This window comes from Grus americana, chromosome 21, assembly GCF_028858705.1.
Source record: "Grus americana isolate bGruAme1 chromosome 21, bGruAme1.mat, whole genome shotgun sequence".
NCBI classification, from domain to species: domain Eukaryota; kingdom Metazoa; phylum Chordata; class Aves; order Gruiformes; family Gruidae; genus Grus; species Grus americana.
Window position 1 is genome coordinate 710457 of NC_072872.1, and position 70810 is coordinate 781266.

The 70810-nt window shown below is 53.2% G+C and overlaps 1 protein-coding gene across 1 annotated transcript; it reads left to right on the forward strand.

Moving 5' to 3' along the window:
• Positions 1-38520: 38520 nt before the first annotated feature.
• Positions 38521-55029, forward strand: WNT4 (Wnt family member 4). The gene is made up of 5 exons (XM_054849926.1): positions 38521-38756; positions 50002-50237; positions 52428-52559; positions 53454-53596; positions 53809-55029. Exons 1-5 carry the CDS (start codon positions 38680-38682, stop codon positions 54274-54276), a joined length of 1056 nt encoding a protein of 351 aa, XP_054705901.1. The 5' UTR covers positions 38521-38679; the 3' UTR covers positions 54277-55029.
• The last annotated feature ends 15781 nt before the right edge of the window (positions 55030-70810 follow it).

The following is a 70810-nucleotide window of genomic DNA, read 5'->3' on the forward strand; positions in this document are numbered from 1 at the left end:
AGCTTGCCAGGAGCTTTTGGAAAACCAAAAAGACTTTTTCAAGAGACTCTCCCTGATTTACACACACGTTTCTTCCTTCAGCTAGCTGCACTGGAGGGGCACCACTTTCTGCAGCAAGTCATCTTAACATTCTTACAGGCTAGCATGCACATGTGTATTCATTTGGTCTTTTATTATAATATTGATAATTTGCTCAGTGCAGAAGTCAGATTCACTGACCTTTCATTTCCCAGGTCATTCTTTCAAAGATCAGTATCATATTTACCAGTTTCCAGTCCTCTGGGACAGAAATTTAGACAGCAGGACCCACAAAACATCTGACTTGGCTCCAACCCTGGTGAGTGCGGTATGCCCAGGTGACTGTTTCTGTCCAGTTTATCAGTTCATTTTCCAGTTTTCCAGCTTGACTCCTCAGCACCAGGCAACTTCTCAATTATTTTTCCTGGGAAGCCATGCTGCAGACTCCAGAGCCAGGCAGGGATTTCCCACACAGCTGTGCTCAGCTCTTCCAGTGATGGGCATAGGGCATCTCCCTGCCCAGCCTGCAGGAATTGTGCATCACTTCTGGGATGCCTAATACCCACTTCCTTGGGGAGGGAGCCCCAGCTCCTCCTTGGATCTGCTCTGGGACCAGGCGCCATCCCCCAAATCCCTGCCTAGACTCAGGAAGCAGAATAAACCCCAGCAGAGAAAAAGGGTATTTACCAGGTGCAGATTTCAGCATTTCCCCTGCTAGTGGCCGCAGAGGCAGTGTGTGCTTTGTATTCAAACGCCCTGCTTACCCCATCTCACCATGCAACCCTCTGCTTTACACATCTCTGCCGGCAGTGATATTTTGGGGTGGTAAGGCAAGAGCGCATCCGTGCACGACACAAGTCTGGGTGTGCAAGGTGTATATGTGACCCATTATATATAGATTTCATATCTAGGCAGGGAGTTATCCAGGTAAAGCCCCTGCTCATGCTTCTCCATGGCTATTACCAGAGCAGAAGCAAGTTTCTGCCATGCCAGGACCAGCATTAGCCTGCTGAAAGCCCTTCCTCTCCTTCCCCACCGGCAGGGGTTTAGCACAGGCCCACCAGCTCTCTGGGAGTAGGGCAGGTGAAGCCAAATACTTTTGCTAATCCCAGCTCCGAAGAGCTGCTCTCAGGTTACAGACGATGTGAATAGGATCTATGTTCCAGGGTGATCAGACTTCCTGGAATTTCTGCAGGACCAGTTATCTGTTCCTGTAACCATCTGCAGCTGAATGTGCTGGTATGGCCCAAGTCCAAAATGCCCCCATCTCTTCAGAGCCTGATCTAATGTCTTTGGGTGAAGCACGGCTGGCAGCAGGAAAACTACCCTGCAGCTTCACACATGGGTCACCCTTATTGAATGGCCCAGAGCACCTCGGAAACCTGATCTCCGCAGCCTTCAACGGCCCAGACGAGAAGAGACAAAGAGCCCCTTGGCCACTGGACGTGCAGAATGTGACTCCCTAACTTAGATCCAACCACAACCTGACACTGCCCTTGCAGATTCATTTAGGGTTGACTCGGCTCCCCAGCATCACCGAGAGCTTGCAGCACTCCTGAAATGTCCCCGTGCCGTCCCTGTCCCTGGAGGAGTGTCTCAGATGAGGAGGAATCCTCACGTTGCAGCCTACTCCTCTCTTAGTAGGTCTGATGCCTCTATTTAGATGCCATGAGGTCCCCAGGGCTGGGCCGATGGTGGGATATTGTTCCTTGCTCAGGGCAGAGTGAACTGCAGTGAGCAAAGCACTCAGGTCATGTGAATCCAGCCAGTGAATTTCTCTCCACGCACCTTGCAGCCTGACATTGCAGTGCAGACCACAGCATTTTCTTCCCCATCACTACCCATGTTGGCTTTCTGGAAAGAGAATGTGCCCCCCACATCACTGCAGGACTCAGGGACCACGCAGGCTGGCACATGTACCCTGTCCACCAGCTCTTCTGCTGCTGATCAGGCAACTTTCAAGCCTCTGAGGACCTCTCTGCCCCATGGCCATCCAGGTCATGGCAGCAGAGCTGAGCAGTGGTGTGGTCTGTCACCCAGCTGTGCTTTTGGAGATGATGAGCAGATGCAGTTGAACTGCACTGTGGCACCCACATGAAACACACCTCACGCAGCACATGTGTCCAAAGTTGGGCCTGACCAGAACAGCACCCGAAGGGCAGGAAGATGGAGCTGAGCAGCCATTGTTCATGGGATGGCCTCATCCCTGCTCCCCACTGCAGTTGCTAACAGTGGTACAGCGGGTAGCACAGCACTGCTGATCCTGATCTGGGAAGGTGCTGTGTGTCCTTTCTGCCACCAGTCACTTCCATGAGGACCCCAGTGCTGTTTCATTTGTGGGTCCCTTTATTTCATTCCCTGCCCAGCTCATAGCTGGCCCTTCATAGTCTTGTAGAGCTCTCTGCTTGCCCATGAATTCTGTCTGCAGTCAGAAAGTGCTGCCAGGGAACCACGGAGCAAAAGTCCTCTTTAGCCCATTTCCCACCATCCTGCAGCCCTGATGCTGCGCTTCTCCAGCCTTTGCAGCCATCATGGTGACACGCATCCCTAGGGACACCTCTGGGTATCCACGGATATGTGCCTGGCAGCACATCACCCTACCCAGCTTATCCTCTCATTGCAAATGCTGCCCAGGGCTTCGCACATTAATTGACAGCAATTAACCAGGTGAAAAATAACAGAAAAGTCCATGGAGAAAGCATTGCTTTGATCTGTGCTTTCCTGCTCCTCAGCAAAGCACGTTCCTTGCCAGGCTTTGCAGAGGAGAAAGCACTTCTGTGTGGGAGAAGCTGTGTCTGGCAATAGCAGCCTCAGCAGCATGAGCCTTATAAATCTGATGGCAGAGCATCCTTAGCCAGATCACACCATCCTGTGAGGGCTCTGTCTGCTGCTCCTGGGACAAACACCCACGGAAGGAGCTGGAAACAGAAGAAAAGGGGGGATCCAGCTCCACTACCAGCTAGCCAAAATCCTGGCGCTGCTCTAGGACCCTCGGTCGGGCAAGGCTGGGGGAAGACGAGCAGAGCCGCAGCATCCGAGTGGGGTTTCTAGGAGAGCTCCATCCTCGCCGCTGCAATCCGGCTCCCGGGGAGCGAGCTGTGTCCTGAGGAATGTGGCTCTTGAACTGAACTCCAAAGGCTTTTGCAAGCCTTTCAATCCCAAACACAGAGGCTGAAAAGGGCCGAGTGCCCCCGTGGAGGGGAGAGCGGTGGGGTGGGATTAGAGCCGGCACTATCGCCCTGCTCTCAGCAGCGGCGTCTGAGCAGTGCCGGGAGAGGTCAGGATTAGGGGAAATCCTTTCAGACCAAAGGGGAGTTAAGCAGCTCTCTCCTTGCACTCACAGAGGGGGCACCCCCGAATATCTCCCCTGAAAAAGGCCGTCCTGGGGGCAGGAGGCAAGGGGCAGCCTTTGTCCCTTTGATTCAAAGCAGAGGGCAATTAGGTGATGGACTTAGAGCCCAGGGAGCACCGCTCCCCGCCTCCGCAGGGATCTCTCCCTCTTTCTCCGCTTTCTTTCATCCTCCACCCCAGCTCCTAAATCCATCTGCGCTAGGCCTTTAATTGAATTAGCCCAGCACCTTTCACTGGGAACAAGTTAAGACGATTTCAATACAGTGTGATTGCTTTTTACAGCCCCGGACGGGTTTGACAGCGACCACAGGGCTGAGTTTAACGTAGGGTGATTTATCCTGGGTGCCTCTTACACCTGAAGTACTGTAGGTACTCTTAAAAACCCAGCCTCTGGAGCCCTGCGACAGCGTGGAATCACAGTTTTCATGAAAAGAAAAAACATATTTCTGGATTTTGTGAGAAGACAGTGTTTGAAAATAGGAATCCCAAAGGGATAACCCAGAGGGTCTGGTCTCTGCAACTCTGAGAACCTGATGGCTGGTGTTTGCAATACTGAACATCACTACAGGTTACTTGGACACAACTTTGCACCCCCTTGAGCTCCAGAGGCATGGCTCAGCTGGGCCAGCACAGCGGCTAAGGCAGCCCCTTTGGGGGGGGGTGGGAAGGTGCTGCTGCCATCCCCATAATCTCCTCCATCCTTTTCCACTCCTGTGGTGGTTCCCCCACCCCTGTAGAGATGCACCAACCACTGCCAGGTCTTTCCTGCTCAGCCAGCTCCTCTTCCTCCCACTTTAATACATTCACATAAGATACTCTGGAAGTGACTCTGTTAAGACACCATATTTCTAAGTGAAATCAGTTTCTAGCAGGGTAAATCTCTCTGGATAGGTCCTTCCAGTCCCCAGGCACTTTGAGGAGGAATTTCTCTTGCATATATGTGCACAGCATGAGGGAGGGAGGGAGGGAGGAAGGCCAAGGGCATATCAGTATGTGCTACATCTCCATGCATATGTCGGCATGCTGCCTGCCATGTGGGATGGCTAAACACCCATCTCCTGCTGCCCTGGGAGCAAATAAAGATGAATTTCAAACCAGCCAGACCCACACACTGCAACAACATGCAAGACTTCTGTCTTTCTACTGGCTTGTGATTTCAGGGTATGTTACAGAGGCGTTGAGAGAGGTGTCTTAGCAATCCCTACAGAGACAGCTGGTGAGTAGGTGGGTTGTGAACGAGGCTGTCTGGATGGGTTTGTATGCAGATCTGGGCTGCTCCAGGCCCATCCACTCAAAGACAAGCCTGAAGAAACACGCTCTAAATCACAAACACCCCTACCCAGACCGACGTGCTGCCCACAGGGGATTTATGCTTTACCAAAGAGAAGATGGTATCAAGCCAGCCTTACGCTGCCTCCTCCTCCTCTTGTTTCCCATGTTCCTTGTCTGGCAGCATTTAATAATGAATGCACCACAACCTGAGATGGATACGGGATGCTCAGCCCATGCAAGTGAGGAGCCTTGCTCTGCTCAGGTCCCGATCTCTGCTCTAGAGCAGAGATCTCTGCTCTCCCGTCAAGGACGGGAGACATCCCACTGTCTGGGAATGGCCACAGACCCACTCTGTGTCCATCTCCATTCCCAGATCAGAGGCCAGGAGCTCAGCAGGGGCAGGGGAAGCCTCTGCAAATGGCTCAGGAGAAGCAGTCTGGTCTTTGCCTAGAGAATTCACCAGCAGTGCTGCTTGTATCTTTACCATGAGCTGGTTATGTGGAAGCACCAAAGATATTTTTAATAAGGGTAGAGCAAGGAGCAGGTAGACAGACCTGTGCAATCAAGCATCCCTTTCACAGGCTGGAAATATCCCTTTCTTTATCCCAGCCCAGAGCTGTTTGTTATGAAGATCTTTCAGCTCTGCTCAGGCTCAGCTGTGTGGTCCTGCACCCCACGTCCTCGTCCCGGAATCCCCAGGGAGGGGGCAGTGCCAGAAAGTGGGTGGCTCTAGTAGAATTTGGGAGCATCTGCAAGTCTTATTGTACAGATACTATAATGGGGAATGACACGTGGTTCACTTGCACTTAAGGATGGAGAAGACCTCCCCACCCAGTCCTTCCTTTTCTACCTATAGCTACATGAGAGCCAAGAGCAAGCAGACCTTGGAGGAAATGGAGAAGACATGGCAGACTCAAGGGATTTCACTTTGATCCTTCTGGAGGGTTGTCTCCATGTTTCCTCCAAGGCTGAGATGCACGTCCAACATCTGTTCTGCCACCCAGGAGACAGCAGTGGCATCTCACCCTCCTCCTCCCAGCACCTTGGCCAGGGTAGTGGTGGGTTTGGCTGGAGAATGAAGGCAAATAGTAGGAATGCTGAAGTGCAGGAGAGGCAGTCGGACAAGCTTTCCCATATGACAAACCAACATTTGCAAGGGTGGAGGTATGGCTGATGCACCTGAAAAGCCAACTGTGACTTGAACAGTCTGGGGAAAAAATGTCCAGATATGCCTGTTGTGGTATAAACTGAAAGACAGTGAAACAGGCCAGATTCAGTATTGCTATGTTTGTCACAGGAAGGTTATAAGATCTATAGGATCTCCATTTTATATAAAGACGAGGTGAAGTTTCGCTTCCCGTCCCCATGTGTGTTCACAGCTGCTGGGGAATCTCACCCATGCAAAGCAGAGCAGTGCATACGTGCAACCTTCTCTCTGTATTGGAGAGGCTAGGAAGATATGTGTCTCCTGATGCTCCCACAGTACTTTTGCCAGTCCCCACTGTGCAAAAAAGAATATCCAGGCCTCATTTTGCTAGGTGCTGGAAATGCACTTACAGTCAGTGTAGGGTAAAAAGTACTATTACCTAGAAACTTGTCCAGAATCCCTCAGGGAACAAATGACAAACTCAGGAACTGAATTAAGCTATAGGGCACTCCTGTCTAATACCTTAGCCTCAGCCCATTTTCCCTCTCCTGCTACCTTTCATTTAATGCACACCTTGGAATTGCACTGAGTAATTACAGATGTTCAGGGCAAAACTGCAGTTTACGCCTCTAGCTGCATGGCTTGTGATTTGCAAGGCAGAAAGTGTACAAGTGAAGATACCTGGGAAGAAGCAATTTGCAAATCATTTTCCACAATGAATTATAGAATTGAACAAAAATGTAGGTCAGATGGGCCCTCCGGAGGTCTCTCATCCACCCCCATGCTCAACGCAGGGCTAAATTGGAATTTAGATCAGATTGCTCAGGGCCTTGTCTGGTTGCTGAAAATCTCCAAGGATGGTGGGGTTTTTTAACCACAGCCTCTCAGGGTCCCTGTTCCAGTGCTTGACTACTTTCAGGGTGAAGAAATTTTTCCTTATGTCCCCATCAGAATTTCGCACATGTACCCATTGCCACTGACCTTTCTCTGTGCACCTGAGTTGGCCTTTTCCTCTATATTGTCATTTTTTGGTAGTAGCACAGGATCCCCCTCAGGCTCCTCTTCTCCAAGCCCAGCAAACCTGGTTCCTTCCACCTCTACTCAGACATGACATGCTCCAGCCCCCAACCACCTCTGTAGCTCTCAGCTGGCCACTCCAGTTTGCAGACACCTTTCTTTTGTAGAGGAGCCTGAAATGGGGGACAGGATCCCGATTTGTCCTTCCCAGCATCCTGTTGCATGAGGTTAATCCATCTCAGGTTCCAGGATCTGCATTTTCCCCAACCCTCATGAAATTCCTGCAAGCCTCTTCAGCACAGTTGAGGTTCCTCTGAACAGCAGCTCTGGCCTCTAATGTGTTGACCACTTCCCTCAATTTAGTGTCATCCTTCAATCTGCTGAGGTTGCATTCTCTCCTCTCATTTAGGTCACAGCAATCCAGGGTATTTTCATTTTATCCTCCTAAAAACTATATAATTCCAAAGAAAACAGGTCTGTGATGTTAATCAGGCATAGTGTTGGTCGGTGCGTTGCCCAGCCATGCCTTTGTACAGCAGGGATGTAGAGCAGCAGCTGTGGGGCCAGCTTGCCCTCCACCAGCACAAACCATGGGATGAAACTTCTCACCAAGTGGGAAGTCGACAAGTCCATAAAAGGCTGCTGCAAAGGAAATAAATCCTCTCCCAGGGGTACAATATGGATCATAAATTGCAGTGAGGGATATTGGAGGGAAACATTTAGCAGAAGAGTAGGAGCAGAAGGGCAAGAGCTTGTTGGCTGATCTTTCAGATCATGGTGACCTTCTCAGAAGGAGACCTGGACCATGTGCCTCTTGCCAGGGCCTCAGCTTGGCTTCACCTCTGAGGAGCTGAGGTTGTGCAGGGAGTCCAAGGAAGTGATGGGCTGTAACTCCTTTGGTGTCCATAGGAAGAAAACAGCTTGAGATGGACAGCATGGCCTTCTCTATCCTCTCCTCCTCTACTGGGGGACAAAAGGGGTCCTCAAGGGCAATAGGAGACGTGCACATCTAGGAGAAGCCCTACAAGGTGCAAAGAAGCCCAGAGGGAAAGCCCATGCCACCGCTCTCCGAGTGCCTCTACCGCTCCCTGCCCAGATGCCGGCACCTCAGTGCTGGAGCAGCAGCAAACAGCCCCCAGCTCCCACCTGCGGGGCCGGAGCGGGTGAAGGCAGGGTCCTGGGCTGCCAGTGGTGCGAGCAGGGTGCAGGCAGCAGCGAGACGGTGGCAGGGACCGACAGCCGGGCAGCCCACAGCTGAGAGCTGTCAGGCAGCTGCCCGCCGGGGTGGGCTGGCCAGCCCCTCTGGCAGGAAGATCAAGGGCTGGAGGGTGGAAGGAGGATAATAGTCCATTTTGGGGCTGAGCAGGAAGGGTCTTTCAGAGGAGAGAAGCTGAGCAGAAAAGGACGGAGTCTGCTGGAGGAGGAGGTTTTGCAGGGAGGAAGAGCCTGCGTGGTGCAACGAGGGATGCCTTGCAATGCATGGGGAATCTGGGCTCTTCCCCACTGGCCTGGGCAACCACAGGATACTTCTGCCTTCCCACAGATGCTGGGGACAGGGCGACATGAGGCACTGAAACCCTTCTGTGCTATGCCAGGATGTTGTGCTGGGGGGACCCCAATGAGCCCGAGGCTGGCCAGGGCTAAGACTCCACAAATAACCTCAGAAACCAAGCAGGCAGCCAAAACATGTCACGTAATCGCAGATAAACACATAATCTACTCAGGTTACGCTGGGGGTAAACCACAAACCACAAGCAGACAGGAGAGGAAAGAAACAACAAGCCAAAGGGAGAAAGGAAAATCCACCAGGAGAGACGAAAGCAAGTCAGTAAATCGCAGGGGTTGCTGCTCTTCTCCTGACCCTCCCCTTGTCTTTCCTGTCCAGGAAATTTCACCCTTGCAAATTTTGCAAGGAGGAGCTCAGAAACTGGAAGTATGAAGCTCAGGCACGAACCCCACCAAGAGTCTGCATCTCTGCCAGACATCTCTGCCAAGGTGCGTGGAGAAGTGCATGGAGATTTACCGCTGGGTCCAGGCACCCAGGGCAACAGGGATGGTGACCAAGCTCTGCACTCCAGCAACAGGCTCTGCAGCTCTCTCCAGCTCCAAGAAACCAAAGGTCTTAGAAATATTTTCGAAATAGCCATACTGGTGGAGAGGATCAGTTCCTGCTGCAGAGCCCAGTTCCCACAGAAAGGAACAAGGGAGGATGCTGTGAGCTGGGCTGATTGGAGACAATCACTCTCATCCAGGGAAAACTTTTTCAGAGAGCGTTGGACTGAAGATGTACAGATGGTCTGGAGTAAGAAAACTGCAGGCATTTCCTCCTTTCCTGCCAGCGCCTCCTGACCAGCCCCGTGCTGGTCTGCTGGAGCAGATGAGTGCAGGCACAGGAATGCAGTGGGAGTAGAGGGTCCTTTGAACATCCCGGCCACGGCACGGCCAGTGGGAACACATACCCGGAGAGGCCAAGCTGGGAGATAGCCACTGCTATGGGATCCGCCATGAAATCAGTTCCCGGGAACGTTCTGCCAACCAGCCACGGCTTTCCCGGCAGGGGTAAACATCCACCAAAACAAAAGATTTTGCTTTTCTTTTGGAGATGTGGAAGTATATGCTATCCAAAGAATATCTTTGCCCTTTGCACTTCTGCCCCAGCCCTCCAAGGTCTGGGTGAGCTTCAGCAGATCCTTGTAGGGTGGATATTGGACATTGCTCGCTGGAGGAGAGCCCATCCCAAAAAAAGAGGAGCATCTGGCACAAAAGACCCCACTGGCACTGTTGCCATCCCCTTGCCTTTGGGTTCCCTTAGCTCTTTCCATGGTGCAGGGGTCTCCAGGCTGATCACATGTTGCATTACCCTGACAGCAACACCCCATCTCAGGGCAATGGTGGCCTGCGTGGGAGTAAGCGATGCTCTTCTGGGATCCAGCACCAGTGCTGCAAGAGGGCTGCCCAGACCCAGTTCCTCTGCCGTGGTAGCAGGTATACAAAAAAAAAACCAGAATACACAAAATATTCCCCAGCCATCAGCCAAACATCCCTTCTGCTAAATGCATGACCTCTCTGCATTACCAGCTTTCTGTAGAGACCACACATAATGCCCGTGGATAAATCTCCCCTCTCCGGTTTCCGTTTCCATGAGGCCAAACTGCTGGCTCACACCTTCCTCCGCTCTTCACGGAGCATCATGCCCTGAGCGAGAAAAACCACCTGCTGCTTCACTTCCCTCCCCAAAAACACTCACAAGGGACCACAGCCCCAGCCCCCCCAGGTTCCCCTGCGGCCTGGACAATGCTTACGAAGCTCCACCAGTCCAGGCTGAAGGATACTGCAAGCAGCAGCATGGGGAGGATGCTTGTGAGAGCAGAGGCACTTTTTGCCTGCCCATGGAGGAGACAGGAAAAGTGCAGCTTTCCCCAGCATATCCATAAGTGAGGACTCCTTGCCCTTTTCCCGAAGGCTTACTTGACCTCCAGGCCAGGTGTAGCCATCCATGGGGCAGCAGATCGGACCACACAGCCAGGACCACCCCAGGTGGGTTTGAACCCTGTGGGAAATGGATGCCAATTGGTAAGGAGAGAGGATGTAGAAGGATGGCAGATACTGGGATGGTGGGTTGGGTGAACCTGGGCAGATAACTGGGGGTAGGGGGAGAGTTGTGTGGGTGGACTGGGACCCCAGAGCTCCAAGGAAGAGGCAGTCAGACTGACCATGGGGGTCTCCGGTTGGCAAAGGACCGGAGGTGGCTGATGGGTTCCCTATGCAAACACAGTGGGAGCTGGTGCGGGTGGGAAGGTGTCCCACAGGGGTCTGTGGCTGGAAGCAGGCCTGCCACATCCCCAATTCACAGGAGGGCAGGTGGCCCCCAACTACACAGGCAGCGGTGCGGGATGACACTGGAGTATCTCCTGAATGAAGGTCACGAGGCCAGGGAGAGCCCAGCTTCCTTTATTCATCACTGGCCTTAGCCAAGCTGCTCAGATATAGATGCAACACACCTTCAAATAACCAGGCTGAGCATCTTTGCAGCCTAAATCCTGCCCAGAGGGGCTGCAGAGACCATGAGTCAGCTCTGTATTAATAGCAAGGCAGAAGGCAGGCAGGTGTCAGGGGCTAACAAGGGCATGACAGACACCACGGTCTCCTGGCCTGAAAGTTATTATTCCTCCAAGGAGTGAATATTTCCCTTTCCCCAGCCGTTCCCCACCTCCCTCCCTCTCGAGAGGCTGGATGGGTCTCGCTGTCCCCACCAGGTTCTAACTGCTGCGCCAGACGGATGTGGCTTCCCACAGGGAACGCTGCTGGCGGCATCCCAGACAGCGGAGCAGTTTGGGGATCGGTCCCAAAACAAACCCTGGGGCAGGGGAGCTCCCTGAATGCACAGCCCCCCAGCCTGACCCATCCCTCCCGTGTGCATCCCTCGGAGGCTCCCGGCACGCTGTCCTGGAGGGCTGGGAAAGCCTTGGCTCGCACATGCCGCCCAGAGCAGACTCCCAGCTCACTTCCACCTGTTTCCGATAAGCTCGCTAATCCATCCCCATAATGATTCTTTATTAATGGATGCTGCTGTCTTCATTACATGCCTTAATTAGTGTTTTGTGAGCAAATTCAAGGGGATAAGAAGCGTGTCACATTTTCCAATGGGGGGTTTGCACACAGCTACCAAAATAACTTTGTCTGTGAAGCTGGAGTTCCTGTTTCACCCTGCCCATGAGCCATCGTCGCAAGAGCTGTTTCTGCCTAATCCGGCAGGCAGGCTGGGCGAGCTGAGCTGCTGCCCACTGCCCAGCCTCCCCTCCCTTCCTCCCTGGATGGACTTGCTGAGCTCCCATGAGCCAAGATGAATTTCAGTCATGCACAGACTTGAAGAGAGATTTGTCGCTGGGAATCAAAAAATCCTGGAAAAGTCCAGACCGCTGCTGCCCTGCTCGCCGGACAGCTCTCCCCCCGCTGCGCTGTCTGTCTGGGGATGGAGGGCAGTTGGGGCTGCTGTGGTCCCTGCTGACCAATGCTGCTCCAGCTGCTCGCTCAGGCTTAAAGTATGAGGATGTTCCCTAAGATACCCTCAGCGTCCTTGGGGAAATGGCAAAATACCCTCAGAGTCTGCTTCCTCCTGGCCCAGGGGCTGGAGTGACCTGGGATGGCTCCGGCACAAGAGGACACACAGAGCCGCATCCGCAGCAGGAGCAGCGCCGGCCATCACCAGCCTTCCTGGGCAGAGGGAGACTGGCAGGAGCCGGTCTCATGCAGGCAGTGCCACCGTGCTGGGACCTGGCACGGCAAGCCCTCGGCTCCACCCAAAAGGGAAAAAAGCCAAAGCAATTTGTTAATGTGACCAGCACCGCTCCTGGCCCGGGCAGGAGGTGTCCTTCCCTGGCACAGGCTGTTCTGTACTCAGCACCCTTCTGAGGCCAGCACAGTCCCTGGCACCCATGGGTGCTTTGGGACCAACCCCTGCCCTTCGTGCAGGTGACACCACAAGCAGGGACACGGCAGAGGTGCCCCAGTCATCCTGACCCCTTCCCTGGGCCCGGCCACCATCCCACCATCACAGCACAGCAGGTCTGGAGACCCACCACTTCAGGTGGCCCTGACTCAGGTCTGCAAGCCCTCTTTATCTGGATTCCATGGGAGCACCAACACCAGGTCTAATTTCATCTTAAAAAAAAAAAAAAAGTGTCGCTTGCCATCATGCTGGAGCTGTTTGCAGTAACAGCCCGAGGCTCCTCCTGGCTTGTGATCGATCTGAGGGTCCTTATGCCAGAATAAGGGTGAGGATCCCGGCACCGGGGAAAGCTCTCCCACACAAAGCAAGCAGGGATGCCAGGTCCCAGCGTTACATGGAGGTTCAGCACAGCATGAACACAGATCATCTCCCCAGGTGCTGCAGTCCTTCCCCCCTGCATTAACCCCTTGACATCCCCGCCAACACATTTCAGTTCCCATTAGGGCTTTTCCCACTTTCCTCGAGAGTGAAATGAACCAAAACTTGCCCCTTCGTGATGGCTCTGAGGAGAATTTAATTCCAAGGTTCAAAGCTTCCCCATCCCTTCCCAGATAAAAGGGTGATCAGCAAAAGGGGATGAGCTGGTTAATAAAAGCCAAAGAAGAAAGCAGGACAGAAGGGCTGGCCTATAGAGCACAACCCAGCAGGAGAGAAGCAGCTTTTCTCCGCGCAAGCCTTTCCCCAGTTAATAATTACAAGCCAGACCCGCCAGTTCCAACCCGCTGCTTCGCAAGAAAAGGCAATTAATTTAAGACTAATAGGATTTTAAATTCAAAACAATCCCAAGCGGGTTTGTATGGCGGGCTGTGAATGCGCCGGAGAGCCAGCCAGCAGCAGGCGGGATAGAGGCTGGATTTGGCAGAGCGGCTGGAAGAATTAAGGGCAAGGAGATGAAATCTCGTCTCCTGCAGCCACTGGGCTGGTGATGGCAGCTCCTCATTCACCAGGCAGCTCGGCGGGGGGCTCTCCTCAATGGGAGGACAGCGAGGAGGCGTTTCATTGAGCTCACGCCAGTGGCAGCGGCTGGACACAAAGAGGAGCCACTCGCCCATGCTGAGCCCAGACCACCTCTGATGCAAGGGACTCCAAAGCCCATCCCCACCAGAGACAGCCCTGCATTGGCCCAGGGACTGTGACCATCCCCTGGCCCCTCAGCGCGGGTCCTCCATGGGGTGTAAGCGTGCCCCAGCCATCTTCCCTCTGACCTGGCGGGGAGTCCTGGGGTCCTGGGAAGGTCAAGGTGGGCCTGGGGCTCCCCAGGGACCTGCAGCTCAGCCCACAACAGCAGAGATTCTCTTAGCCTCTGCAGGCACCTCGTGGCTGGGTTCCACCTCCCATCCCAGATGGGCTGGTACAAAATTTCCTCCCAGTCCCTGGAGGACTCCCCAGCAGCACCCAGCCAGGCTGAGCTCAGAAATAGGGACCGATGCCAGTCTGTGTCCTAGGAGAGAGCTGGGAGGGCAGGGGCCTCATGGGAGCTGCACGGTGATGGCAGGGAAGGGACGGGCACCGGGCCCTGCCCTCATCCCCTCCTCGGCAGCCAGAGCCCTGCCAACTCACCAGCATCTGCTGGGAGATGCTGAAGTGAGAATCCATGTGGAGCCACCCAGCACCAGAAGTGTGTGTAGAAACAAGAGGGCAAGGAAAATAATAGTGCTCTGCTATGGGCTGCACTAACAGGGATCTGCAGCTTTGCTGACCAGAGCTATGAATGGGGCCTGAGCCCACGATTCCTCCCTCTTTGCACTGCAACCCTGCAAGGTCTGGGATTTACCATTGCTGAAGGAAAGACTCTAACAGCCTCTGCCGAAGTATTTTAGCATGAAGACATCTCTTCATTTCACTCCAGTGCAGTTGGAGATGTGGGCTCAGACTCACAAGGGGGCTTAGATGTCATAACACACCCAAATTTCCCCGTGAATCTGGTGCTGGCAGCTGGTGTCATTGGAGAGATTCCCTGCTGTGCCTGCAGGGACCCCAGGGATCATCCCCTGCATCTTCGGTGACATCAGCCATCATGGGAGTGTCTGCCTCTCACAGTGCACGTTCAAGGCAGGAAAAGGAAGGCTGCATTTAGGAGCACACAGTTCTTCCACAGGAGCATGAAGAACATTTTATGAAGGTCCCCATGCAAGTCACAGGGATTGGTGTTAAGCCATCTCAAGATCCCAGGGAGCTCAGCCTGGTAAATAAGGACTGTTGGTGTCCATGCAGTGCCTTGCACCAAGCTCAATCCCTCTGGGCTATGGAGAACTACTCACGTTGAACCGCAGCGACGCTGTCCCCTGCCAGGTCCCTGAGGAAGGGCTGTCCAGACTAGGGGCTGAGGTCACGTCTCACACACCGTATCCATCTCCAAGGCAAGACAGATGGAAAAGATGGCCCTTGCCCAGGCATGGAACACATTCAAGAGGGTGATGAAGAAGAGCTTCCCAACACCAGACTGTTCCTCCACCAAACTTTCCACACCCAGAGGCACTAAGCCTGTACCTAACCTGGGTCACACAGTGCATTCCTCCTGACCTTATTTTGAGAGATAATTTTTACCAAATTTCCCACTTTCTCTAGCAGAACAAACCCCAAACACCAGCCTGGGGGACAACTCCAGCCTCAGCTATGAAAGTTGGCAGCACTCAACGCTGAGTCTTTCATTGTGGGAAACACTGAGCAACCTACATGTAATGGGTGGATTTTCTCCAGGCAAACAGGAGGAACTTATGGACCTGGCCACAGGCTGGGAGAAAGTTCCCATGAAACGTCTTTGTCACTAGCCACAGGAAGGACATGACCTATAGTGCTGCCCTCATGGGCCAAGGATCTGCATGAAGCATGTGGCTGGTCCCACACAGAGGTCCACATGAATGACATGAAAAGCCAGGGAGGTTCATCCAGTTGTTACCATCAAATGAGTTCCAGATGGACACACTTAGCAGGGAGACACAGTGATGCAGAAGAGTGAGACCCCCAAACACACAAGACTGTGACTGTGGAGGGAGGAAGATGAATGTGGGCTGATATTTTGCCCCACTGCAAAATGTTACTTGTCCTTGCAAAGGAAGCTGTCAAGAAAGTCGGACAGCAGATGAAGAGGTGCAGTGGAGGAGGAAATGGAGGGAGATGCCAGGGGCCTGAGGAAACAGTCATTACCAAGGGACCCCAAAATCTTGCTGTATCCTCTCATGTGAAAGCACCAGTGAGAGAAGGAAAACCCAGTGGCTTGCTAGGTGGCCAAGAAGTCCAAGAAAAATGCCCACATGATTCTAGCATAGACAAGAAGGAAAAGAAAGACAGACGTCTTTGCTGCAGGTCTTGGTGAGGAGGGAGTGGAGCACCATTCTACTAATTCTACTAATCCAACATCAATAGCCAGACAAGGGACCTCTGGTTTGTTTGGATGTCAATGGGACAACAACCAGCTGCTTCTCCTGCACAAAAGGAGTGAAGCTTTGTCCCGTCTGTACATCATGGTGAGAGAGACAGCACCCGAAGCCAAGCAGAGTCCTGCTTTGCTCAAACCAGGGTGTGCAGAGAGTGGGGATCCCATACAAGTCTGGGACTGGACATGAAGGAAGTCTGGGGAAAACACCAATGCAACATCTATTGGAGGAGGAGGACCTCACACCCCTGGTGCAGAGACAGGCCAAAGCATTATTAGAAAGCATCACCCAGCAAAGAATAGCCACTCTGTGGAGAAGGAGTTCTTTCTAGCTGTGGCTTATGCCACTGTAGGGAAAACTAAAAGCTAGCAAGAAAGGCAGAAAGAAAACACACAGCTGTGCAAGAAAGAAAACACGCAGTTGTGCAGTTCCAAGAGCAAAAGCAGCAAGAGGCTCATGGCTGGTGGAGAAGCCTGTTGGGACATGACGCAGAGCTCTGCTGCTGACATGGGGTCAGCCCAGCTGAGTAGAAGCCCATTCTCCTGGGTCAATAACGTCGATTGGGTTTGGGATGCTCAGAGGACCAGTGACAAATGCTGGCCACCAGCCATTCAAATAAACAGTAGGCAGCCAGTTGGCCAGTGGCCACTCAAATAACCAGCCCCAAGCTAAAAAAAATACAGTAAGCTAGTAAATTTAGTAACCTAAAGAGAAACATTCCTCTACCAACCAGCATGCAAATAAGCCAGAAGGGGATATAGAGCTGACACAGTCCCCTGTTCGGCTTTTGATATTCGATGGCCCTTATCCAACTGGCTGCCAGTTGGTTATTTGCATTGGAACAGGAAACAAATTTTTCTCCTATTTATACTGCTTACCTCAGGAACAAACTAATTACTGTTATAAAATCCCATTCCCACAGTGTCCAGCACACATCTGTAACCTCTGGAAGGGACAAATGCACACAACTTGCCAGCTGGACTCTCCCATCGAAACAGCCAAATCCCAACTTGCTTTTTCGCTGGCTCTCCCCTCTGGATGATGAAGCAAAGCCTTTGCTGCAAATACCCCCGTGGCATCAGCTGTTTACCTTGCTCGTAAACAGATCACTGCTACAAAACACTCTTCCAAAACTGCCCAGCACACAGCAAGACAGCCTGGGAATGGGGAAGAGGAGCAGGGAGCAATCTGCTGGTGTTTTGGGTCCTGTGGCCAAGGACAGGGCCAGCTGGTTGCTCCAAGTGTCCAGGCTGTGGACCGGCTGGGATGGAGATGGTCCGGCCATGCCAAGGCCCAGACATGCCACTAGATGGAGTTCAACAGCGAGATGGCCCCACGTCCCTGTCCAGCTGCCGAGATGGTCTCCAGAGGAGATGGTCTCCGGCTGCACTTGGAGAAGGGAATTTCTGAAGCCCAGCACTGAAAAAGGACTCCAACCCCACCACAGTGGAAGCCATCCCATCCTCATGCATGCATGCAAGTGTCACACCATGTGCTCTTGGCAGAGAGGCCCTATGGTGCCCAAAGCCTCTCCTAGTGCAGAAATCCCACCCAGTACCTTCCCACCAGCTCAAACACAAAAGGAAGCTCCAACATCAACCAGTGCCCTGTGTGCATGAAGGGCCCCAACAGCCATGGCCATGCCTAGAAGCCCTAGTCAGGATTGGCCAAGCAATGCCCAGCAGTGCAGCAAGACACCAGGCTTCCAAGGACCCTGAGGTCTGGCCAACTCTCAGCACACATTTTGCAGGATTTGCTGTTTCCTTCAAGACCCAGCTGCCGGAGTCAGGACATCAGTGAAGAAAGGCTGCGTTCTTCCTCTTTACCCCCATCTGTAAAGACTTTCTTGTAGCATGTCGCTTGCAGATGGCACCTAAGGAGCATGCAGAGTGTATGCTTTGCTCTCATCTCATTTTTAAAGCCAGACTTGTGACTTGCAAGGTCCTGATCCGTGAACACTTTGCAAGTGCATGATAGAGCCACTTTCCTCGCTGCAAACTCCCTGCTGCCTTTGGCTCCCTCCCCGCACCGACTCTGCTCCGCCTGGCTGAGGGAAGATGCACCATGGTTCCCCCTTGTCAGAACCCCACTCACCTGAGCCAGCAGACGCCCTGATCCTTGTGGGGTGCCATGCCATGGCATCCCCTCTGCAGGGTCCTGCTGGGCTCCACACGGCTTCTTGAATTTGGAGGCAGGGAAGCAGTGATGGGTGATACTCAGTCCCCTGGTTGAGCTGCCTGCAGGTTCAGGCAGATGTGGCCACAAGCACCAGACACAGGTTGAAGAGTCGCTCCGCAAGGCTGGGAACTGGTGTAACAAAGTGCAAGGGAGGCAGGCTCACAAGGGATCCTTATCTATAACTTAATTGGGATGCATCTCATCTGGCATTCTTCATGCAAGCTTGTGAAACCAAGCTACAGGAACAGTCTAGCAGAGCTGAGGTGAGAAGATGAGGAGGAAGGTGGACTGGGGGACAAGGAACACAGAGGCTTGTCAGCTGGGATGTGCAACAAAGATAGTCCTGCTCTGGACTCATCTGGTTACTGAGAGCTGGTGATTTCCTCACCTTTAGCATTTAAGTATTTTGGCACTCTTTCTTTGTGTGTGAGTTTGTCCCCAGGTGTGACCAGGCAGAAGTGTCCATGCATTTTCAAATACGGCAAAGAGGATGGGGGCAAGCATTATCCGAAACATGCGTGGTTGCAAATGACACAGTGGCACATTTTTTTATGAGGGTGAAGTAGTCCCTTCACCTGTTTAGGTTTCTATTCAAATGTTGTGGAGATGTTAGGAGGAGATACATCAGGAGAGATCACACCATCATGCCAAGGAGCCTTTTCACGTCAGAGCAAACACTTTCTGAAAATATCCAACTTCTCTATCTACTTCCAGGTGTGGGGTTGTGGGCTGTTTTCCATCCTCCCCCTCCCCTGGAGTGTTTGTCTGTCTGTCTGCTGTCTGCACATACCCCTCCCGAGTACATCTACCCTCCTGCTCCCATTTCCCAGAGCATCAGCAGAGGAAGAATCAGAGAAACTCATCCAGTCCGGATGAAATACCAGTTATGAGCCACACCAGCGAGCCCAGTCTGGATCAACCCCCAGCCCTCTGTGACTCTGTCATAACAGTCCACAGTCAACCCAGGAAAGTGGCCTGGCACTGGTCCTCACTGTGGACATCACATCCAAGGTTCATTCCTGCATGTTGAGGCCCCACCTCAGGGGGTTCAGGACCCATAGAGGGTCCTGGCGAGCAGCTCTAAGTTTTAGGGGCCCAGGTAAGAAGAGAAGATGCTACATGGATACAGCTCATCACCCAGTCCTTGCTGGAGGTCCCATGAAGGTTGTTGCCTGCTAGAGCCCAGCCTCCACCCAGGGAGAGGCTCTAAGAGCAGGGTGCTGGAGGGGCTTGGAGCTAGTCCCCCACATTTCTGATCTGCATTTGGATTGGCCAGCTCCCGGGGAGAAACCTTTAACATCACTGGGACTTGTGACAAGGGTTAGATGTGTCCCTAGCACCAGTCCAAGCCATCCCTGCGTGGGATAGCTCAGGTAAGGAGCGTCTGTGCTGGAGCAGAATCATTAACCCCGGAAAATAGCCGTAGGACATTCAGAGGGCCACGTGGCCTTGCTGGCTGCCATCATTGGGCCACAATGCCTGTTCGGTCCCCAGGCATCCAGACAGAGGTATTGAAATGAGCTATAAAGAGACTCAGACAGAGAAATCCACCCAAATGGCTTGCTGAGCTGACAGGCAGGCCCTGGTAGAAAGCAAGGCTGACATGAGCTGAAGGGACTGTCCTGGTCTTCCTTGGAGCTGTTGGCATAGCAAGAAGCTGGAAAAGGAGAGCAGAGCTCAGGGCTGCAGAGCAGGACCACCCCTTGCAGACAGGAGAGAGAGCAAGCGGGGCAACGGCAGCAGGACAGGTGGGGTATTGGAGCAAGAGCAACCTGTGCTGGGCAAGGGAGGCAGGAAGGCAGGGATGCATGGGATGGAGTGGGCCAAAGATGGCCTGCAGGAAAAGATGGAGATTTGTCATCGCGGGTGTAAGCAGAGGGGGTTGGATAGGTGCATACCTAGCTCTGCAGGAGGCAAGTGGTAAGTGAACATGAAGTCAGGGTGGGCGATGGATCGGTGAGTTTCCTGGGTCCATTTCCCAGTTACGTGCTTTCCTGTCATACCTCCTATCTCATGTCCACCATCACGTGCTTTCCTATCATGAGCAGGGCTGAATGAGAAAGGCCCCTCCCATGACCCAGGGCATGGCTGAAGGGTCTCTATCACGCAGGGCAACCATGCACCAGGTCAGGAGGTTCCCTGAGCTCTGACAGCAGCTTGGAAACTCTGTGCTGCAAGATTTGAGGTATTTCTCAGCTGGCAAGTCCAACTCAGCAGAACGCCAAATCCCCCTCCCCACCTGCAAATCCCAAATCCAGACACGTTCTTTGGGACCTGAGCAGAGACAGCCCCGAGGCCTGGAGTCCACCCAAGATGGAGGAAGAACCTCTGAGGTTGGGAGGAAGCCAGTGGTGCCCTTGGGGATGTTTCCACTGGGCTCCCTGTGCAGCACCACAGCCAGTTTCTTCATGCAACATCTCTCCATAGTGATGGTCTCCTGAGATGGTCCTGAGCATCCCCCAGGATAACTCATGAGAGTCAGATGGACTCAGACTCAGAGCTCAAGGCCCTCTACAGTCAAGAGTGTCTCAGACAATCCTCAACAAAGAGATAGAAAGCTGCAACTCTGGGAAGGGAGTTTGCATTTAGAAGACATCCCTTGTCAGGAGGCCCATGGAAGAAGTGTACAAGAGCCTTTCCTCTCTCCTGCAGGAGGGACACACCACTGAACAGAAAGCAAAGTCTACACATCTGCCAAAAGCCCTTTTTGGAAGGGTGCTCCTGTGGGGGGCTGGCCGAGGTAGAAGACCCAAGTGGCTCACAGCAAGAGGGACATCAAAAGGAGAACTGGTGTGACCAGGCCAGAAAGTGTTCAGAGGGACAGCTCAGTCTTGGGGATGTCTGACAGCTCTGTGGAGTCAGCCCTGAACAAAGTAGAGTGGTTGGTGGAAACAGCCACGTTTGTCCTCCGCTTTGGCCATGGCAATATACCTGGTGAACAAGGCTGGGGAGTCCCCACGAGACCAACCAGAGCCTCTTGTGATTACCTTGTACTTGCCATAGCTCACCAAAGACCTTGGACCTCCTGCTCTCTGTAGATCACGTCTCTGTTCCTACTCTCATGTCACACAGCCATCACCATGGTCTTGGGGATGGTGGAGTACGTGACCTGGTCCCTTTCCATTCATGACCTCAACCTTGTGTCATACCTTCCCCATCCGCATGCTGGTGCAAGGCTGCTGCCACACAAGCATGTGACCTTCGCTTCAGGCTCAGCCTGCCCCAGCAGCAGCACCATCACCAGTGCCCCGTTTCCAACTCCTGTCATGTGCTTTATTGGCCAAGCGTCCGACGTCTCCTCGCACATACCTGGAGGCAAGTCACCACCGTGTGGAACAGGCAGAGCCCAGGACAGAGAGGCACTCAGAGCAGATTAGATTTGAGATTGGGTTAATTGCGCCTTTCCATCATTTGTTTGGCTTGGGATAGGTCCAAAACATATGAATGAAATCCCCCCATGCACGCTACACTGCTGACAAGCGGATATTGCATCTGGTTTGAATATGGCAAGTGGCTGCAAAGGCAGAGACAGTGTGGAGCTGCTTGAAATACAACACACGCCTCCTCACGCTCCCGGCCCCCCTGGACCATGTGCCCTGCAGTTACGTTATGCTGCAAGACCCCACCCTGCACCCCCAAACTTTTGCCTCCACCTCCACACGCCATCGTCTCAGGCCCCCGTCACCCTGGCCCATGCCACTGCCGCTGCCGGGCGGTTCATACCCCTGGCCAAAAGGCAGGAGCAGGAGATGGAGGGTGAGGAAGACAGCCCCTCGGACCAGCACGGGGTAATGTCCATAGGGTGGGCTGTGATGGCCAGGATGGCTGTGGATGACACAGATGAAATGGCAACATTCCCATCAGGAGAGGGTGGGAGGGGAGATGCAAAGGGAAAAGAAAGCAGGGTGGATGCCAAAGGCTTATTTCCCTAACCCTCCCCAGAGCCCCCTGTCAGCCCGTGAGCCCAGTGTGTGATCACTGCGGGGGCTGCAGTGCGCGGGACATGAAAGGAATGACGACCGAGCTGTCCCCAGGGTGCTGAGGCTGGCTCAGGGGGAGGTGGAGCGGATGCCAGGAGAATTTCAGTGGAGGAAAGTAATCTTTGGTCTAACATCACCGGCTGCAGGGTGCAAGGTGCCAGGGGCAGCCTCCGAGGCAGTGGCACCAGCAGCACCAGAGAGCACAGGATGCCCTTATTCCCCCTGTATTCACACCCTGATCTGCAGCTAGCACAGGTCGGGGACTTTGCAGGATCTCCAGTGAAGCAGGAGAGATCCACCAAGGCTTTGCAATGTTGCATGAAGACGTGGGAGCCTGCAAGAGCTGCTTGCATAGAGCCCCTTGGATCATGGTGCCACGCAGCTGTGGGAGGCACAGGGAAGGATGCTCGGTGAAGGGGCACCCTGGCAGAAGGAAGCACATGCTAGAGCAGGTACAGGCTGGGAAACCACTTCTCCCAGGGTGAACATACCCAGCAAATAAAAAGAGGCTCTGGTGTTAAGTTGAGGCACAACATCGGGGTTTGGCAAAACAACTTTTGCTCACGGGTGACCCAAAAGTTCATGAATAAACTGAAAGCAAGCCCAAACCCCAGCCCCCTCCCTGCAATGCTTCCATTTCTTGCTTTTCAGAAGGAAGATGGGAAAACATTGGCCTGCGTTAAGGTGTTCCCCATACATTCTCATTTTATTATACCTTGCAGGGAAATGTGCCCCTGTGGTGCAGTGATCACTTTGTCAATCGCTGCAGCAGCACTGTGCCCAGAGGACCAGGGTGGATACAGGGTCCAGCCATGGAGATGATGGACGTGCACTGGTTTCCCTCCTGGGTATTGCTGCTGGCACGTGCCCCACGGTCCATCCCTGCCCCAAAGCTTCTCACCTCCTCTCCCTGGGAGCACCTGCAGAAGTGGGAGATGAGGAAGCCAGGAGCTTTCCACCCTGGTGGCATGTGGTCCCCAGCCACTGCCTGGAGGGCAAAGGGATTCCCCTGCTGCCACCAGCACCCAGTTGTATCTTCGCTCCAGCATCCATTGTGGCACAGAGGAATGACGATGTCCACGTAGGACCGACCCTTCCTCCTCCTCCTTGTCGGACAGCTGAGCCCTGATTTGCGCAGGTGTTGAGCACCCTCCATCCCCGGTGGCCCTCAGGGCTGTCACGATCACTCAGCACCTCCCAGGAACTGGCCTTTTTTCCCCTGTTCTTTTATGAAGACGTTATTTTACGGCTTGTTAATGTGTACTTTTTCAAGCTTTTAACAGGGAGCAGGGGCCAAGTCCCCAGGCAGCCCATTGGCCGTGAGAAATCCCATTTGGTATCATATAAATTATTGCAGATATTACTAATATTGCGTCTATTGTGTAAATACTGACTAAATGTTTGAAAAACACAAATAAATACGAGCTGAGCTGATGGCTGGAGAAGCTGCCTATGAGCCATTCTGGACCCCCGGGGGAAAGAATCCACATTTTAAACTAATGTGTAAATATGTAACCTGCCTCCATCCCCCACCAGATCGGCGTGAGCAGTCCTTGGAAGTGGCCCAGTCCCTCAGCTGCACGGCTGTGATTTAACAACAGCTATAAATGCATCTCATCCGCCGGGCAACTGCGCAAACAGGGGCTCACCTGACAGTAAAGGGTCACTGAAGAGTCTCCCACCTGAGACCGCTGCGCATGGGAGGGGTGCATGGTTGTGGGAGATGCTCAGGACTGCCTGGTCCTTAAAGCCTCCCTTGGGTCCTGGACCTCATCAGCCCAGCCTAGCAGAGCTCAGCATTGCATGCCACAGCCAGGTATGAGCTAATGGACCACCATCAACTGGTGGGCCACCCGGATCAATTAGGACGCTGCCTCCAAGTGAAGTGAGCTTCCCTTGTTGGGGCACGTGCCTCCCCTCGCTTGCCAGTTCTTCCCCCCATTCCCCATTGTTGCAAGAAAGTCACAGAGTCCTCCAAAGTTCCGGTCCCTCATCACCATCCAAAGTCCCAGGGCAACATGGCCCTTGCCAGAGGGCAGAAGGATCGGCCAAGGACCGTGTCCCCACATCCCACTGTCTCCCAGCCTCAGATGCTGGGAATTTCCAGCCCTTCCTTGCAAGTCCCCAGCTCCTCCCCATCACCCAGGGCTGGTTCTGAGTGGGATGAGGAACCTTGTTAACCCCTTCCCCACCCAAACCAGGGATACTGCAAATTGTCCTCTTGGCTCAGCAGATGGAATGGTGAACCACAGGCTGCAGACAAGGGAGAGGAGACAACTCGCATCCCTGGGCTTTGCTTTTGAGCTTCTCAGTCTTTTCAATTGAATTTAACCTGTGGCTGCTACTCAGTTGGGTACAAAGACCTCTGGCTCTGCCCAGAGTTGCAGAGCTCCTGTAGAGGATGAGAGCTGCTGGGTTGTCTACAAGCAATGGCGTGGGGCAGATTTCCTCCTCAGCTGATGGACAGCAGTGCGGCAAAGGTGGTGCCAGGCTGTGTAATGGGTCCTTTCACCCGGGACTGCACAGGGAGGTGCCGGCAGCCGCAGGGCCCCCAGCACCTTGCCAGCAGGCGGGTAGTGCAGGCAGGGAGTGAGAGGAGAAGCTGGGCCAGGAAGATGTGAGTCAGGGCAATAAGGTCATTGCAGTGGGAGCCGCTCGAGACACTTCTGGGCGGATGCCTGTCCCCTGGGGCAAAACATGAGATTTAATGCTGTTTCTCTTGAGAAAGGTGAAGATCATGGTATGAGTTCCCACTTCCAAAGCTGCAGGTATTTTTCAGGCATGGTGTGCCAGCTCTGATCTTGGCTGCAGATGACACCCACATGATCTCCACGGGACCAAAAGCTGCAGAGAGACTTTCCCCAGCTTCTTCTGCCTCCTACTCCCTCTCTGGGACAGTCAGAGAGATGTTTCTCCACCGATTTTCTTAGCTACTCCCATGACCTGGGGATCATCCCAGTACAGCATCTCCTTGTGAGCTTGGACCCTCCTAGGGACCACCATAGCCACAGACTCCTCCAAAACCCAGTTTGGCTCCTGCAAGCCCGTGCAGTTGCTGTAGGTGCCCAGGTGCCCAGATTTGGCTCAAAAAGAGCAAGTCCCCTTCCCAAAACTACCATTTTGGCTCTTACATGTCACATCTCTGAGCCCTCACATTGGTCCTTGGCCACATGCATCAAATAGAGGCAAGGAGGGTGAGGGACCAGGGGAAGGACAGCGCAGGATTGGGCTGTGCATCAGGGCTCAGCTCTTGCCCTGTAACTACAGATTAAAATAATAAACTCAGAGAGATCCAGCGTTTGGCAGGGCCTATGAAGAACGATGTTTGACTGGCCCTCAGCTCACAGGCACACCCAAATAAATAGCATTGTTTATAAGGACTTAAAATTAAAAATTAAGGGCTGTGATTTTCAAAGCTCCCTGAGGAGCCCTGACATTGAACTCCCATAAAAATTAATGGCATGAAATCCCATCCCTACATTTCTCTGGAGTGATAAAAAGAGCTATTCATTGTGCAATCAATTGCAGAAATTCATAATAATTTATACTAAAGAAATCCTAAGTAATTTCACTGCTATGGAGGGTTTCAGTTAGCAATAAATCTAGTAAATAAAGTACCTACCATGTGAGTAGGAGAAATGGCTGTAAGATTCAGCAAATTAGCTAAGATAATGCAAAGTAATTCACTTCTTATCTGCTGGGAATTGCAAGCCACCAATTTAAATTCATTTACTCTAGTTTGAGTTTTAAGTGATTTTTGCCTTCAGATGAAAAGCAAAACTTCCATGGCTGATTGAAAAACATTTGAGGAAAATGTTGGGGGTTGCATGGTTTTTGACAAATTCATGAGCTGTCAATCAAACTGCATTGACCACTGCTTCTCGTAACTGAGGTGTTTTGTCCAGAGAAAAACATAACCAGGAGAGATTTTGATGCAGAGACTGTGGCCTTCCCTAGACGTCTCTGCTGAGCTTCTGCATATCTGCATGCACCTGCAGGTACCAGGATCCCCTACTATCATCCCTCGCTTGCAGAAAATTGTTTGATACCAGGCACCCTCATCACCTTTTTGTGTGGTCTGCTGAGGATGAGATGGACAGTGCACAGGACTAGATATGCCACATGAAACGCCACCGATGGAGATATGCCATGGAGTCAGTTGATCCCATCCAAACACACACCTGCAAGTCCCATGTCCACACAGACCACCCGTCTCCATACTGCAGGCATACAACGGGAGGTCATCAAAGCCACACATGCCCCATTGACACTCACAAGCAGCTGGGAGGGACACTCCTCCTCGCCCCATCCTCAGGGATCACTCATGCTGAACGAGCATGTGAAACGCACCCAGGGCATCAAATGCCATGGTTGGACACTGTGTCCTTCTCTGAACACTGTGGTCCTCTCTCCACCATTTGTCTATAGCTGGGCATCACACTTATGGCTCCACTCAGCAAATGGACCCTGCAGCCACGCAAACAGCTACCCCATTTCCAGACAAACAGAAGATCAGCATCATCATTCACGTCCAGGTGAATCCTTTTTTGGAGAATTTGATCCACAAAATTGTAGCTTTCAAGTTGGCTGAAGAATTAAGCATTGATCCCATAACAATTTAGTAAGAATCATGTCCCATCCTCCTTTAGGCTCCTCTGAAACCCTGCCCTTCCTTCAGGTCTTTACATAGGTGTACATCCAAGATGAAATTAGCTGTACCATCAGAAGTCACTATGGATAACAGTCCCCAAGAAAAGATCTGTAAGGAAAGAGAAGTAGGAGGCTGCAGGTCACACCACCATGCACACACACAGCCTGGTTATCCCAAATTAGTGATCTCTTCTTAAAGAGATGCCACAGTAAAGGGAAAGATGAAGTGGAAAACTCTTGAAACTCTTCCTCTCATTTGAGTCATTTTTGGGTCTTCCCCACAGGTCACATCCCGCCATGCCATATGTCCACTCCACACACTGAGCAGACCCAATGCAGGGTTTCCAGGATTTTCAGACCTGGAAAATGCCAGCCAGCCTCCAGAGTCATACCAATGATGAGCAGGAAGAGTGAAGAGTGAAGTCCACTCCATCCCACACCACAGCCATTGGCTTCACCATCAACCAAAGGGACAGAGAGCTTTACATGTGCGTTGCCTTCCTGTGGCTGGGTATGAGCTGGGCTGTAAGCACCATGGGCAATCGAGGTCCAGAAGGTCCAAGACGGCAATGGCTCACACTGGCCACCCGGTCACTGGGCCACTGAGTCTGCCCCACAGGTCCACGCTAGTGGCCAGTGGCCACATCCTGTTACACGTGGCTGTGTCCCCCTCTAGTGGCGTGTCCCAACCAGCACGCTCCTGGCCACTGCAGTGAGCTGGACACGCTCACCCTTGGTGTGGTCACCACGAATTCTGGCCATTCTTTGGTGGTCCTGTGCTGGGTGGCAGCATAGTCATACCTGTGATGCACAAAGAGGACCTCCAAGAAAAAGTGCTGCTGCTACCATATATCAAGCGCCAGCCTCCATCGGCCATGGCAGGGCAAGGTTTTCCTGTAGGGAAGGGCTGGTCCATCAAGGTGAACATGACATTCCCAGTCCCCCAAACATCTCCAGCACTTGGACTAGGAAGGACTGGAGGATGGCTTGGCCAAGCAGGACAATGTTACAGCCAGTCACAGGTACCAGAGTTTGTAGTAGCTCCCCTGCCTCACATGAAGGGTTGGGTTTGGTGGGGGTTTTTGAGAGGACTGGGAGGATTAAGTGGAATTCATTTCTGGCAGCTGCTGCCTGCAGATGAAGAGATGAATTACAGTCATCCAGACTGTGAAGCTAGCAAGATGCCTCCTCACCGCAACTAGGACGTAGCACTTGGCATCACTGTTAACTTGGACTTCCTTGACAGTTCTGGTTTCATGTTCCCCCCATCCATAGTATCACCACCGGGCAGGATCAGAGCTTGTTTCCTTGCTGCATTTATGGCTGAAGATTGTGTTTAGTCCTGAAAGACACAGCAGGTCAGGCTCCCTATTAGCTGTGTGTGCGCCATGGGACATAGCTGTTCTTGCGTTCCTAAGCCTTTAGTGTTTGTTTTGCTGGTGGATTCTCTTAAGCAACCGTAATTGTTTCACAGCTTTCTGTTTCCATATATCCTGGTAGAATAAGCAATGCAAACTGCCCTGGTTTGCTCAAGAAAGAAGAACCATGGTGAATCATCACAGCATTTCCTTTGATAGGAGGACAGACCTACTCTTGATTTTGAAACAGTGCTAAAGCAGGTAACCATAAGAGTTCTAAGAGCTGATGGGACACCCCAGGAATCTGCTGAGCATGCTGGGATTGGACCAGATCCTTACAAGTGCATCTCACCAAAGTGTGTTTCAATTTCTTTCTAAATTGAGTTCCTCAAACTAGGCGCCCTTGTATACTTAGTGTCAGAGTGTCTACTGAAAAGGATGCTGTGAGTGCTGCAGGCTCTGCTAACATTCCTGGTGAGGCTCTTCCCATCATCTCCTGCACCTCTGGAGAGGAACTGCTTGGAAATCAGCACTCTAAATATTTCCCAATTTTCTTGAAAACTAGGAATTTCCCCAAGCAATTGACATCAGTAATTTGAAAAAAAATTAAGAAACAACCAAAAAAATGCACTTTGGGGAGGAAAAAATAAAAATGAAAACTTTTGAGTATTTTTCTACTCATTTCAGCAGACCTGAGTCCAGGTACACTGGCCGCTCTGTACTGCTCATTTCAGCTTGGTAGAAAGCCAGAGAGATGGTTAAACATCTTCCCTTTGGCCTTCCCTCGATGCCAGACATGCACCAAGGTATTTCCTGAATCATGCAACATTTCTGGGCTGTATGAAGTCTGTCACTCTGTACAGTGTTTCTAAGATGGAAGATGACCTGTATATCAATGTCAGCATTTACAACTGGGAGTCTTTTGAGACCCTTGAGTCACCCACAACTGCACTTAGGAATTCTGGCATCTGTGACACCAGTTCTGTGGGCCTGGGTAGCCTGACTTGCTGCTGTAATTTCCCGTTCAGAGACACCCAGGAAAAATGCTTCAAATCAGCAAGTGGTTCACAAATTTCATTTCTGAGTCCTCCCCACATGGGCTGCCAGGGGTGAATTCATCTCACCCACTCACCCAAAAAAAAGTCCGGTCTTGAGAACTTGGGCTTCTCTACAGCTTTGCCAAGCATTGCCACAGGGTCTGCCAGAACAGCCCACTGGGGAGAGATGGGGTGAATGCCCACTGGAGAGGCCAGCATTTCTCTATGGATTAAGAAGGGACCTGGCTGATTACCTTACAGTTGACACCCATTTTTCAGGTGGTTACACTTAAGGAAGATGAGTTGAACCCTTTGTGGTGGACTGCCGTGCATGAGCTCCCCACAGTGCACTGGGTACCTGACCATTGTGGGATGGTGCATCCTGCAAATGACAGCAAAGGACCTGTCTAAGGGCATCAAAGGGGTCCAGCAATGCCCTCCAGGCTCTCAGGTGTTTCAGAGACTGCTGTCATGTGTTACACGTCTCAGCATGGCACCCTCACTCGAAACCTCAGCATCCCCAAGGCCTTCCTTCTCCCCATGGGTTCTGCTATTTCTTCCTCCCCAGGAGAGAAATAGGCACCCATGAGGGGAAGTAACCCACCAGGGCCCAAGTCAGAGGACACTGAAGAAATCCTTGGGAGGAGGAACATGGTCAACTTCTCAGCTTCAGTCTCCAGATTAGTTACTGCATAGAGGGTCTTGACCTACGACATTTCCCTTGATGCTGAGCATCTGCCTCAGAAAATATATGTGTTAGGAACCTCCTGTTCCCTTAACAGCCCTCTTCACTGATGCACTGGTTACCCAGACACCCAGGAGTGATGGATTTCTGTGCTATGCCTTCCTCATCAGCTGTGACTCAAGAGCACCTCTGTTAGTGCATTCCTGGTAGGTATTCCCAGAGCACTGCTCTTCTGTGGCTGCCTCACTAACACCATCCTAGTAGGGCTCCTGCATCTCAGCACTCAGTGGTTCACCCTGTGGCTTGGACACTTTGCGATCCTGGTAGTCCACAGTGCTCTTCGTGTGTCCAGGGCACAAAGCCCAAGTGCTACCCCTTTGATGGGAGAGGACGTTGGGTCTAGCAGTCCTAGAAACAGTGCTCAGGTCCTCCTCACCCCTCAACAGTCATCCCTTCACTGGCTTTTGCCCAGAACCCCCCCAGGAGTTACTCTGGAGGTGCAGTTCCCCTCGTTAGGAAGACAAGATGTTGCTCCACTATCCATCACCATCTGGTTACTGAGTACAAGAAGCACAGATACATGGACAACACAATCTATCATTTTTAATCTTCTCTCCACTTGCAATTTAACCTTCTGCAAGGTGTCCTGGCTCCTTCCACCTGCCCATGGCTTGTCCTCCAAACACGTGGAGTTTCCCCTCTCTTTCCTCCAGCCATTTCATTCTTTCCCACTAACCTGAGTGAGACTGTGAACAAGTGCCTTTCTGATCCTGTCTCCTCCCCAAATTTCCTGTGTCTGAGCCCCTCTGCATTTCCCCTTTTTCCCTGGCTCTGCAGTATTTACAACCTATCTCTTTGTTCTGCTCTGGAGAAACCCCAGTGCTGCAGACCCGGCTGGCCGGGCTCCCCAGGCTGCAGCCACCACGTTGTCCCCAGGAGCTTTCCCCTGAACACGGGACAGGCAATGGATGCAGCACTGCCAGCGAAGGACTGATTTCCCATCCCCTGACTCATGCAACTTTTCCTGACTTCAAGGAGAATTCACAGATCTATATGTGTGTGTGTATATATATATATATATATATGCATATTCACAGGTCAAACATATGCAAGTACCCACAGCCATTGCTCGCCTCAACAATCCCATTCTTGGTGATTTCTGTTATGAGGTTTTCTGGATCACATCTGCCCCATGACTCAGGAACCCCTCTAAATTCAATATGCGAAACAATTCATGTCTCACTGATTGACTGTCTCCTAGGTATCTCTTGGATCTGCACTTTTGAACCTCTGATCCGCAAATCCCTACTTATGCGGGGTCCACAGAAAGTAACTCATCAACCTGGAGTCTGTTATCAGTACAGTTAAGTTGCTTTAGAAGGGGCTGCATTGCCACAGGAAAATTTTTCGGACTCAGCAAACCGAAGCAGGTTGAAAACCACTGACCAGAGGTTTTGGGATTCTGGGGAATGTCTTAAGACGATTCAGAGGCTCTGCGCTTCTACAGCTGAAATGTTAATAAGAAACTATTGACTTTTTAGTTGGGATGAACACTGCTATATTGACATGAGAAGGAAGTAAAGATGGAGAAAAAAAAAAAAAAAGAAGTCAATATTTGCCAGGTGGGATAATAAATCCTGATTTATGATCAATGCAAAATGCAGTGGTTGCGTTGCTATATACAGTCCATCAGGTAAACCAAGCCACTGCATTTCCTTTATTTCAATTAGCTGCAAGTAATTTGCTGAGATATTCAGGGTAATGTGTAACCGAGATGTTCTGAGGGCCGTTCCCAGCCTACGGCTAAATAACCTGACACCTCTAAGTGATGTGGAACATTTTTAGCCTTTGCTGGAGGCAAAACCAAAAGTTAGATAGTGCGACCCTAATTCTTCCCCAGATTGCTGGGATGATTTCTGCTGGGTCCCTGCCCCACAGCCGCACAGCCTGGGTGGGAGTCGGGGTAAGAAGGCTGCCCAAACACCCTGCGGGATGTTGGGTGCAAGGGGGGGTCCTGTGCTACAGCTCCTCCCAGCCTTCACAGCCAACCCATGCCAGCATGGACAATTCACCCCCTTGTCTCTGACCACAAAGTGACTTTTAGCAGAAGGGAGATCAGCGGTTGCCTTCCTCCATGTGTGTTAGGCAGCTTTGTTGTCCGGTCTTCTGTACACCTCCACAGAGCCATAAAACTCTGCCTTTCTTCCCTGCCACAGACATTTCAAGCTCCACTGATTAGGTTTGCATTGTATGTAGCTAGCTATTAAAGCCAAGCACTTACGGTCCTTCCAGTTTTGCAGGATAATTTCAGAAGCAAGAGCCCCAAAGAAGTCCTTTGCTGTAGTTGAATAACCTGATTTGTACAAATATTTTAGCAAAAATCTGGACTATTCTAATTTCTACGTGGCTTCCCTCCCTTCCTAAAAGTAATTGCGCCAAATCCTCCAAGACACAGCATAAACACAGTGGTTTCACTTTATTATAACAAAGTATAGATGTTTCACTGCTGCGTCACCAGGTCTCTCACTCGCCTTTGTCTCCAAAAGGTTTTGTTTTCATCATTTTACCACCATATTTACGTAGAAGTGCGCTGGACAGCTGAGGGGATTTTACTGTCTCTTACATTTCCTGTTCTGTTGTTTTAGTCATTTCTGAAAAGAACATTACTTAAAATAAGAAGTTTCCCGCTACAAGAGAAAACTAAGTTGAAGAGCCCCAGACAGCCCAACACTGCTGTGCAAGCTTCATTCCTGATGTGTTTCAGGAGAAACAACGATTCAGATAGGGAATCAGATTCAATTATCAATTGCATTTTGGCAAAGCAGTGGCCTCAGAGTTGGTCTGAGTGCAGGAACCTGTCCCTTGGTTACCTCCCAAAGCCCAGCCCTACATCTTCCTCCCAACCAGGAGACAATGCCCTATCCATGTGCCCTCATCATCCACCAGCATAAAGAAGCTGTAAAGCCACAGCCAACACTTTGCTCCATGTGTATCTGAGAGGCCTCATTAAGCAAAGGACCAGCTCTCCAGAAGATGCTGGGAGGGTTCTCATATCTCAGGTACACTTTGTGGATATACATTAAGCCAATAGAAGAGATGGTTCAGCACGAACATTGGGACCTCCTGGAGATGGGTGTGGAGGGGAAATGCTGTCCTCATTTAAAACATTCCCCACTCAGGCAAGGGGAAGACAAGTTGATGTTCTCCAAACATAGCCATGCTCTGCTGTAAGGCCGGTGTCTTGTCATTTTTCTAATAGCCAAAGATAGAAAAAACTCTGTTCCTTACTGATAGTCCATACAACTTTCAAAGGGCTTTGCCAAGGCAGCTCCACGGCCTTTTTGCCGAAGAAAAGAGGGCGAATTTATGCATGGAGAAAGCGGACACCTTGGCAAGATGTGGCAGAGAACTTTGGTCCTGGACTTCTCCACCAGCTCACTTGTCTCTGTCTGCCCTCATCCCAGGAAGAAGCTTGGAGGCTCTTTCCAGGCTCTAGTGTGCAGCTTTTTTTTGCTGCCTGAGATTTAGAAGATTTTTCTCCCGCAGCATTTTATTCACCATCAGTAGATCCAATAACCCAATCAGCATCTGTCTTTTTGGTTTTCTTCTGTTCCTTTCCACCTCTGGGTTTGTGTCCCAAAAAAGCTACACCAACAAAACAAGCCAGGGAACGATGGCACAGAAGGTTAAATGGTAGGGACCTGCTAGGGACCACATAGCTAAGCCTAAAACAAAGCTGCCTCGTCTACCCCATTCCTTGGGACCAGACCTCCCTTGAACTTTGCCTGGCCACTGCCTGGTGGCTGCAAGTCATCTGGGCCAAAACCACACTGGCAAGAGCACTAACATGCTGGGTGGTGCCAGGAGAGAGCTGGAGCGAGACATGTCCCCACAACCTCCTTTGAAAAGGATCACACATGGGAAGAGAGATGTGGACATCACTTAGGCTGAGCACCTCGGCAGTGATAACACCACTTGGTGTGGGAGTAGGTCTTATCTGCAATGTGCTGAATGTGAAGACAATATGAACACAACTCCACCACACGTCACAAAGGGTCAGAGGTGTTCATCCCTGCCCAGACCTTTCCTGACCATCACCAGCCTGGAAGACCCTTTGTAATCCTGGTGGCCACCATCCCTCCTCCCACCCTGCCCAGCTGGGCACAGCTCCTCCCCAGCTCCTGTGACAGGGGATGCAGTCTCGGTGCTCCTGAATGCCTGGACGTGTAACAAGTACTGAAGAGGAGTCACTCAGGATGTTTTGTGTCTGACCAGCCTGCAATCTCATTTTCTCCCTGGGCAGGGTGAGTAGGGCAAAGGTTGCAGTAGCTGGCTGTCACTCTGACGCTGGCTCGCTGCACGTGCACCGCCGTTTATGGCCGCTTGTCCAGCACCTGGATCACAATTTGTTTCAGCAGTGCTACAATCTGTTTGGTTTGGATGGCACCTGGGTGAGCGGTGAAGTCACTTGTGATATATTTTAAACCCCGGAGCCCGGAATCGTGATACAATCTCCTTTGAAGATAGCACAAGCTGGGGGACAATTCATTCACAGCCCCGTGAAAAAGGATATGTTTGGCTGGTGGAAAACTTGGCTCTTTCTGCAACAGTATGGTTTGAAAGCATTCACCATATTCAGGGATGCTCTTAAGTTCCTGCGTGGACAGCACCCACAAATTCACTTTTCCCAGAGAAACTTTCATGGTGTGTTCAGTGGCAACATCTAAAAGCAAAGACCTTAAATCCCAAGCCACTCTGTTTTCTTTTTCAATGCCAGGTTTGACAATAAACTCAGAGGAGTGAATTTTTCCAGCCTTGGCACTGGATTTCAGGTGATGGCACGGCAGATTTGTTAGGACTGAATGCCTGCGCCTGTGGTTTCTGAAGACTCACACAAATAAATGCACATCTCCAAGCATGCATGCTGAAGTGCTCTGCAACCCACACAGAGCTAAAGGCTTCCTGTTGCAGCTGAAAAAGGACCGTCTTGATTTTCTAGTGACCATCGTGTTGTGTTTAGCCAACCAGGTGAGCATGGGTTACAGCAACCGCTTGCTTTCTGTTTATAATACACTGGACACAGTTCTTTTGTCAGAGCAATTTTCATCTTTGCAAAGCTGCTTCTGTTTGTGAACTGCACTCCTATACAGCACCTTCTCTGAGCAGTCATCAGCGCCGCTCTGAAATGTTTGGATAGTTTGAAATAAATTTCATCAGAAAAACCACAGGTTTCTATAAAGGAGTACAATTGTCCTGTGTTTTCTGGTATGGAAGCTCTCAGAACAGCTTCTCCTTTCTCCAGGACAGGATTAATACATGTACTGTTGCTAAGTGTCTGATATTTATGTTCCATTAAGTTCAAAACAGAATTTATTTCTATTCAGTATCAACCCCAGCAGCCTCAGATTCAGCCCTGAGTTTTGCCTCACTCCTCCTCACAGCTCTTTGCCCCATCACGTGGCTGAGACCACCATCCAGATGGCAGACTACCCCGCTTTCAATCCAATTTGGTAAGTCCCAGGGCATCAGAAAGTCAAAAAGAACCTGTAAAATATCTCCCACAACCTCTATGACTAATAGCACTGGTCAAATCCAGGAACTGAGCAAGAGTGCTACCTGCCTGCACTTATCATTCAGTGTAGTTGTATTTACGTCACTTAAATCCAGAGTCTGGCTACACCTTTGCATGGACCTTTGCAAGCTCTGTGCTTTCACATTGGCCTCAGAGTTGGAAACCCCCTTCCTGCTCCCACCACTGGGACCTTTTTCTCCCCTGTGATATGGTGATGGCAATTTCTCTGCAGCCTTTGAATAGAGAAGCACCTGGGCAAGCCTATGAAAGGCTCCTCAGGTGCATTTTATTCCTCTTCCCATCCTCTGAAATATTTACACATCAAAGGGAGCCTTCTTATCTAATGGGGTTTTGATGTTCATTAAAGCAACACATGGGCAGTAATAAAGAGCGATGCCCTGCAGCACTGGGGTCGTCAGCAGGTGCTGAGCTCCAAGCCACACTGGAGGTGACTAAGGGCTCTTCGCCCCCGGCTGCTGTCCTGACAGGGTGGCAAAGGAGTGGCCCCGCTGTGCAGGATGCTCTGCACCAATGCACAAGGCCAGGAGACCTGGTACCTCCTTAAATGCTCTCCTGGATCTGGGCCTTCCTGTCTTCCAAATCAGCTGTGCTTTGAAGTCTTTACAGCAACCTGGCATCTTCTGAATAAGAGGCCAGCTTGCAGAAAGCACCTAATCTGCAGGTAACAACTGAGCAGTGTTTCACAGGCATCTTCGAAAAGGCCACGGGACCTCCCTGTCCTGGTGAGTGCCCATTTCCATGTTCTGTCCGTTCACACTCATCATCTCCTCCACCACAGGGGCTGTAAAATAAACACCCCTCCTGCCCTGCCGCGCTGTTATCATCTCCGCAGACAGCTCACCCAACACTTCCCTTCAGGGTGACTCACTCCAGATGTGCTGCATCTGCCTTCCCTGTGGCCTGGGCTCCCACCCCACGGATGCCCTAGCCCCAACGCGGTGGATGTGATCCCACACTGTGACTGCTGCAAACAGCTCGGCATTCGTGCCCTCTGCATCTACCACCCTTCCTTCTGGGTCAGTCGGGATGTTCCACTCTGCTCTACCCACTAGGCTGGAGTCAGTGGCTTGAACCTCTGCAGCAGCAGGTGGACATGTTCTACAACTCCTCGGCCAGACCAGGAGAGGTGTCAAGGTAGGCATGGTGCACTGGAAGGTGGGAAGTAAAAGGAAGGAGGGAGCAGGCCCAGGGGGAAGCATCTCCAGGGGTGCGGGGCTAAGTGGCTGGCAATGACCGCTGTTGCTAGCAGGACAAGGAGCAGAATGACTGGAGGACCTGCCTTCCCAAACACCTCTTGACCCAGCTAACCTGCCCTTAACACAGGGCCAGCAAAATGAACCTGGAGCCAGGTGCTGGGAGGGGACATCATAGGGCAGAGGAGCATCTCACATCGCCCAGAGCACACAGGGCCCATACGAAGGGCCCTGGGAAATCAAACTATGGCATCTCACAGAGGTCTTCCAGCTCATCTCAGGCACTGCCACACCGTCCTGCCATCACAGCTATCCCGGCAAGAGCCGCAGGGTGCCCTGAGCCTGCAGCAGCACCGCCAGCCCTGGCACCAGGAGCATCTCTGCCAGGGATGCTCCTCAGGCTGCAGGTGTCTGCACCAGCCAGGGTGCCCCGGGGGCCCATGCAGGAATCTGTGACCGTTCCCACACCTCTGGCTTCTGTTGAACTCTCTGGTGTTTCTCCTTGGGGGGGGAATAAGGCATCTGAGGCCCAAAAATATGATATTGCCATGGACCCACGTGGCTCTGGCCAGCCAGCCATGGCCCTCTAGCCTCTCATTCCCCTTAGCCTTTCAATTAGCTTTTGCCTTCCTGACGACTTCACTCAACACTCAGAGCGATTAGAAGCCAGAGGAAGGCCACGGCTTTGTCTCGAACGATGAGCCAGATTAATCAGCTCCAGTTGCACTGAATTACCCAGTCAGGGCTCACAGCAACAACCTCCGATTCACCAGCAAAGCAGCCAGCATCCCGCTTTCAACCGGGATAATCAGCAAGGATGTGAAAGCCAGATGAATGACTAGGTGAGGGTGGGCTGCTGCCTGTCAGGAGCTGGAATATAAGTCAAAGCACTTTGAAATTAAATCCTCACTTTGACAGGGAACTAACGCAGAGATTTTAAAGTAGGTGTAATACACTTAGACAGGCATGTGTGCAGCCCAGTGCAAGTTGCCGTGCTTTGAATAAGTGTGTCTGGGCTACACTGAGAGCAGGAAAATGGAGTTGAAAAGACAAAGGGAATTTTGAATAGCTCCAAACCAGCTTAGCAAGATTTTAGAGATGGTAGCAAGAGGTTTTAGTAATGGACCTAACTAATAACATTGTCAGGAGGAGATTTGGTGCACAGTTGTTGGCTGCCTGGGATCTTGGATTTCACACCAAGCAGCCATCTCGTGTCGCTCCTGGCTTTAAATTAAGTCATTTGTGCCCACACGGACTGTGGGGGATAGATGGAGGCATGGTGGGGGGGGGGAGACAGGGATCCCCACTGCATCTCTTGGCCTCCAGGGTGGTTAAGCCACACTGCTAGTAGCTCCTGGGATTCCCAAGAGTTGACCTTTCTAGAAAATTTCAGAGGTGAATCTAAGCCTCGATACTTGATCAGGCATCACCCTCCACATGCACGGCCAGGAGCCCATCACCAGGGCACTGTGGCTGGATACTCCCCGCGGGGGGCAGCCCTGCGGAGATACCAACAGGGTTTGCGACCACGTCCCTGCTGCCGGCTCCAGATGCTACTCCTTCCTGTTAGAAACCCCCCAGACCCCTCTCCTTGTTCGTGAATTTTCAAATGCCAAAATCTGGCATTTGCATTGAACCTTCAGAAACTGGGAACTGGGAAATCCCTCCAGATCCAACGGGTGGTGGTTAACGGGGAAGGCAATCTCGGTGATGCCTAGGCTGCTCCCAGCAATACAGAAACCCCAGGCAGCGCCATGCTCCACCCTGAAGGCTCTGCTTTTTCACAGCCACGGGGAAATTACCCCAAAAGCATCAAATGCGAGAGGAAAAAACCCTCCTCCCCTCTTCGAGATGTCCCCATCTCTCCCCGCACCTCCAGGGAGAAGCAAACCCCCCCGTGCCCTGATCCCACCGCACCCACCGAACCCATCCAGGGGGTCGTGGAGATCGCTGCTGGGGGGGGGGGGGGAGAAGTGCAGCGGGGCAGGGGGCGCCGGCAGAGCCCCCGGTGCCCTCCCCGCCGCCGTCCCGCCTCCGGGGGTGTCCCCGGCGGCGGGTCCCGCCCAGGTAGCGGCGGAGCCGGGGCGGCCCCCGGGGCTGCCCCCGCCCCCGGCCCGCCCCCGGCCCGCCGCTCCATCCCGGGATGGGCCGGCCGAGCTGACAGTCGGGCTCGGCGGCCGCCGCGGGCGCATTCACCGGGCAGCGCCCGCCGCCGCTCCTGCCCGGCGCCCACCTGCGGCGGCGGCTGCCCCGGGGGGCTGGGGGGGGCTGCCGCCGCCGGCTCGGCTCGCTCTTCCCCTGCCTGCCCTCCAGGATGAGCCCGGAGTATTTCCTGCGCTCCTTGCTGCTCATCATCCTCGCCACCTTCTCGGCCAACGCCAGCAACTGGCTGTGAGTAGCTGCGGGGCGAGGGGGGGGACACGCCGCCACTTGTTGCTGCCCCCCGGGGGCGGTGAGCAGGTGCCGCCGGGGTCGGGCGGCATCGGGGCACGACCCCCCGTAACGATGCTGCTCAGTCCCTGGCGCGGCATCGGCTCCCGACCCCATCGCGCTGGGTACCCGCTGTCCCCACTGACCCCCCGAACCGGTGGCAGCGGGGGTTGCAGCCTGCATCCCCGGGCAGGTGGGCTGCGGGGGATGCCGACTCTCCCCAGTTGCTCCGAGTCCGGTGTGTTACCGAGGCTGGCTGGACAGGGGCTGGTTGTCAAACCCCCGTCCCCTTTCTGTTCTTAAGTTATGAATCCAGACCACGGCGGGGAAGGACGGAGGTCGGGGCATCGGGTCAGAGCAGGGCCCGGGGCTGGCGACGTGCCGCGTGAGGGCCAGCGGTCCAGGGAAGGACTTGGCAGGGCTGGGGCAGCCAAGCGCGCCAGCCCCGGGGTTTATGTCAGGCAGGGCTGCCCACGCCTCAGACCCCCATTCCCGGTGGGAGAACGGGTAGCGGGGGGCTGTTGCACATTGCAAAGGAGCCCGGTGACATTGGGAACCCACTGAACAAACAGTGGAATAACGTGCAAGGTAAACAGGGGCGGAAATTGTTCTGGAAAATTCCTGTCTGTTTGCCAAGGCGGTGGGACTGCCTTCTAGGGAGACCCCCCCCCCCAGGGCAGAGGGATGGAGCACAACAGCACCTAACTTTGAATGAAGGCACCAGTTCCTCCTAATTAATCTTGTCTGGTGGGAGATGGCGCTTCCCCTGTTCCCAGCATCGCCGGCTGCAGTGAGCTAATTAGTTCCCGGTGCACGCACCCAGCAGACCCACTCTCAGGCTGGGAACGTGGGCCACCTCTATCTCACCTCCCCAGGCCTCCATCAGCAAGGGCAGGTACGCCACAGCTGGGCAGGGAGTCCCTGGGGCTGCTGGCATGAAAGATCCCGAGTGGTGTGTGCCTCTCCCGACACCTGCGCCCTGGTGTGCCTCTCCCGACACCCTCCCTGCGCGAGGAGTCCTTCTGCATCCGGATATGGCTCCCGTCTCTCCTGCCTTTAGATTTGGCTCGCTGGAGGCTGTGGGACATGGGCAGGTTTTGGAGGATGCTCCCTACGCCCGGGGAAAGCACCAGGTCAGCAGTGTTCTCCAAGTGCCCTGCCCGTGGGAAAAGGTGCTCACCCATCAGCAGCTGCCCGGGATGCGTTAGCACTTAGTCCTCCTCCCCTCCTCCTTTGCCAGATGGAGCAACTTGCACGCCACGCATCTCCGGCAGGTGGTGGGTGGATCATAGCAGCTATCAAGGTGGTCTTTTAAGCTGTCACGCTTCTGGTGAAGGTATATTTGGAACTGTGGGAGTGTTTTTCCTGCAGGGAGAATGTCCTGCTGAGGAAGCCCTGTGGGGTGATGGCAGGTCCCTGGAGAGGAGCAGCCTCAGCTGCCCCGGGATGGGCACGGGGAAATGCCTGGCAAAGGGGGATTTCATGAGCGAGGTCGACAAGCCACCTGGCATGGATGCGCAGAGATGGGACCCCCCCACACTGTCCCTGGTGCCACACGCAGCTGGGATCGTACTTGGGAAGCCGAGGCGGAGAGGTGCTCTGCCGCGATAGACGGGGAAGGCTGTGTGCAGCCGTCCGTGCTGGCGAAGAGAGGGGTGGGCGCGGGGGGCTCGGCCGCGGGAGAGCGGAGGGCTCATTCCTGCCAAGAGGGGAGGAAAAGCAGATACATTTCAGTGCGTTTGAAAGGAAGGGGGTCAACTTTTTTTGATGTTGCAAATGTATCGTGATAAAAGGATCCTCCCCCGCTCAGTGCTTTTTATTCTTTGCCTTTAGGATTAAGACAATTCCCATTGTTTATCTTCTCACATCAGAAACAAAGGCTGCCGGAGGCAATAAACAGAGTTAGAAGGATCCCAGGAGTTATCAGATATTCGAGGAATGAGTGTGCCTCGTACGTCTTCGCGAAGCCTCACGCGTGTGGGCTCCGGCATGCTCTGCTTTATCACAGCGCCGCCCGGGCGCTGCCAGCCCGTGCCCAGCACACTGGGGCTGAATCCGGCCTCGCTGGGCGCATATTTCTGCACATAGGTGTGTGCGCTGGGTGGCAGCGCGCGGTGAAGTTTGCTTTTCCAGAAACCTGCTGGATTAGTGATTAAGCTCAGTTGTGACTTTTTTTTCTCCCCCCCCCCCCCAAGCTTCTTTCGACCTGTCCAGACTTGCATTCCCCCGGCGCTTCGGAGAGACACTGCTTGCAACATTTGAGCTGAAGTTTTTCTGTAAGCCTGGCTTTGTGGGGAAAGGCTCATTTTGGCCATGGAAATGGTGTCCTCTGAGCCACCCCATCCCATAGGAAAGCGAGACAGTGTAGGTATTTCTGAGGGATTGCCCTGCTACAGTGACCACTGAGCTGGAAGGGACTTTGCCAAATCTTTTCATTAAACAGATCAAGCTACCTTCTCTCTGGTTAGGAAGCAAACCTCAGGTGTGTTTTCTCAGTGTCTGAGTTTTGCAGTTGCCGCTTGGCTTGCTGCCTATCCAGAAAACCTCTGTTCTCCAAATCTGAAGAGATGCTCTGTTCCCCTTTCTCGTGAAAGCCTCAGGCTCGCTCTTCCTCCTGCCTTTGGAGGCTCAGGGAGTTTTAAAGCTCTTCCTCCTGCCTCTTCGGGCGTAGGATTGTAAAATAAAATAAAATAAAGGGCTGTAGTTAGTGCCTTTTAGATCAAGCTGGTTGTGCGCAGGAAGGTCCCTCTGGCTTCTGCTTTATCTCTGGAGGAGCCCAGGGACATCCTTTATACAGGGGAAACAGCCAAGTTACTTTCCAAAGCAACTCACATTTCACAGCCTCGATTCAGCTCTTGAACCTGCACGTGCAGTAGTGCAGCTGAATTCGGAAGCATGTTCTCTCGGTGGTCCAAAACCATCCAAATGCTGGCGGTGGTTTTAGAGGGTTTCAGCCAAACGAGCACCTCTCTGAAGCCGGCATAGGAGCACCAGGCTCCAGTTTCAGTGGGAGGTAAAGAGCAAGCTGTCATTTAGTTATTCATTTATTTCTTTATTTTGGAGGGAGGGAAGTCCACCTGAAGAGGTGAACTAGAAAATCTGCAAAAAGTGGGGTGTGAAAGCAAGCCTCCACCAACTGCATGTGGCACTGGGGCTGCTGTGATCTGTTTGGGTGGTCTGAATGATGAGAGTCAATTCCCCTGCCTGGAAAGCATCGGATACAACAGGGCAGGAGTCCTTTATGGGTGAGACCCCTGGCTATCAACCTGTCTGGGAATCATTACAGCCTCTCTCCATTTTCTTGTAGCTAAAACTGGCTTTGGAGAAGGCTCTCCATATGTACGCTGGATAGTCTGAGATGCAGTTATGCCATTGCATAGCAGGGTGTGCCAGCAGCAGCTCCGTCTACCCCCTACCCCCTATTTACAGGGGTTTAAAACTTCCGTCTGGGCTTCAGACTTGGCTTAAAAGGCCAGGAGCACAGATGAGCTTTTCAACCCTTTAAAAAAATTTAATCTGAGCACTCTGGGAAAGCTTGAAGACCTTGCAAGTGTCCAGACAAGCCTGGCTAAGCAGCTGCTCTCTAACAGTAACCACTTTTGAGGGCTGGAGAGGGAGGGATAAAAGGAGTTTGGGTTTCTCTGGCCCCCTTTCATCTGAACATCACAAGGTGCTTTGCAAAGGCAGGGCCCGATTCTCTGTGTTCGTCTCTGCCAGCTTTGCAGTGGGGATGTTGCAAGAGCAGCCTGAACGCTCATTTTGTGCTGATTTGGGTTATTGTGCAACATAGAGGATTTGGGAAGAAGCGTGCCTGGGTCCTACACTTGCATCCCTCTGTTTTTAAACCAGACATTTTTTTTTTTTTTTTTAAGGTGGGTGTCCCTAGCTTTGCTAGTGAGGAGAGCTCACTTCACCTTGAGCCTGGCTTGCTTTAATTTTGTATGAGATTCTTTGCACTGTCGTTGTGACTCTCCCATTTTTCACCTGGCGAGGAACCGGTCCAGCATTTTCCCAGAGGATGCTGTGCCACATGGCACGGATCCAGCAGGTGCAGCTAGCTCCAGGGCAGAGCTGCTCCTGCTGAGCCCTGCTCCCCTCCCTGCACTCTCGCTTTTTGGTGCAAGGACAGCGTCAAGAAGGTTCCCTGGTTACATCTGCTCTGGCAGACAGGATGGCAGATTGCACCAATTGGGTTTGATGGAGAATTTCCTTGCTTTGAGGGCCACTGTGGGGGTGGATGAGTTCCTCTCCACGTTTGGGGTGCCCAGAGCATCTTTGCATTGCTCTGGGGATCCTGCCGGGTCCGTGAGGTTGGTGCATGCAACCCGTGTCACCCACTCCCTGAGGGTGTGGGGAGGGAGAGCTAAACCAGCAGCCTCCATTGGAAATATTTTTTTTATTTATTCATTTATTTATAAATCTTGCCACTTTTGACAAAATCAGCTAATTTTAGCTAAGCAATGAAAATAGACTGGCTTTAAGGGGTGCATCCTGCAGAGGCAAGAGACCTCTGCCAATCTGGGTGCTGGACTTCCATCTAGCTTGGCTTCTCTCTGAGCTCTGGCCCTGTCTGGCAGGAAGACTTCAGGGCTGCATTTGCCAGGGTGCAGGAGTGATCCATGCTCACTGGCTCCTCAGCGGTGATGGGCATTTTTGTCTTTTCTGAAGGAAACTGCAAATAAAACTATTGCCCAATCCGTAGTAGCAGAGCCTTATTCTAGGGAAGATGGACATGAGGGAGATAAAACCACCCTGCACCCCAGGTTGTGTGGAACTGGATCAGCTCCAAGTATACAAGCTACAGCAAGAAGCAGATTTCTTCTTTGCAATGGTTTGCTACAACTCCATGAGTCAGAACTGGACTTTTGCATTGAAGCAAAAAAATTGTTTATGTTGCTATGCTGAGAGCTACTGTCCTCTCAATTAATTCATCCTTGCAGATGGAGAGAAATGCATTACAGCCATTTATCTGGGATTTCTTAAAATGATGAAATTGCTGAGCAATCCTGGAGGTTAAGAGTTTCCAGGAGGTTCTTCCATATTTCCTTACAAGTGCAACAACGCTGGCTCTTACAATACTTGATTTTTTTTTTTCTTAAAGCTTGAAAGCCTTGTGAATCCACAAAAATCTCAGTCATCCAAGGCTGCTCGAATGACAGACTCTGCTCCGGATACAAAGTGCAGGTAACCTTTGTTTGGCTCCAGCCCCAGGGCGTATGCCCCCCATGCCTGTGGGTGACCCCCGGCTGCATCCTCCAGGCTCTCCAGGAGCTGCTGCCATGCAGCTGGGAAGGTGATGTGCATGATCTGGCTGGCTCAGCAGAACTGGAGCCAGTATTGTGCTTTCATGAAATTACTTGGGGAAAAAATTAATTGAGTATCTTGGCCGATGGAGAGCAGCCTTGGGTCTGTTGCAAGTTGGGCGAGATCAAACTAATCCTGCAGAAGGCTTCTCTCGCCATGTATTTGCAAATTCTGATCAAAACTAAAAACTCATCAGATTTGCCTCAACCAGGTCTAGCCTGAAGCGCTGCATGAGGGGAATTCCCACAGAGCTCAGCCCGGTGGCCTGCGCTTGCCTCCTCTTGCAACAAGGTATTGCTGTTGTACTCAAGCCCAGGAGTAGCTTCTGTTGACTTATAAAGGAAGATGCAGTAAAGGATGTTTCCTACACATCCAAAGCAGATTTCCAAAGTGGATGCTGTTCTCAGGGTCTTCCCAGCCTCCATCCTGGCCGTCCCCATCACAAAGTGGAGATGTTGCCCCTGGATGCTCAGAAAGCCAAGAAGCATCACTGGCTTGGGACCAACAGCAGGGCCATCTCGCTGTCCCCAAAGACTTGTATTGAGGGAGGCAGTCCACCACTAATGACTGGCGCATGGATAGATGGGTGTTTGCTAGGTGCACATGGTGTTAGGTGCAGGGTCCAAGGTGTGGGGGGGACAGGATTGGAGCTGTATGTTCACCTTTCAGCTCAGACGGTGGAGCTGCACACTCAGGTCTGTAGGCAGGTAATGGTAAGCATGGCAATGCCTCCTCCTCCTGGGAGGCTGTTTTGGCAGCTGTTAATTGGGTGTGAAAAGCACGGTTTCAGCCAAGAGATGAAATGTGCAGTAACTGTGGCAGGAAGGACTGAGCCAGGGAGCTGCTTTTCTTCCAGGGAAGAAACCAGACAGGCTCTCAGATGATGACTTTGTAAATCATGGTTTACACTTAGAGGGGCTGGTCTGGGAGGGACGTGTCCCGCTGCAGAGCCATCAGTGGGATAAGGGCAACCTTGCAGGTCTCCAGCAGATCCTGCCGGGACCGTGCCCAAGTGGCTAGACCTGCCGAGCCATGCCAAGGATGCGTGCGGTGCCTACGCGCTTGGCCATGTTGGCACAGGGGAAGTGGCACTATGCCCCGTGCAGGACACCATGAGAAAGCACGTGGGCTCTCTGGCCCACCTAGAGCATCCTTTGACCTGCTGATCCTGGGATGTCTTCCCATGCCTTCTCTCTGCTCAGAAGGGGAAAGCAACATGGAAAAGATGATCCTCTTCTCCATAGCCACAGGATGGCTCCTTGCGGTGCCTAGTCCATACCTCTCCCTGCATGCCATCTATGTCTATCTTCATATACTTCTTGGTTTTTTCATCCTCAACATGTCTTTTCTTCTTCCTCAGAGGAAACCTCTCTGCACAAGGCAGTCTTGATCCTAAGTACAACCCCAAGCCACTGACTGACCATAGGTCCAGCCACAGGAGGCACAGAGATGCGCTGCTGATCCAGGCTGACTTTGTGACTCTGTGAGCCGGGAGGATGTTTGCTTGAAGCCTCTCTGCAATTCAAGGCTTGAACAAGCCTTTTGTGGCCTCGGCCAGGCGGGTATCTCAGGCAGGTTGGGTGTTTGCTGAACAGGGTGAAGCTTCTGAGCTCACCTGACTTATCAGCATCTCCGAGTGATATATCGGTGATACCACTGGGCTGTGTCTGACTGTTACCATCTTCAGGAAAATATTCCCAAAATGAGACAATACGAAGGGCTCTCACACTTGAATCTCATTTCTTTAAATAAAAGAAACACCAGAGATTTCTGCTTTCTTCAAGATATCTGCTACATCTTCCCTATTCCTCAAATTCTCTGTTGAGAATTTGTCAATGACTCAAAATTCCACACCTTCCCACGGCAGGGAATCCCCTCCCCTCTCCTTCTGGCTCAATCTGACAACCGCCATGGCTCTTCCAATGTCTTCTTGTCATTCTACCAATTATTCTTCCTCCTGAAATAATTATTATTGTCATTTTTATTTAAGTAGGGGCTATCCCCCTTGGCCTTTCCAAAGCTCCCTGGGTTTGAGGTTTCCTTATTTATCATCGTGCAGGGTGGATCAACTGCAGCTGTTTAAATTATGGAGCTTCAATCTTGATGTATATACTGTGGGTGAAAAAAAAAAAAGGAAGGGCTTTCCATCAGTTCTGTGTTAAAACAGTGACTTCTGTTAAAAGGGAGCTTGTTTTGTGAGTGACTCATCTGGATTTAAAGGCGGGGAAATTAAACCTAAATGCCACAATGAAGCAAGAAGACAAAACTTGAACAAATGGCCTGGGCAGCAGCTCACCCTTTGAAACACTCTTTGCCCAATATTGGAAAAGGAATAAAATATGCGATTATTTGGGGGGTTTTCCACAAGCAGGGCTCTTTTGAGGCTCCATGTGGGATTTAAGTCATAACCTAGAGCTCTGCGCAGCAACTGGGATGTGATATCAGGATGGAGATGCACACCAGGACCTTGCAGAATGCAGGGACTGTTGGGTTTCCCCATTGTGCCTGTCTTGCTGTGTGTGTGGGTCTGTGGTTTCTACCACCTCAGTCCAGGGAAACGAAGTTTGGATCAAAGTCCTCATTAAGAACAAGGTGCAGTGCTAGAGCCAGGTTTCCATGGTGACCGTGGGATGCTGCGGATGGGTTTGGTGCCTTGCTTGGGCTCCCCAGCCCTGAGAAATGCTCTGTGGGTTGCGGGGTGGAAGCATCTTTGAGGGCAGAGCACATTTCCCAGCTCTTATCTCGCCTTTCAGCTGCCCCAGAGAGAGGAAAAGGGGTGAGATGTTCCTGCCCAGTGCCCATGAATGTGGTGTGGAGAGATGCCATGTGAAAGCCTCAAAGCTGAGGTCCTTCAACAAAGATCCTTCCTTACATCCTTGACTCAACCTCTGGATCCCTTCTGGACCAGGATGGGAGTCTCCCCTCCCCCCCCCCCCCCCCCAAAAAAATGCTTTTTTGGAAAGCAGTGATGGTACTCATGGCATGTACCTGGAGACTTGTCGGTACCAAGCTGGGAGTCTGATGGGGCCATGGCATTTTAGGCACAGTTGCCTCCATCCCCAAGGAGAAGCAGACACGCATGGGCTGAGAAGGGATGATGGCATACAGAGGACCTGTCATGGGGGAGAGAGGCCAGAGCACCGTTCTGGATAGCTTCATCTTACTTGCCTGCCTTGCAAAACAAATGACCAGACCTGTTCTTGGAGAGCTGTACCTATCTTTGAAACATCCTTGGCCTTCATTTTATCATCCCAAACAGTATTAAATGCTTGTTGGGGAGGCATCTTATCAGGCGCATCTACTTGGAAAGGCTTGAAAGGCTCTTGTCATGCTTTTCTTCATGTGTGCTTTGAATTTATAGCTCCCCATTGCCTGGAGAAACCCACCAAGCTGGGAAATGTATTAGAAAAGGAGATGATGCCCCCATCCTGAGCAGAGCCGATGTTAACGTGGCTGTTACACCTGCGGCACAGCTTTCTCCTGCCAAGGTGTCTGCAGTCGGACCGGGCACTGACTCATTGGCAGGACTGGCTGTGCTGCTTTGCAGGAGCTGGTTCCCTGGTATGATAAATGCTGCTTAAGTTGCAGGAGTGGGGAAAAGCCAAATCAACACAAAGGGTTAGTACTGGAGGCAGAATCTGGTTTTCTTGGCTTCCAGGCTCAAAGCTGATCAACCGACCCACAGTGTCTTGGGATGAATCTTGCTGCTTCACTGTGTGTCAGCTTCTCCACGCTCAAACTGAAATGATGCCTGGACCTGGGAGGGGACAGGGCTGTCTCAGTCACAATAGGTTTGCTCAGCATCAAACATCGCCAAAGCTCCTGAGCTTCATCTTGGGTCAGCCGAGTGCAGTGAGATGAGGGAGCAGCAACTGTTGCACCCCATGTCCAGGACTACAGCATAGGGACCAGGACACTCATTGCATGGTGCAGGGGCCAGCAGAAAGGTGACAGCCCTGGCTTTGGCCACGGTGGGGTTTCCAAGCCAGCCATGTGCGTCAGGGATGCACGGCCAGTCTGCAAACAGGGCTGTGCCCTTGGAGGAACAGAAAGCCTTTGGGCAAAGATGCTTAGCTGGTATAAAGGCTAGAAAAGAGCTTGGCTCTGAAACCACGGCAGCCTGCCACTTCCCGCTGTCCGAGAGGCATTGCATCAAGTGATCTCCACGCACAAGGAAAGCTGAATGCTTTTTGACAGCTAGCCATGCAGACTCCCCATGGACACTGCAAGCCAAGCCGGCTTTCTCACCATCTCCCACGGCCCCCCCAGTTGTAAGCGCGAAACCAAGCTGGTGAATAATTCTGCTGATGCACAGAAGAGAAAATCCTGTTCTCTCCTCCTGGGGCAGACTGGCAGGTCTAATGGGAGGAAGAGGCTGTGACAACTTGATTTTGTGGCTGAAGTCAGCAGATCTGGCTCCCGGGACACATGGGAACAGGCAGGGAGCAGGAGCCACTTTTGCACAGTCACTTCTCGGAGGCGAGCAGGGCTTCAAAGGAAAAATCCTTAGCAGGATGTCGCAACTTGGGAGGAGGAGGAAAAAAAACAAGCAAACAAAAAAACCCACAAGCTCTGTAGGGCTGGGAAATGCAGCGTCAAGGAATGAGGTTTCCAAAAAGCCTTCACTCAGTACTCACATCTCTTGGTGCAGACGAGGTAGCAACGTGAGCTGACACTGGCGATTCCCGAGGACATTAAAGCTCAGCGTGGTCAGCGGGAGTTTCGCCTGCTCAATGCAGGGGATCCCCCTGCTCCGCGGCAGGACGGGGGGGGCTCCACCAGCGGCAGTGTCACTTATAGTGGCCAGCAGCCACGGGAAGGAGGGAGTCTCAGCTGGGCGCAGACAGAGGACCTGGGATTATCCAACAGCCTGACTGAGCTGTGCGGGTCTATCTCAAAACCTCTCTGGGATCCAGAGGCTGGGGCAGGAGGATGGACCTGGGAAATGGGCGAGCAGGCACACGTGTGGGTTGCAGTGGGCTGGGTTACTGGGATGCACAGGATGGACCATCGTACTCACGTGCTCAGTGGGGAGATGCCAAGAGCTTGCAGGGTGCTTGCCCCAAAAGGGGCAGCTCCCTTTTCCCCTAATGCCAACACTCAAGAGCAGCTCTGTGACTCCTTCTGCTGAGGATGGGGCGACACAAAGCAGAGCACGTGGTCACCTCCACACAGGGCCAGTCTTTTCCAGGTCAGCAAAGACCTCACGGCCATGTTCGCGAGCCAGGCTGCTGGAGGAGGTGCCCAGTCTGTGCGGTTTTGCCCACGACAGGCTCCTGACTCTGTCCTCCCCACTTCAAGCCCTGTTTGAATCCCAAGTGACAGGAAACCTGGCAGCTCCCAGAGGCCATCCTTGCCTGCTGGGGGCCGGGGCAGCTAAAAGCAGGCTCCAGGAGGGAAGTGGTTTGGAGGGTGATGTTTGTCGGTGACAAGCACACAGCCACGCTGTGGGAGCCGTGTGGCAGCTGGAGCTGGCAGCCGAGCGCCTGTCCTGCTTGTTTTGGCTGACTTCAGAGACCTCTGGCTTTTCCTAGTAGCACTTGGATGTGCTGGTACTCAGGAGACCTGACCGGGCACATTCAGACAACGCCGAAAATATCTTCCTTGCAGGCAATAGAGGCAAAGGGGAGCCAGCAGCTGGGCTCCCCAAGAGACAGGGCACTGAGCTGCAGAGGGATGGTTGTTTTGCTTGGGCTTGCTCTCTGCCAGCCAAAAGCGCATCCTGTGGAGCCACCGCGGTGGCACATTTAAGGTGACCTCAGATGGGCACCAGGTCTCAGCTATGGAGGGGATGAGAGGCAAGGTCTCCTCGCTTTCTGCGGTGCAGGGTGTCCCAGCTGAACATGGGTTCATGCTCCCCCAACCCTTTCCTCCTAACCAGTTGTGTTGGCTGTCGTGGCAGGTACCTGGCGAAGCTGTCTTCAGTGGGGAGCATCTCCGAGGAGGAGACCTGCGAGAAGCTGAAGGGCTTGATCCAGCGCCAGGTGCAGATGTGCAAGAGGAACCTGGAGGTGATGGACTCGGTGCGGCGTGGAGCCCAGCTGGCCATCGAGGAGTGCCAGTACCAGTTCCGCAACCGCCGCTGGAACTGCTCCACGCTGGACACCCTGCCCGTCTTCGGCAAAGTGGTAACACAAGGTGAGCTGGGAGGACGCGTGCCTGGGGTGCTGCTGCATGGGGGAATGGCCACAGCACCAGTCCGGTGGGCTGCAGGCGGGTTTTTTCTTGCTTGCCCCTGAGCCAGCAGCTGGGGAGAGTAGGGGACAGCCCAGTGCTGGATCTTGGGCCTGATGGATCTTCCGTGGGCATTTCAGCAGGACTTTTCTGACTGTGGCGGGGCAGCATATCCAGACCCCTGCAGTTTCTCAGCTGCTGGGTGCTTCCTCTCCCGAACCTTTTTCACACCCAGTGGGTGCCCATCTCATGGAGGCACCAGCCCAGGGCATGTGGAGATCCTGGACCTTTTACAAGGATATACTAAATTCGAGCAGGGCCCTAAAGTCACCCTGTGGTCTAATGTGTGCCCCACCAAGCCCAGGGGCTTTGCTCCGCAAAGCCGCAGCTGCAGCGGGATGCTGAATTTATTCGGTCTCCTCGAGCAGCACCGAAGCGGTGACTGCTGCCAGACTGGCGCGCCACTCTCGAGCGGAGCCGTCTGCGGGCAAGACCTTGGGAGGACAGCCCTCTGCCGCCTGATGTGAGTAAAACACACGGCGGCTGGACCCTCTGAGGACACCATCATCATCATCCACCACCACCCAGCTGCCAGTCTTCAGAGAGGATTTATGGCCAGGACAGCCCCCAGCCCCTCCGATCCCAGCTGCATGCAGGTGTCCTGGAGGCACAGGGCTGTGATCAAACCAAGCAAGGACCCAGAGCGTCGGGGTGAGGAGACAGAGGGGAAAGCCCCTCTGCAACCCCTGGGGACCACTGAAGCAGCCCTTGCCTCCTCTCGGGTGCCACTGCCATCTCTTATGCACCATCTCGCTTCCCGTCCCAGGACCCATAGATCAAAGCCTCCCCCCCCAACTCCTTGTTCGATTCCTCTCCCTCAACACAGGGGTGAAGATCTCTTCTTGTGAAGGTTCAGGGACTGGAAATACCAGAAATACCAGAAACTAAAAGTCTTCTCTTTTTAGGCAGCCACAGCACAAACCGACCAACACGATCCTACTATTAACCTCGATTAACTTGGAGGCGGTTCAGTCCCCGCGCTGGCTGGGTCCTCCCCAGCCACTGCCGCCCCGGGCCAGATTACAGCTGGGCCACCAAAGTCTGGGCTGCGACCACCAAAGTAGCTGCCCTCTGTCTGACCGGCGAGCTGGGGTGATGTCTGCTCGCAAGCCATCACCCCTCTACCCCTAGCATGGGACTACACCAAATGCCAGCCCTCCTTGCTCGGAGACGGAGGGGCTGTGTCCTCAACCAGCCTCGGAGGATGGTGGGGATTTTTTTGGGTGTTGCAAGAGCTGATCCCTGGCCACGCCACGCTGTGTGTTTATGCCTAGGGATGTTCCCTGACTTCCCAAACGAGCTCTTCCTAACCATGTTGCACCGCACACGTATATGCAAGAGCTGGGAAGGGGCTGCACCCTGGGGGACCAGTGTGGTTTTGCAAGGCACTTTGGGAGTGGAGTGGGGGTTTTGCAGGGTAGTTTGGGAGGTGCTGGGAGCTACAGGACCCTGCGTGAGCAGATGGCAAGGATCTGCAGCTGCAGGGGATGTTCCTGGATGTGGAAAGCAGCCAACCATTTTGGCTGCAGGAGGGATTTCATGGCAGAGGTGCCCTGCAAGCACCAGGCAAGACAGTCTCTCTCTGTAAGTTCTGGAGAGCTTTCCCCACATTGGCAATACAGCCTTTGCATCTCCCTCATTGCCAGGTTATAATTTGCCCATCCCATTCACGTTTTTAACCTTGTGGGGCAGTTCCCAGCTCCTCCACTATTGCGAGGCAGAGCTCTCGTTGCTGCAAATGATCTCCCAGCACTGAGGTGTCTCTGCTGAGACTGGTCCGGGCTTGGCACTAAGCAAATGGGAGGGGGAAGAATGAGTGTCCTGCATGGGGTTCCCCATCTTGGGAGGAAGAGACGGAGCAAAGGGCTTGACTTGATAGCTCTGCATAGCATGTTTTGCCAAGAGCCAGTTTTCAGACCAGCTTTTTAATGGGGGTTTATGTGCAACACCAGCTTTGGGAGGGAAGAGGAGCAGAGACACACACAACAGCCCACCAAGGGCCTTTGGCCACCTGGCCACACACCCTCCAGAAAGCCCTCTCTACATGCCTCAGACTTGCTGCCATATTTCCCACCATTGTTTGTGCTGTTGCAGGGACGCGAGAGGCAGCATTCGTCTATGCCATCTCTTCGGCAGGGGTGGCCTTCGCAGTGACCCGAGCCTGCAGCAGCGGCGAGCTGGACAAGTGTGGATGTGACCGCACGGTGCAGGGGGGCAGCCCACAGGGTGAGCATGCAAAGGGGCGGGGGGCAGCCAAGGGGGGGGGTGCAAAACGGCTGGGAGCATCGCACCCATGGGGCAGAGAAAACATCTTGTGCATGTCCCTCCCAGGGCCACACTCCCCAGCTTCCCCAGTCACAGAATCCCAGACCGGTGGGGGTTGGAAGGGACCTCTGGAGATCATCTAGTCCAACCCCCCTGCTAGAGCAGGATCACCTAGAGCAGGTTGCACAGGATTGCATCCAGGCAGGTTCTGAATCTCTCCAGAGAAGGAGACTCCACAACCTCTCTGCGCAGCCTGTCCCAGTCCTCAGTCACCCTCAGAGGGAAGAAGTTTCTCCTCATATTCAAATGGAACTTTCTGTGTTCCAGTTTGTGTCCATTGCCCCTTGTCCTGTCACTGGGCACCACTGAAAAGAGTCTGGCCTCTTCCTCTAGACACCCACCCTTTAGATATTGATAAGTGTTGATCAGATCCCCTCTCAGTCTTCTCTTCTCCAGGCTAACCAGCCCCAGCTCTCTCAGCCTTTCCTCATACCAGAGATGCTCCAGGCCCCTCATCATCCTTGCAGTCCTCCACTGGACTCTCCCCAGTAGTTCCCTGTCTGTCTTGAACTGGGGAGCCCAGCACTGGACACAGAACTCCAGATGTGGCCTCACCAGGGCAGAGTAGAGGGGGAGGAGAACCTCCCTCGACCTGCTGGCCACGCTCTTCTCAGTGCACCCCAGGACACCATTGGTCTTGGACACGAGGGCACACTGCTGGCTCATGCAGGCCAGCCTAGTGGGTAGCAAGACAGAAGGGGTGGCAGGTCAGCTGTATTTTAGGAAGAGGAAGGCTAGAGAGGACGAGCAAGGTAGGCTGGCTGTAATCTGTCTCATCCGTGCTCTCTGCCGTAGGCTTCCAGTGGTCAGGCTGCTCTGATAACATCGCCTACGGCGTCGCCTTCTCACAGTCCTTCGTCGACGTCCGCGAAAGGAGCAAAGGGGCTTCTTCCAACAGAGCGTTAATGAACCTCCACAACAACGAGGCAGGGAGGAAGGTAATAGTGAGGGGGAAACCAAGGCAGCCGGTTCAGCTCTGCAGCATCCCAGCTGGGCTCTGCAGGAATTGCTTGAGCCTTTTTGGCTTCATTTAATCCCATCAGCTGATGTGTATCAGCATTGCTTTCTGCACAACCCTACGTTGCACCCTTCTTGCTGTGTCCATCCCGAGCTGATGGTGCTGTCTTGTTTCTTGTGTCTGTTCCTCCAGGCGATCCTGAACAACATGCGAGTGGAGTGCAAGTGTCACGGCGTGTCAGGCTCGTGTGAGTTCAAGACGTGCTGGAAAGCCATGCCCCCCTTCCGCAAAGTGGGCAATGTCCTGAAGGAAAAATTCGACGGTGCCACAGAGGTCGAGCAGAGCGAGATCGGATCCACCAAAGTGCTGGTGCCCAAAAACTCCCAGTTCAAGCCACACACAGACGAGGACCTCGTCTACCTGGACTCCAGTCCCGACTTCTGTGACCACGACCTCAAGAACGGGGTGCTGGGCACCAGTGGCCGGCAGTGCAACAAGACCTCCAAGGCCATTGATGGCTGCGAGCTGATGTGTTGCGGCCGGGGCTTTCATACGGACGAAGTGGAGGTTGTGGAAAGGTGCAGTTGCAAATTCCACTGGTGCTGCTCCGTCAAGTGCAAACCCTGCCATCGGGTGGTGGAAATCCATACGTGCCGGTGATGCACAGAGAGGAGCGCCCATCCATCCCCCTCTCTAACTGACCCTGCTTCTCCCTTGCCCCACGGCCAGGACTGAGGAAGTAACCCAGACGCTGCAGGGAGAGCGCAGCTCTTTACAGAGACAGAGCCCCAGAAGAAAACAGATTTTAAAGAAAAAAAAATATTTAAAGTTTCAAAAAACTGATCATTGTTGGCTTTTTTGTTTTGTTTTGTTTGCTTGCTTTATTTATTGCTGAAACCAGAGCCCCTCAGTGTCCTGCGCCAGCAGGCCCGTGTCTGCTCTCGGTGGCTGGCTGGGGACCTGCGTGATGCCTGCTCTCATCGGATGAGTTCCTGCTGACTCCAGAGCATTGCAAACGGGAGGTGTGTAAGCCGAGGCTAGTGTTAGGTGCTCGGTATCTTCTATCGCAGTTATTTTTATTTGTTTAAGGCATGCGCTGAGCATCCCAGAGCACTGCTTGCCTTGGCTGAGCCTCAGGAGGGGATGGAGCGCAGCCAGCATCTGCAGCCAGGTGCATTGCAGAGGATGGGCAGATGGTGACAGGGTGGCAATGTCCCCAGGAGTTAAGCTCAATGCAAGGAGAGCCCCGCCAGGGTGATCAGTATATGAGGGGGACGTGGGACACTCTTGCATCCCACCGTTGTGGGATGCTCGATGGCCTCCTGGGCACTGGATGGATTTTGGAGCAGCTTCAGTGGCCACTCTGATTTACAGAAGCTCCTCAGCAGCTGCCCAGGGCTGTCAGAGGATGCAGTGTTCCCACCATACTCCCCTTCCCCTTGCAAGCCCCCTCCCTCCCTCACCTCTCCAGCATCTTGTTCAGCTGGAGACTGTGAAGAGGGTCCAGGGAGGCCATGGTACCTGCAGTCCAGTGACCCTTAATGGAGCTGGGAGCTGATGGGAGGAAATCCCAGGGGATTTTTTCCTCTGTCCCATAATTGCCCCCACCTTGCTCACCAGCATCCCACAATCAAGTCTCTTCTTCCTTCACATGCCTGTTCTCCACACCCAGTGTGGGCTCTGGGGACAGTCCCCATCCCATTGGCTGCTGAGAAAAGCAAAATTATAAAGTGCAGCAATTGCTGTGGGGTGGGGGAAAGATGCTGCTGGGGGGAAAGGCAATGCTCGTGCTCTGCCACTACCCTCAGGCAGCAGGAGAGGAGGGCTGAGGCCAAGGGACGCTGCCATGACAAGGGACGACCACCGGGATTTAGTGCAGCAGGGCCCCAGCTGCCCCGTCTCACTCCCTGCAGGCTGGCCTGGAGCGATGCCATGAGGATAACACACTGTCCTACCCGCTACAGCTTCCCCTCTGCCTGGGATCGGGTTAGTGCAGAGTCCTTGCTGCCGGGCTGCACGACGAAATATTTGGAGAACTAATAAGCAGAGGGGCACTGTGAGGGGAGGTGGAAAGAGAACCAGTTCCTCTCTCCCTCACCCACTTGTCTGCGAGTCGAGAGGCAATAGGTGAGTGGAGAAAAACCTCAAAATGGCACCTCGAGCCAACAGGAACATCTGCCCACGGCATGGCGAGGTGTCGGTGTGGGGTGGCATTGCTGAGCTCTCCTGTACAAGCTGGGAGCTCCCTGCGTGGTAAAGAAAAGCCCAGAGCTGAGACCATCACCCTCTGGGCTGGGGGGCAGTCTTTGCAAACCTCCAGTCTTGTTTTTTCTTCCTTGCTTCATCCTGAGAGGGGAAAGGTTGGGGGAACACGCAGACATACGTTAAGTCCCATCTGTGCTGTGGCAGTGATGGGCTGGGGGAGAGTCTGTGGTCGCTGGAAGGTCTCCAGACACCGTCCGGCTGGAAGGCTGCTGACAAGCAGCACAGGGCGAGGGAGGTTTGCACCGAGGCATCCCCCCCCAGTACTGCCTCCATCCTGCCTGCCTGGCCCCAGATCCAAAAAACTGTCAGCAAAGGGTGCCAGGTGGCAAGGGGACTGACACCCGGGGGAGACTCTGAGGTGGGGCCACTGTGGATTGATCCACATCAATGCAAACCAGAGATCTCCTCACCAGAGCAGCGCAGAGCAGGGATTGCCTTTCTCAATGGCCCAGTTGGCCAAGGGTGCAGGATTAAATCCTCAGGGGAGGAACCAAGCTTTGCCCCCTCCAGCTCCATCTCTTTAGCCCCCTAAGGCTGCAAGTTGTCAAGTACCCTGGAGACTGTTCCTCCTCTTCCCAGCTCATGCAGAGGAGGCCACAGACCTCAGGCCACTGGCCAAGTTTTCTGCTCTTTGTCCATCTAGGATGAGGGCCAAAGCTGAACACGACAATCCAGATCAGTGTGGAGATAATCTCTGTGCAAGGGATTTTTTTCAAGCTGCGATGAAAGCTGAGCTCTGTAAATGTCACCCAGAGATACCCCGGGTCCACAGCGCTCTGGCTCTTCTCACAACTGTAAATTTCAGCACCAGAGGGGGGAAAAATGCCTTTTTTTCCTATTTATTTTGTCTATTAAATGAGTTCGTGCTGAATGAGCCATAGGCTTTTCTTCTCCTAGCAATCAGGCTCCACTGGGCTGTATAAAACCAGCACGTGCTGCAAACAGCTAACGGTTGTTGGTCTCCTCCCGAGAGTCCTTCGCTAGGAGGAGAGGTGCCCAGGCAGTGCCCCTTGACAGTGTAAAGGAGACACTAAGGCTGTCCTTATCCCTCCTCCTGTCTCTCCTCGGGTGATGCTGGTTGGACCACAGGCTGCATCCCTGCTTTCCCACCAGTGGAAGGAGAGCTCGCTCGCTAATCTTCTGCCTTAACCACTCGATGCACCGCTGGCTTAAGAGGCCACTTATCTTAGATTTCAGTAAGTCTGTGACTTCCTCCTGTTGAGAGGGCGCTGATATTCATCTGCTTAAACCAGTGCTCTCCTCCCCTGCACGCAGCCAAGGGGCCACAGCTGCTCCATGTGCTGCTGGAAACATCTTGCCAGTGGTCTCGAGGTGCATTTGAGCTGGGAAGGGGGCAAGAACTGCCTGTAGATGCAGAGTCAGGGACCTGCCACTCTTGCCTCCATCCCCATGCTGCGGGGGTGCTGGATTTGGAGGGGATGCAGTGCCAGATGCCCAGCATGCTCCAAGCTGCCCCCACCCAGTGCATTTCACTTGTCCCTTGTCCCTCCACAAGCCAGGGGCACTCAGCTGCATCCTTGTCATGCCATTCCCTATGGTCCAGACCTGCTCACTTCAGCACGGGCTGCTGCTGGGTCCACCTGCACTAATGCTCTGCCCTGTCTCCTTTCTTTATTGGTAGCTCTCTGGTTTTGTAGTCTCCAAGGTCACCTTTCCGCACGGTTCATGGTAAAACCAATGGCTTCTCTTACTGTGGCCCCCATGGGTGGCAGGGGTTGAGGTCTATTTTTTTAAGTTTAACCGTTGTTGCAGAAAAGGATGGTAGGATGGGAGAAAATGGGCCCCAAGCCTCCCAAAAACCTTCCTTCAACTGGCTCCTCTCTTCCCCTGAGGGTTCCCACCCCACAGCCTCCCAGCTCCATCCCTTCCCCTCCCCACTCCAGCTTCAGCCCCAGGTGAGGGATTGTCTCCATTCCCCCACACCATCTCCCAGCAGGGTGGTGAAACAAAGACATGCAGGGAGATACCAGTTTCTCTGTGACCATGGATGGAGTAAGACATTTATGTCCTCCTCCTCCAGTGCCCCCACCCACTCAGCCTGTCCCCTACATCCCCCATGCATCCCAGAACATCTCGCTCAGCCCCTTCCCACCACCGCATCCCTCCACATGCTCACCCCCGTGCCAGCATCCTCCTCCTCGGTCCCCTCGACACCCTCTCCCTGGTGAGGTCATCTCTCCTCCGAGGACTCACAGGCCGACATCTCCACCCGGCCTCTCCCACTCGTAAACCTTCCTGGATGTCCCACTGCCAACTCGAGATCATCGTGGCAAAAACAGGACATCCCCTCCAAGTCCTCCCCACCCTGCTCCAGCGGATGGGTAACTCCATGGGTTTTTTCCCATTCCCCAAACTCCCAATTTCACCACCATCTTCTGCTCCTTCTTTTTTCTTCATCTTTTCTCCTGGAAAACCCACCCCATGTGTCACGTACCTTCAACCTCAGCTACTCCATGCTCTGGGCTTGCCACCTCTCTACCCTCTGGTCCACGGAGCACGACAAGCCAAGTGCATGGGCAGAGCTGATATTTCTCTCCAGCTGTTTTGGCCACATCACCCTCGTGCCCTTTATTGGCCATGAACACTTTCATCACTCCCAACTATCTCATCCTCCCGCTGCGGGCATGCTCAGCCTCACCCACTGGTCTCCTCGCAAAGCAATTAAAATCACCATGGATGACATTAATAGTGCTCATGCAGAGCACAAATTAGCACTCGCATCCTTTCCCTCCCTTACACCGTCAGCGAACGTAATAGCAAATCCCTCTGCATATTCCTGCAGTGGTGACCACAGTAATCTTCCTGTATCTCCTGCTCTCCCTTTATCCACATCAATTCACCAGCTGGCTGTAGGGAAGCCAGGTGATGGAGACAGCAGGAAACAAGAGCCTGGGACCACTGAGAAAAGATGCTTTAAGGATGGGATGGTGTCCCTCTGCACAGGCAGATGGCAGAAGAGGATGAGTCCTCCTTACAGCTGCCACATCATGGGAATTGAAAATGATGGGTCTCACCTCAGCTTGCCATAAGAGCACCCACGGTGGGGTAGCCACTGCTCCCACCCACACTTGTTGAAGGTCCCAGCGGTGTCTTGGCTGCCCGGGCGCTTCCTCCATCAGCCCCGAAGCTGCGGCAGAAGGCCATGCTGAAGGACGCCCAGCGGAGCAGAGCCTTTGACAGCAGCGTGATCCCGTGACAGCGGGAGGGCGACCAGCCAGCACTCCTCAGAGAGGCCTCCCAACCCTGACTGCCAAAATCCTGCTTTAAGTACAGGAAAATAAATTGTGCAACCTGCCTTAGGCTGGATTGTAACACCCCGTGCAGGCGGAGGGGGAGAAAGGGGCAGGAGCCAGGCTGAGGATCAGGCCCTGCATCTTGGCATTTAGGCTGGACCATGCTAACATCTGGTGCTTGAGCAGCACCTGCACCAGGTGCTCCCTTCCTTGTCTCTCGCAGGTATGCCCGGGATGTTTCTGCAGCCGCAGAGCCTGTCCTCAGGGGTCCCAGAGATGTGGCCACGCAGAAGCCCCATCCTTGTGCCTGTGCTCGGACCTCAGGAGCCATGAGCTCCCCTAGGCTGGCCTCCTGCCCTGGCAAGACATTCCTCCCCTCATCCCAAATCTGACCATTAATATTTCCTCGAGTGCATGAGCAAGGCGTGTTGGCCGGGTGAGTCTCCATACCACTGCAGATCCCCAACCTGCCCTGGGCAGCGCCTCAACGCCAGATGCTTGGTCTGCTTGGTCCAAAGCAGCTAAATCATACATCAGGGGTCCTCTTCTTCTAGATCTCCATCGGCCACGAGTGAAAGCACAAATTGCAAGCCTTAATTAGAATCAGTTGCTCAGCAGTGCAAAAAAAAAACCCACCCAAAAACCCTGAGCAGCTGTTGAGCCCACTTGTCCCTCCGGCTCTGATCTAGGACGGTTGTTGCACTATCACAGCTTTGCTCCCGTAAGTGCAGCCACACGAGGCAGAGGCAAGACAGTGCAGGAATATCTGCGTGAGCTCCTCCACATGCACACCACAAGTGAGAGCTATTATAGCAAGGCATAATAAGAAGCGGTTGGAAAATGCAATGGCCTGTCTCTTCAGATGTCTCAGCCTCCCTGAGCTGGCTGGTAGCCAAACTCAGTCTATGAGAAGGTCCCATCACTGCCTCCAGCCCTTTCCAAAAGAATGCTGTCAAGCAGGGTGGCAAAGCAGGCAACCACCAGTTAGATAACCTCCCTTCACAAGTGGCTACTGGTGAACAGACCAGGAACCGAAACCATGATGGCTGGTCACCTCCCTCACCTGCCTTATCATCTCCAGGTGCCCAGAAGATGGTCTCACAGAGGTACCTGCACCCTTTGCCAGAACAGGACCACTGCTCACCAAGCAGGAGCTCAACAGCACTGTGACTTTTCCCCACCTGAGAAGCCATGAGCTTCTCCAGTTCCCATCCTTTGGCCTGCAAGATGATTTCAACTACATGCATGTACAAGCATTGCTTTGCTGGTCCAGAAACAAGAGATGCATAATCTTCTCCCACCACATGTCAAGGAACTGTCAGAAAAATTGCCATGGCCAAGAAAGGATGTAGGACACCAAAAGTGCTGCTGCATCTTCCCTCTTATCTACAGTTTCCACCACAGAAACCCAGGAGACTCAGCACCTGACAAAGCATGCAATTTACAGCCTCAAAACCTCAACTTTTCTGAAGGAGAGAAAGTTGGTGTATGGAAGTTGATCAGCGAATGGCTCTTGAACCCCAGAATTAGAAATTTAAAAGGGAGTTTTCAGGCTGCTTCCGAAAAAGACAGTTCAGGCACTCCGTTGAACTGCAGAAAGTTGCTTGCTGAGCTACTGTCCAGGATGGAAGTTGTGCAGAAAATTAAATGTGGCAGGATTATAGATGCCTTCAAACTTGAAACTTGGCTATAAAACAAGACATCCAAGAAAGACCACAGAAATACAGAACATATTCAGAGCAGTGCCGGGGGTCAAGGCACTGTGGTTTATATGCAGCTCAGTTGGAAGAGTGAAAAAATCTGGAATTCTGAAAAAAAGGAACATCAATATTCATGTTGCCTTGCAGAATCAGCAGGGGTAACAGACCTTGCACAGACCAGCTATCTGAGGCCAACCACAGGGTGACCGCGAGCTTGCAGCCACTTCCAAGGACACCATGAAGATGTTCTGGAGTCTCTACTTGCAGCAGGATATTTCACTTATTTTGCATGGTAACAACACTCTCCAGGCTCATGGAGGGTTATACGAAATGCATCTCAGAAGGCTTTATGGTGCAGCTTTCTATTCTAGAGCAAAGTCCTCTCTCTGGAAGGTCAGAGGCAGGTGAACTCAAGCACTTCATCTTTTGCTTCATTAGCTTCCTTCACCTGGTTTGCTTTGTTTAGGAGCAAAAGGCAGGCTTGTTCCAAGTCCATCAGCAGACCTCACTAGATGTGCAGTAAAAAAGACAAGTGGGGAATGAGCATGGAAGAGGATATCTTGCAGCTCCGGGGCTGCTTCTTGCAGGTGTGGAAGCCAGTGTGATGGTACCACATCTTTGCTGTTTCATCAAAGCCGAGAGAAGAAAGATGCCAGGTCTGGATAGAAAGCAGGATGAACGAGTAACCGACAGGGCAAAAGAAGGAAGAAAACACACAACCTAAGGCACAGCAGAAAGATGCATGCTCTTAAGGGGACTAGGGCCACAAGGGGAAAAGTGGGACAGACAGGACTCCCAGGATGCTGTTAAGAAAAATTAACTTTGAGATGAACATGGGGAAAGGCAGAACAGCCAAAGTGAAACAGCAGCAGTGGAAGCCCTGCAGATAGCTCATTTGGGACTTGGCCTGGTGTAAGTGCTCTGCTTTCCGTGGCCAGCTGGAAAATCTGCAGCCGTTTCATTTCCACCAAGAAACCCAGAACATCTGGGAGGGCCTCAGAGCTGAATTAGATGCAAAATAAATCAGTCCTTTGTGTCTTTTTTTCTCAATAAAGTCACTTTGCCATCTCAATTTTCCACATGCCGCAGCTAGGAAAGGTCAGGCTGATAAAGAAGCACACTGGGATGATGGTACACCTCAGAGTCCTTGCTCTGGGTTGCCTGCAGATTCAGGAAGTCAATGCATTACACCCCGTGCTTGGGCTTTCTCCTTTTACCTTCTCTTGGTTAGAGAAGGCTGGTGTATGTTGTTGTACCTGCAAACCACACGGAGGTTTGAACACAATCCTGGTCTCCTTGGTGAGTGCTGAAGGCACAAAAGCCATGATAAGAGAGGGCAGTCATGCAACAGGAGGAGATCTTCCAATATCATGGCCGTGAGACAGCTGCCAACATAAAGGCTTTGCAGGTGAAGATGCTGGAGGCAGCAACATACCATCTACAGCAGCAGAGGCCAGGACAAAGATGTGGCTGAGGAGACAAATGGAGATTTTGGAGCTGGGGAGCCTGTCCAGGCAGGAGGCTCAGGGCAGAGGCAGTGGTGGAGGTGCTGTGACTTCCCGAAGCCCTCTCTGAGTTTCACAGCCAGCATGAGCTGGAAACCTCCCAGAACCGGGCAAACAGCCCAGGAGAATCTGAGCTCTGGACTAGTGAGGATGGTGCCTGGAGAGCAGATGAAGTCGAGGTTGTAAAAGCCAGTTAAGAGTGACGGCAGTGGGACAAATTTAACTGAAACCTTCCTGCATGGCTCTGCCACAGTCCTAAGAGGAGCTCTTTGGAGGTGCTCAAGCTCTCCTAGCAGAGCAGTTTCCCAGCTGCATCCCCTGCATCCTCCCATGGTGCCAAGACCCACCTGCCCATGTGCTTCTCCATGAAGAAGATCCCCCAATGCTATGGAGGCAAAAGCAGAAGTAGACACTTTGTTGGGTAGGTGGAGAGCAGTTGTTTCGTTGCTGCTGTAGAAAGCGCTTGGCCCATCGGAGATTTGGGGGGAACCCAATTCTGCCGTGGGGCTAAGCACCTGCAGCCCAGCACCCCGGAGGAGGAAGGGAAAGATCCCAGCACTCGGTCAGGGATGGCACTGGGTGTTTCACAGGTCATCTGAGCCCAGCAGCCATTTCCAGGGATGTTCTTGGGCACGGTAACAGACTCTGCCCATGTTTTTCCAGCCAAACCCAGCTCGGGAGGGTCTGTTCTGCGCCCTGATATAGCAGAGGCCCTGAGCTTAATTCTGAAAGTACAATAAAAATCCCCCTTCTTTTTCCTTTGTAGCAACCAATGGGGAAGCCACCTCAAGCTGTTTTTCCCCATCCTATTTCTGTCTCCATCTCCCATTTCCTTCTATCCAATATTACCTTCCAAATTCCAGCTCTGATCCTTGGATAATTCAAACATATTGCATTGCTTTATAAACTGTGTTATTTTATCCCTTTCACCTGCCACTTTTCTTTTAGATAAACACTCATAACTCCCAACATATCACTTTAACTCTTTGACTGTCACTGGAAATTGAAGCAGCCAAGACTTTCACAGAGGAAATTCTTTTCCTCTCCTTTTCTTCTCTGTTTTGTGCGTTAAGCCAAACAAAATCTCACCTGCCTTAGCACTGTCTTCAGATCATTTTACTTAAGCTCTGCCTAATAATTTCACCAACTTCTGGGGTTATTGTATCTGTCCAGGCCGGACTTGTGGTGTAAAGCTGTCTTAATCTCAGCTTCTTGTTGAAGGCTGCTTATTTCCTGCCCCAACCATCACCTCTCAGGATTTGAAGACCCTGAGCTGTGCACAGGATACCAGATTTAGATACAGGCATACCCCCACAAAACAGGGAGCTGACACATCTCACTCCCCTTTCCCATCCCAATGGGCATGGACAGCACCATGAGCAGGAGATGAGCAAAACACTCCCAAATGAGGAGCATTTTCCTGGTGCTCCTCCCATATCACTGCCAGTACTCAAAGTCCAGCCCTGCCTCGTCCTTGCTGTTGGATCTGAGCTCAGAGTTGCTCCAGCATCACCTCTTGCACATCAGCAGCAGCCATGGTGGAGCTGGGGAGCAACAAAAACATGGGGCAAAGGGAAAAGTTGCAAGCTAGAAATCCCCTTTTCCCCTACAAACAAAAATCAGGAGCACTTCACTCACCATTCTCACATCCATCACCCAGGGATCCCTGTTCAGCTCCTTGGGCTTAGCTGTGCCAGCCCTCCTCTGGACCCAGATCCACCTCCAGTAATCATGGGATCAGCTAAATCACTGTCTTTCAAAACATCTGATCCCCTCACTCTTCCCAACCTTAACCACCTTAAAATGTGTTGTCTTTCCCCAAACTTCTTCCTTCAGGACACTGGACAAAAAGGGGTTTTGGTTGGAGTTTGCTAAGGCAGGGGGTTTGCAGGGAAGTCAGCCACCTTGCACGGAGTCCCTGCACAGGTCAGAGCCAACAGCAGCCATTCAGGCGTGCTAAAAGGAGACCAGCACTGAGCATCTCCCTCTTCACCCTGCAATAGCTGGACCCACACTGAGTCCTGCTGAAGATCCTACCTTGGCCAAGCGCTCCTCACTGCTGGGCCACCATGGCCAGCAGCCTGGTCCTCTGCTTCCCATGCACCTCACCACCAACGTGGCCTCAGTTTGGGTGTCATCCCAGTCCAGACGGGCTATGGGAACATGTCATACATGGGGCACGTGAGGTGGTGCACAGAAAAGCTACTTGGAGCAAACTTTCTTGCTCCATCCATGAGAAGACATCTCCTGGTATTTATCAGTGGATGCCGTGCTTTCTGTCACCTTCCTCCCGGGCCACCTTCACCATCCTTCAGACACCGTTTTGAGGGAAAAGGGCCACAACACGAGGGTCTTGGGAGGTCCCACACTAACGCAGGCTGACGTCCTGGCCTCAGCGCTCCACCGTGGAGCCCATATATTGCATCCCCTTCCCACCAGCACCACTCAGAACCAGAACTCAGGACCCACCAGTGGGACCACATGGACTAAAGTTCTGACATTAGGCATAGCTGGTTGGAAATACCTCACAGTTCACGGGGAACCCCACAACCCTCCAAAAACTGCTGCTGGGTCCTGTGCCATGAGCCTCAACAGGCTGCCGGGAGGCGCCTGGGTTAACAGGGCTGCTCCACAGAGATCCACCGGCTCAGCCCGGGGTCACAGCCGATCTGTGTCGCAACGTCTGAGTCATCTGTTTCCTCCCAGCCACCAAAAATGGCCTCAAAGTTTGCACAGATGGTGCTTAATCCCCATTTGGACAATGGGCGTTTGGGTTTTTAAACGACAATTACTAAACGAAAGCAGGGGGAGGGAGGGGAGGCGGTGAGAGTGGGAGAGGGCACAGGCAGGACCGCAGGATGGAGGCCAGTGGCACAGCGTGCTGGACAGCACGCAGCATCCAGCATCCACTGGACAGGCAGCCTGGTTTAGCCCACAGAGGCTCAAAGCAACAGTCAATGCTAAATCTCAGAGGGATGAGGACCAGGAGGCCATGTCCCCTGGATAAGAACCAGTGGACCACGTCCACCCCAGGGACCTTAGCCTGCGTGGGGCTTTCTGTCCTTGAGCCCCGTCCCTGCGCATCACCCTGGGGGTGCCATGGGTCAACAGCATGGTCATGGCTGCATGAAAGACAGTGGTAGGATTGGTGGCCTCTTCCCAATGCCAGGAGAGCATCTGGCAGGTCCTCCTCCTGCCCTGGATCCCACTCACCTCGGGGAAAGGACAGCCCTTCCCACCACAGATGGACAGCTGATGCTATGGTGGATTTGGCCTCCTCAAAGGGGAGTGATGCTGAATGATGCTGTGTCCAGTCTGCAAAGGGAAACACTCAGCACCCTACGACGTGCACCCAGGGCTTTGGTGCTGGCATGGCTGGAGGTCCCAGAAACACTCTGCACAACACGGAGAGTGGTGCTTTCAAGGTCTCTCCTCTCCTGCCTGCGCTCAGCTGGACTCACAGCAAGGTGGGGGAACTGGACCCCATTGCACCACCATCCCAGCCCCAAAGCTATGGTAGGACCAGGTACAGCAAAGAGACAGGGATGGAGGAGGTCAGCCCATGCTTGAGCAAGGCAGAAGCCCTTCTGCGGGGCAAAATCCTCCTTTTCTGCTGCACCTCCTTCCCAGCCACCGGTCCCACCAGTCAGAGCACTGGGGCATTTACAAACAAGTGTGAGAGCAAAGCTGGGCTGAGACAGGGCAGAGAGAGCCTGCAGGCTCAGCACAGGGATTTGGGGTAGGGAAAGCCTCTTCCCTGCCAATTCCCCCTCTCCAGCCCCGGAGAGATGACGTGGGGCTGGGAAGGGGGTTGCTCTTTCTCCACCAAAAGCAGAGCATCGCATCTCAGTACCAGGGCTCCCGAGCAATTGGGTCACGGCCAAAAAACCCTCCATTCCCTGCAGGTTAAGTGGGGCTGATACAGCTGGGAGAGGGGAGAGAGGTCTCAAGAGCCCAGAGCGAAGTAGCATGGGGCCAGCTTTCCTCTCCGGCTGCGCTCGCTGTCCCCCATCACGCGTTTGTGTCCGTTTGACAGAGCCCCGCACTTCAGAAGCAATTAGCAGCCGAGTTGAACTAATTCCCTGCGTGGCAGGTCCAACACAAACAGGGTGCACTGGCCCGCGCCCCACACCTCCGTGCGCATTCACCTCTGTTTCGGAGGGCCAGGGTGTCCCTGCCAAGAGCAACACAAATAACCCGCTGCTTCTCCAGGTTAAGAGGCAGCCCTGGAGGGCTGGAGCTTGGTGGCCAGGGCCGTGCGCGCTGCTGCCGGCTCTGCAGCCAGCAGAAAAGCAGCCTCTGTTAACGGCTCAGGTCAGGACGGAGGCAGGCAACAAGGATTCATGTATGTGGCGCTTGTCCCAGGGGGCCGGCAGGGGGAGAAGCGTGAGGTTTGGGGGCGGGCGGCGAGGGAGTCCTGAGCTGGGGAGTGGGGGGTTTTTGGGGCAGAGGGGAGAAGGTACTTGGAAACAGCACCTGCAGGGTGTTTGTCAGCCCCGTGGAGGCTCCAGCAGCTGAAATAACAACTTGGGGAAGGGGGGGAAATGCTGCTGGGCCCCCTCGCCCCAGCACTGGTCCCTGCTGCTCGGCTCGGGCATTGCTGCGATGCGGGCCGATGGGTCACCACAGGCATCGCCCGATCCCTTCTGGAGCCAGGGATGTTCCTGGGCTTGGCGACAGCCCCTGGAAGGGTTTTGGGACTCATCCAAGGTCTCCTGCTCCTGTTTGACCCCCACGATGCTGCAGCACAAGCAGGGTTGCCGGCCTTTTCTGAAGCACGTTGTGATTTTGGGTGCAATAGGTTTGCAGACTTAAAACCAGGCCCCCTCTCTCCAAGGAGAGAATGCAGGACGTGTCTTGTGACAACGAAGGGACGCAGGCTGCTCTCCAGGAGACAAACCCACTCACGGCCAAAGACAGGAGGGGAGATGGCAGCAAATCCTGCCGCTCGGCATGCCAGCCCGCATCGGGCAAGCTCTGCTTGCAGCCCTTTGGCAGAGGGCACCATGCTGACGCTGCCAGGCCAGGATGCCACCCACGCAGCCCCGAGCAGGTCAGGGCTGCCCACCTCGTGCAAACATGCTTAGACAGCCCCAGGGCAGCAGCCGAGCACCCACTGGAGCCAGCACATAAGGAGATGTGTCAGGAGTGGCGCAGGAGAGCAGCCGGCGGGGTTACAGCAGTGCTCAAGCACCACGTCTTGCCTGGGCTCAGCATGTACTGGGGATCCCAGGAGGCATCAGAGAGACTGTGACCCTGGTGTGCCAGCTCCTCCTCACTTTTCACTGCTCCTGTAGTTGGGGCCATATTTATCCCACCCATCATCCACACCAGGACACAGCCGGGATCATGCTGGGGGCACCTGCTAGAGGAGAGGAGAGCTGCATCACCAAGCATCAGCCCCAAATCCACATCTCCCACGCGTGGCCAGGGACAAACCCCTACCCCCGTGGGGTCCCCTCGAGTACACTTGGACAGGCAGGGGCTTGGTTGCCCATCCTGCCCGTACTCCCCCAACCAGCCCCATGACCCAGCAGAGGGGTAACCACATCCCCCTCACAGAAGTCAGGCTCACACAGCCCGTCTAGACAGGGGTACCGACATCTGCACAAGTCACAGTGCACGCACAAGTCTTTGGCCCACCGATGCTCAGTCCTCTGCTGTGAGCAGAGGTCTGTCCAGCCCCTGTTGCAATGCGTGGCCAGAGATCCACCCCAGCAGAACGATGCCTGGCTCAGGACACGTTCCCACACGCGCTGCAGAATCACAGCCGTTGCCCCAAGCAGGTGATGGAGAGGTCCCGGGGTCAAGCTATTAAGCCTCCTATCTGTTTAAACCCTTAAGCTGTCCTGTGATCTTGGCCAGGCATCCCCGAGCCGGAGCCCGTGGTGGGGAGGGAGAGGGACATTCAGTAAATGATGCCTCGTGCGAGCGCCCCAAGGAGCCAAGGACTGGGGGCTGCCAGGACTGGGGCGGGGAGTGGCAGGAGGCAGAGGGCTTGGGGGGCTGCCAGCAGGCTGGGAAGGCCTCGCAGCACAAAGCAGCCCATTTTTCACCTCTGCCCAGCCCTTGGGCTCCTTTCCACCATGCCTGCGTGCACCCAGCAGCTTCCAGCCCCTAGGTGCATCCGCAAAGCCACAGGAGAGGAAAACGTGAGGGGGCCAGGGCAGAGACTGGCAGACAGACGGGGTGGATGGATGAACGTTTTGGCCTCAGCAGGAGAGCCAGCCAGCCGTACCTGGCAGGACCAGGCTGGTCTTGGGCACCTACACCAGGCAGCAGGGTTTGGCCCGCTGCTCAGTGTCTCCTCAGTGTATTCCACTGCTCCGGTGCATCCAGTGGCAAGGATTCAGCTGCTGCCACGTCCCCAGGGTCTTATACTCAACAGGGTGGGCAGAAGGAGGGAAGAAGCCATAAAATGCAAAACATGCCCTGATACGGGTTATACAGATGCTACACCAGTGCCAGTTCATTTTGGGAATGTCACGCAGGCAGGAGAACTCCTAAGGACATCTACCCATGAGATCTGCATCCTACCCACGCAAGGTCTTCAGGGACAAGGAAAGAGCCAGGGCCACGGAGGAATGAACCTCCAAAACCCACAAATGAAGAAAGTCTGCCCCACAAGCTCCAGGCCAGCTAGGTCTGACCCAGCGCTCTCTGCCACCGGCTGTGCCACCAAGCAGACTCCTACCCCAGCATTGCCACAGCTGCAGATAGGATGCACAAAGTGTATTGCCACCCTCTGATGTCCCTTGAAACCAGGGACCTGCTGTGACCACTGCCCAGGCTCAGGAAAGCTTGGATAAACCAATACTTCCATTTTGTCTTGGTTCCCCAGCTGCCAGCACCTCCCCAAAACAGAGGAGACCTTCCAGCCAGCCCTTCTGAGATGCCAATACACAGCCATCCAGTCAACATGCAGCCAGGTCGCAGCTCTGGCGTTGGCTGTGGTGTCCTTCAAGGTCTGACAGCACCCGGAGTGACGAAAAGGATCCTTTTTGTCACTGCAGCAACATCACGACAGATGTAAGCACTCGTTCTGCCCATGTCTGTGCCTTCCAACCAGCCTTCAGGAAGGAAGCAGGCAAGGAGCCAGAGCTGGCGAGCTAAGCCAGCAGGTTCAGGGGCTTTCTGGACAGGACAGTGTCAAAAGACTGACAGATCCAGCTGCATACCAGAGCCCTGGTTCTCTGAGCTGCTCCCAGAAATGAAAATAGAGGGACACAGACCTTCCTAAACCAGCACCCCGCTCCCAAGATGTTCCCATGGGTCATCAGAGTCAGCAGAAGCTCCTCCAGTGCGGTCTGTTTTCATGTTCCCCTCCTTACTCATCCTCATTCTCCAAGACTCCAGGTCCCAGTGGTGGTCTTTGGATACAGACATCACCCATGGAAAGCTGCAGGATTTCTTGGGTACCCAGAAAGGATCCATGGTCCCCCCCCAGGTTTCTTAGGGTGCCTTGGGGGTAAGCCACTAAGAAAGAAGGGGGTCTGGTGATGAACACATGGAGCCTCCCCTACAACTCTGGCCCTGACAGGACCCACAGGGTGCACTGTGCTCCCTCCAGCCTGACATTTCGCTAACTCCACCCAAGACAATAATAAAACGCATCCGGCACAGATGGCGAATAATACAGCTGTAGTTCTTGGGCTTCGTTATCTGCACACGATGAGATCTCCCCCCCGAAGGCAGGGGGCAGGCAAGGAAGGGACTGGAACCCAGCTTCGTTCACGATGCCTGTGCAGACAAGCCTGGAGCAAGTCCTGGGCTCTGGGGCTAGGCAAGGCACAGCACTGCATGGCAAGAGCCGGGCTCACCTGCACCTCCAATGAGCCTGGGTGCCCCAGGATTTCAGCCACTCTGAGCACCGCCATGTTGGCAACACACGTCCACAAGCACACGTGCCAATCCTTCCCCAGATGGAGAGCTCAGAAAGCATGCTGAACATCACCGCCGGCCACAGCAATGTCACCTCTTGGTGACTGCTGCCACCTTGGATCTCCCCATGGACAGTGCTCCATCCCCCTTCCCATCCCACCACGCTGCCTTTGAGGCAGTGCCCAGAGGCTCTGCACTTCAGGAAGGGTGGCCAAAGCCTAAGCTAACCCCCCCCAGCACCCTAGCCACACAGCAGGGATATCCATCATCAGATGCCCTGCTCACTTTTGCAGACTGTCCCCGCACGGGACACGAGCGGCAGGTTGAGCGAGCAACACACTCATTTTGCAGTGTACTGTGCTAATTTTTAAACACCATGATAGTAATTTGAACCTTTTGCAGAGCTGGAGCCTACCACGTAAACTCAGTTATCTTTAGCAACCAAACCTGCAATCTCCCCAGAGAATGAAATCAGGTCTGTTAGACCAGGACTATTGTTCTCAAACCCAAATTGCCGTCAGTCGCAGGAGGGGAGAGGGGACAGAGATCCAAGATGGTTTATTGTCTGGGTGGGTTTGTTAAAAACAGT

Coding starts and splice junctions, on each gene's coding strand:
- WNT4 (XM_054849926.1), top strand. CDS start 38,680: ATGAGCCCGGAGTATTTCCTGCGCTCCTTGCTGCTCATCATCCTCGCC. Junction 38,757..50,001: donor GCCAACGCCAGCAACTGGCT/GTGAGTAGCTGC, acceptor CTGTCGTGGCAG/GTACCTGGCGAAGCTGTCTT. Junction 53,597..53,808: donor ACAACGAGGCAGGGAGGAAG/GTAATAGTGAGG, acceptor CTGTTCCTCCAG/GCGATCCTGAACAACATGCG.